Source organism: Hordeum vulgare, chromosome 5H (assembly GCF_904849725.1).
Source record: "Hordeum vulgare subsp. vulgare chromosome 5H, MorexV3_pseudomolecules_assembly, whole genome shotgun sequence".
Lineage (NCBI taxonomy): Eukaryota > Viridiplantae > Streptophyta > Magnoliopsida > Poales > Poaceae > Hordeum > Hordeum vulgare.
The window spans coordinates 328,773,606-328,845,694 of record NC_058522.1 but is presented as its reverse complement, the minus strand read 5'-3'; the positions used below and the strand labels follow the sequence as shown (position 1 = coordinate 328,845,694).

Sequence of the window (72,089 nt, the reverse complement as noted above, 5' to 3'; positions counted from 1 at the left end):
TCAGGGCATTTGGAGATGTGCAAAATAGTGGACTAAGATTTGCTCCTTTTCTAGTCCAGAATTCTTGCTGCCTGAATTCTCCCTCTTCAAATAAACCTTGCAAAATAAGAGAGAAAAGGCATAAATATGGTACCACAAAGTAATAAAACAGCCCATAAAGCAATAAATATCAACATGAAAGCATGATGCAAAATGGACGTATCAGGATGCCATGGCCACCGGCGCCGGAGCCAACACCCGAAACCCTAGGAGAAGGGTCGCAGGTGGTCTTGGGTGGCCGCAAGCACCAGATCGAGTTGGATGGGAGTGCGCCATGGTTTGATGGGGATCTTGGGGTCAGGGTGGGGATGGAGTGGATTCAGCAGCCGCCGGAGATTCAAGGTGGGAGTAGGGGAGGGGGAGATCCGGTGGCGAGGTGGGAGGAGAAGAGGGGGAGATCCGGCGGCGAGGTGGGGAGGAGGAGGAAGAGGTGGCGGTGATCTGGGAGAGAAGAGGGGAATCGTGGTAATCGTGGGCTTAAATTTTCATATGTATGCTATGATAGGGCAAGGCAAACCTTTTTTTTTGCAGGGAGGGGCAAGGCCAATGTTTTTTTTGCAGGGAGGGGCAAGGCCAACCTGCAATGTATACACTACAATGTTTATATCCGTATCTATGACAAATTCTGCAACATATAGTTAAAATGTTGTAAAATTTGTGTTGCTTTATAGGAGGGGTATCTTTGTAGTGGATGAAGTTGCTTGAAATTCTTAGACGGCGGAAAATACTTGGATATGTAAGCATCTTTGCACTTATCCCAAGAATCGATACTATTTTTAGGCAAAGAAGAAAACCAAGTTTTTGCGCGATCTCGCAATGAAAAAAGCTTCAACTTAATCACGTCATTATCCACATCTCTTTTCTTTTGCATATCGCAAAGCTCAATGAAGGTATTGAGATGGGATGCGGCATCTTCACTAGGAAGGCCAGAAAATTGCTCTTTCATAACAAGATTCAGCAAAGCTGCGTTGATTTCATACGATTCCGCACTAGTGGCGGGAGCAATCGGAGTACTGATAAATCATTATTATTGGTACTCGAGAAGTCGCAAAGTTTGGTGTTTTCATCCATGATGACTTCAGCAAACCAACAAGAACACAAGCAAGCAAGAAAACTCGCAAAGGAAAACGGCAAAGGGCAAAAGAAAACGGCAAAGGAAAATGGGAAAAAGGCAAAAGGAAACGGCAAAGGAGAAAGGAAAATGAAAACGGCAAATGTGAAGTGGGGGAGAAGAAAACGAGAGGCAACTGGCAAAAAAGGTAAATTCAAGAGATGAGTTTGTGACACCTACTTGGATAAATCTCCTCCCCGGCAACGGCACCAGAAATCCTTCTGCTACTGCGACAACAGACCTTCCCTGGCAATGGCGCCAGGAATCCTGGTGCTATGGCTACGCCTATAGGGACTTCCTTAGCAAATATGCAAAGGATTTCCTCGCAGCCTTGGAGCCTTTCATTGGTGTTCCCTTGAAGAGGAAAGGGTGATGTAGCACAGCGGTGGTAAGTATTTCCCTCAGTTTGAGAACCAAGGTATCAATCCAGTAGGAGGAGAGTTCAAGTACCTGCACAAACTCAAAGAGCTTGCACCCAATGCTATGAAGGGGTTGTCAATCCCTTATAGATTGTTTGCAAAGTGAGAACTGAAAGCAAAAAGTAAACAAAGCAAAGTAAAAGTGAAAGTGGAAACGATAGTTGTGAATAGACCCAGGGGCCGTTGTGTTCACTAGTGGCTTCTCTCATGAAAGCAAGTAGACGGTGGGTGAACGAATTACTGTCGAGCAATTGATAGAACCGCGCAAAGTCATGACGTTATCTAAGGCAAAGATTATATCTATAGGCATCACGTCCAAAACAAGTAGACCGATACTTTCTGCATCTACTACTATTACTCCACACGTCGACCGCTATCCAGCATGCATCTAGTGTATTAAGTCCAAAAGAACAGAGTAACGCCTTAAGCAAGATGACATGATGTAGATGGACAATCTCATATCTACGATAAAAGCCCATCTTGTTAACCTTGATGGCAACAACACGATGCGTGCCTTGCTGCCCCTTCTGTCACTGGAAAAGGTCACCACACGGTATGAACCCAAAACCAAGCACTTCTCCCATTGCAAGAATCATAGATCTAGTTGGCCAAACAAAACCCAAGACTCGGAGAGACTTACAAGGATATCAAATCATGCATATAAGAAATCAGCAAAGACTCAAATATAAATCATAGATAATCTGATCACAAATCCACAATTCATCGGATCTCGACAAACACACAGCCAAAGAGGATTACATCGGATAGATCTCCATGAAGATCAGGGAGAACTTTGTATTGAAGATCCAAGAGAGAGAAGAAGCCATCTAGCTATTAACTACGGACCCGTAGGTCTGAAGTGGACTACTCACGAGTCATTGGAGAGGCGATGTTGTTGATGTAGAAGCCCTCCAACTCCAAAGTCCCCTCCGGCAAGGCACCGGAAGGGTCTCCAGATGAGATCTCGTGGAAACGAAAGCTTGTGGCGGCGGAAAAGTGTTTTCATGGATGCCCTGATTTTTTCTTGATTTTTAGGGAATTTATAGGCCAAAGAGCTAGGGCAGGGGAGCGCGAGGGAGGCCACAAGCTTGGTTGCCGCGGCCACCCTGGCCACGGCAACAAGGCTTGTGGGCTCCCTGTGGGCCCCCTGCCTTGGCCCTCAAGTATCTCGATCTTCTTCCGTTCTGGAAAAATTTATTTCGGGGATTTTATTCCGTTTGGACTCCGCTCCAAAATCAGATCTGAAAAGAGTCAAAAACACAGAAAAAACAGGAACTGGCACTTGGCACTGAATTAATAAGTTAGTCCCAAAAAGATATAAATGGTAAACAAAACATCCAAAGTTGACAAGATAACAGCGTGAAACCATCAAAAAATATAGATACGTTTGAGACGTATCACTACCCAAGAAATTTAAGCCTACGATGGTGTCAAGAACATACCTATTCCAAGGGGAAATACCCACATAAAAATTGTGAAGTAGAATGGTAGTAGATTGCTTACGAGTAGATCTATTCTGAGCATTGCAAATTCTATACCAAGCATCTTTTAAGTTTTCTCCCTCATTTGTTTAAAATTAAGAACTTCGCTCTCCGGAGTAACGATCGTAGTGATAGGGCTAGCCATAAGGATAAGTAGACTAACCCACACAAGCAAACAGAAAGCAAGCAAAAGAAAGGGCGAACGAAAAGGCAAATATTTTTGTAAATTTTGTTTTTTAGAAGTGGGTGAGAGGAAAATGAGAGGCAAATGGCAAATAATGTAAATGCAAGAGATGAGTTTGCCATAGGTACTTGGTAGATATGCTTCACTTGAATACTCCCCGGCAACGGCGCCAGAAGTTCTTCTTGCTACTTCTTGAGCTTGCGTTGGTTTTTCCCATGAAGAGGAAAGGGTGATGCAGCAAAGTAGATATAAGTATTTCCCTCAGTTTGAGAACCAAAGTATCAATCCAGTAGGAGTATCAAGATGAGGCACCAATGAACCTGCGCAAAAACAAACAAACTTGCACCCAACGCGATAAAGGGGTTGTCAATCCCTTCACGATTACTTGCAAGGTGAGATCTGATAGTGATAAAAGGTAAATAGATAAAAGTGCAGCAAGGTATTTTTTGGTGTTTTTGTATGTAGATCTGAATATATAATGTGTAAGATATACCCGAGGGCCATAGTGTTCACTAGAGGCTTCTCTCATGATAGCAAGTATTACGGTGGGTGAACGAATTACTGTCGAGCAATTGATAGAATCGCGCAAAGTCATGACGATATCTAAGGCAATGATCATACATATAGGCATCACGTCCGAGACAAGTAGACCGATACTTTCTGCATCTACTACTATTACTCCACACATCGACCGCTATCCAGCATGCATCTAGTGTATTAAGTTCATAACAAACAGAGTGACGCCTTAAGCAAGATGACATGATGTAGAGGGATAAATTCATGTAGTGTGATATAAACCCCATCTTTTTACCCTTAATGGCAACAACATGATGCGTGCCTCGCTACCCCTTCTGTCACTAGGTGAGGACACCGCACGGTATGAACCCAAAACCAAGCACTTCTCCCATTGCAAGAATTATAGATCAAGTTGGCCAAACAGAACCCATAATTCAAAGAGAATTACAAGGATACGAAATCATGCATATAAGAAATCAGAGGAGACTCAAATAATATTCATAGATAATCTGATCATAAATCCACAATTCAACAGATCTCGACAAACACACCGCAAAAGAAAGTTATATCGGATAGATCTCCATGAAGATCATGGAGAACTTTGTATTGAAGATCCAAGAGAGAGAAGAAGCCATCTAGCTACTAGCTATGGACCCGAAGGTCTGCGGTGAACTACTCACGCATCATCGAAGAGGCAATGGTGTTGATGAAGAAGCCCTCCGTGTCCGAATCCCCCTCCGGAGGGCACCAGAACGGTCCCCAGATGGGATTTCACGGAGACAGAAGCTTGCGGCGGCGGAAAAGTTTTTTTTTGACCGACTACTGTAGGGAAAACCCCCCACAGCCTTTTTTTCTTTTATCCCCATATGCAAGAGTAGTATGTACAAGAAGAGGTTAGAATGTACAAAGGGGATGGGTAGCTATGGATACAAACCTCAAGGAAGCAAAAAGGAAATCCATTTAAGGAGATCATCCCTGAAACTAGCCTTAATCCAATGAGCTAACAGGGAAATGTCATGGATGAAGCCGGATCTCCATTTTCTGAACCTTGGCTGCTCCTGGTGAAACACCTTGGCATTTCTGACAGTCCAGATGTTCCAACATGCAGTGAAGACCACCTCGGCAAAAAAGGGGTTGTGGAAGTCTCTCTTAGCAGCTAAAGCAGAGCTCCACATGGAATGACCCAGCCATGTGATCTGCAGGTAGGTCCAAACCCTGGTGCTGAAAAGACAGTTGAAAAATAAGTGATCTCTGTCTTCTTTAACTCTGGCATGGCATAGAACATAGAGATTAGAGTCTGAAACATTCCAGTGACGCCGTTCAAGCATGTCTTGGGTGTTAAGCCTATCCATGATGAGCATCCAGGCAAACATTTTGATATTCATTGTACAATAGCTCCTCCAGATCCAGTTTAGCAAGGGGTTTGGGGTAATAGTGTTGTGAATATGAATATAGTATCTCTTGGCTATGTAAGCCTTAGCATCCTTACCCCATACCCATCTATCAGAGGCCTGGGGATCAATTTCCAGGTCATGAAGCAGGGAGTTGACCGAAAGTAGCTCCTGGTAAGCTTGATCACAGAGGGGCAAGTGGAACATGGAGAGCATACCTTCATCATGAAAAGCTTTAAAAACTTCCTCAGTTGTGCAGAAAGGATCAGCAACAAAGGAGAATAGCCTTTGAAATCTAGCAGCCAGAGGCCTAGTAGAGTTTCCAACCAACCAGGAGTCAGACCAAAACAAGAAAGTGTCACCCTTGTTAGGCTGAACATATGTAACTGATCAGAACTTGTCAAGCCTTTTGCAGATATCCCTCCACCAAAATGAACCACAAAGAGGAGTTCCCTGAGGGACTGTGTTATGGTAGTAAGTGTTCCAGATTAAGTGAACCCATGGGATATCAGCATGATTCAGGAATTTATCCACATTCTTGAGCGACAGGGCTTCATTCTGGATTGCCAGATTCATAATGCCTAATCCCCCTTTATTTTTGGGTCTGCACACCAGATTCCAGGCAGCAAGAGAGGGTGCATGATGTTGCCCATTTTTCCTCCAGAGGCTTTGCCTCTGAATTCTTTCAAGCTGCTTCAGTATGCCTGGTGGGATATCAAGACTGCATAGGAAGAAAATAGGAACAGATGACAGTGCTGAGTTTAAATATTGTAACCTCCCCCCTGGGCCAGGAAAGATGAACTAGCACTGAGTCTTCTTTCCATGTTGTCTACCAGTGGCATGAGATCGATGATTCTTGGTTTAGTTGTCCCAACTGGAAGGCCAAGGTATGTGAAGGGCAAAGATCCTACTTTGCAGCCAATGGAGTCTGCCAGGTCTTGGAGATGCTGTGGAGAAATGTTGACAGGCAGAAGGGCAGATTTGTGATAATTCACTTGTAGTCCAGTGGATTGGGAGAAAAGCAAGAGCATTTTCTTGAACTGTAACAGTTGAGTTTCATCAGCAGGGAGGATGATAAGGGTATCATCAGCATATTGGACTATAGGGAAGTCCTTATCATGACAAGGGATGGGAAGCTGAATCAGTCCCTCCATCAGCAGCTTGTTAACCAAGGTCTGTAAAAAATCAGCAGCAATTGCAAAAGGCAGTGGGGACATGGGATCTCCCTGCCTGACCCCCTTCTTGCACATAAATTTCTGTCCAGGCACACCATTGACCAGGACAGAAGAAGAGCCAGAAGTTAGGAGTTGTTGTACCCAAAGTATCCATTTATCATTGAATCCTTTGTGTTTGAGAATCTGAAAGATGAACTCATGTTCCACATAATCAAATGCCTTTTCAAAATCCAGCTTGAGAATAACTATTGGTTTCTTGGATTGATGACATTGATGCAGGTATTCCAGAGTCTAGCCAACACAATCTTGAATGGTTCTAGACTTGATAAAGCCATACTGATTCTTGTGAATACACTTCATGATCTGTAACTGCAACCTGTTGGCTATCATTTTGGACAGAAACTTGAGGCCCATCCTAGTGAGGGATATTGGTCTGTAGTCTCCCACTTGCTCAGGTGATCTCTTTTTGGGAATCAAGGTAATATAAGATGAATTCATGTTCTCCAGTTTAGCAGTACCAGCATGAAAGGCAGCAGCAAGTTGATAAAACTCAGGACAAATAATCGACCAGCATTTCTTAAAGAAAAGGCCATTGAAACCATCAGGTCCAGGAGCTTTGTCAATGGGCATTTCCTGAACAGTCTTGTCCATTTCAGACTTATAAAAAGGTTGTGTGAGAACATCAAGACCCTCCACCTTCTGAATCAGAGATTGTAAATCAAAGGCCATGTTAATTCCAAGGGAAGTTCCCATTCTATCCTTAAAGATTACCCAAAAGCATGCAGCAATTTGATCATGGTCAGATATGATGGATCCATCATTTAACTTGAGAGAGGCTATGGAGTTCCTCCTATATCTCTCAGTTGCCATAGCATGAAAGAATTTGGTGTTTTCCTCACCAACTTTGACAAATCTGATAGTGGCTCTCTTTTTCCAGTACAAGAACTGAAGATGCAATAGGTGCTCCAGGTGCAACTTAATAATGCTCCTGAAGTTAGCTTCAGGTCTGAAAAGGGGCCTTAATTCTTCAAGCTCATCCAAACATAACACAGCTTGATTGCATCTGGAGATGAAAATTTTCAGCTGGGATAAGTTTGTCTGCCATCTCTTCCGAGCCTGCCTGAGATGTTTCATCTTATCCATAATGACAGCAGTAATATGGGCCTTCTTAGAAGGAATGACCCAGGACTGTTGGACACACTCCATGAAGCCCTCAATTTCAACCCAGTAGTTTTCAAAACGAAAGAGGTTACACTTAGGGATGGAAGTGTTGACAATGACCACACATGGAACATGATCAGAAGCTGTCTTTGCAAGGGGGAGCACTTGTGTAAGAGGATATGAAGAGATCCAGTTGGCAGATGTGAAGAACCAGTCAAGTTTCTCAAGAAGAGGGGAATCTTGCATATTGGACCAAGTGAAAGATCTTCCCTTAATGGGTAGTTCCAGTAAGCCCAGATGACCAATAATCTCATTGAAGATGAACATATCATTTACATCAGCCCCAGGGAGGTTTCTGTTGTCAGGTGATCTAATGAAATTAAAGTCTCCAAGAAGCAACCAATTAGCCTCAGCAGATATATGTAGATTATATAGCCAACTAACAAAGAGATCTCTAGCTTCACCCTGACAAGGACCATAGACATTCACCAAAGTCCAGGATTCTCCAGTATGATTTGAGGTGAATGAGATGATTAATCCATAAGGTGTGCATTCCACTAACAGACCAGTGAGAATGGATGAGTTCCAGAGAGTGATAAGCCCCCGAGATGCTCCCCTGGAGGGGGAGTAAGCAAACTGATCAAAACGTTTAGGACAGAAACACTTGACTGTTCGAAAATCAATGGACTGCATTTTGGTTTCTTGCAAGCACACCACGGCAGCCAGGCTCTCATCAATCTTGTTACGAACCGCATGTTGTCTATGGTCCGAATTTAGGCCACGCACATTCCAACACAACACACGCCAACTTCTCGTAGAACGACTATCCATTGGATGATATATATAAAGCAAAAGTAGGGGTATGTAATAGCCCTTGCAACCAAGGTTCAGTTGACCAAAAGACAGAGCAAACAGTAATCAGACAGTACATGGAGCCAGTACAGCAACAATTTAACATAAGTAGACTAAACATCTGCAGATGATGGCTTGGAATCAGCTGGATCTTTCATAAGACGATCCACAGTCAGCTTCTCACGGGTGAAGCCAAGCGTTTGCCCGACAGCCTGAATCACCGGGATAGGAGTGGCATGAGGAATTTGCTCTTGTGGATCAGCAGACTCCTGCGCTGGAGAAGGCATTGGCTTGGCCTTGGGCTTCCTCTTCTTAGGGACATGCACCGGCAGATCCTGCAAAACCGGTCTGAAGCCATCCCGCTTGATGGAGCCGCGAGTGCATCGTCGGACAGAGGAGTCGACGACAGGCGTGGCCTTCTTACGGGTCCCTTTCTTCGTCGGAGCAGGTGATTGAAAGGAGAAAGAGTCCTCTACAGACGAAGAGGGGCTGACTGGGATTACCTCGTCCAAAAAGAGTGGGGTGCTTGCTGGCTCTAGTGGCGGCAACTTTGAGTCAGCACTATCAAAAGCCACCGCCCAGGATTGCTTGGGGATCACAATGGGCGTCACCATTGGCATCTGCAGCTGGCGAGGGACGTGCATGGTGGTAGAAACTCCCATGAAAGCATCGAAAGTTCGGGACCAGGAGAGTACCGACGGCAGAGGAGGCCCATAAAAAACCCTGGCAGCCCCAACAAAAAGATTGTCGGACTGAACCTGCGGGGGCTTGTACGGGATGATCGCCAGAGGATTGTCGTCCTGCGCCTCATCCTCCCCCTGCACTTCTTCTTCCGGCTCAGCAGCGGGGGCCTCGACAACAGGTGCCACTTCAGCATCAGGGGCGGCAGGGTCAGCAGCCACAATCGCATCCAAGTTGGGAGGAGGAGCAAGATCAGCGGCGTCCTCCTCAATGTCGTCGTGGGGCTGTGGGTCTAAATCCACAAGCTCATGAACCGAGTCGGAAGAAGAAGGACTCGGTTGATCAATCACCATGGACTCCTGGTCTTGAGCAGGAGCAGCAGGTGGTGCTTCTGGGGCCGCCTCAGGCTCCCATCCTCCTCCATCAGCAGTTGCCGCCGGCAGCCCCCAACCACCTTCATCAGCAGCAGCAGGTACCACTGGTTCAGGTTTAGGGGGTGGCGGCACTGCATTCCAGCCCAAAGCAGGGTACGGGGGCAGAGCAAACAGCAGATTGTCATTGACAAGGTGGCCACGAAACGGGTGAGGGTTGCTATTGAGGGGCATAGGATCCTCGTCGTTGGGCAGCAGTTCAACAGGCGCCGCCCCCAGGATGTAGACAGGTGCATACTAGGACACCTTCGCCCCACCCCAAGCAGCATATTCTGAGAAGCTGATGCTGCGAGGTACTAGTCGATCATCCGGGAAAGATGCAAACACAATGGAACGAACCAAGTAGGGATCATCGCTGACCCAATGATGGAACTCTCTGAAAGTGTTGACTGCAGCCCGCAGGTCTTCGGTATTGCGGAAATCCAGAGGGACTCCCACGAGCATTAGACACCCCTGTCGAAAACCTCTTGTCCTCGGAAGCCAACACCTTGATCGTGCCGCATGAAGCGAACCACGGTGTTGTGAGCTAGTTCCTGTGGAACAATCTGTACCGCAGCGAAGCTTTCTGCCACATCCCGAAGTTCAAACAGCCCCACACCCTCGATCCACGGCTGGGCTGATCGAACATGAAGTCCTCTATGAAGAAGAAGAGCGGCCACCTCTTGTCGTACCTGGACCAAGTTATCTGCCGGGGGTGCAGGGTGGACCTCAGCGATGACTAAGCACTCATGACGCCTGGTGATGGGGACGGCAGGCATGGTGTAAGTCCGAGGCAGCCGGTCAGGACCGGCATCGATGATGTTGTGGCCCGGCGGGAGGAAGAATTCCGGATCAAGCTCAAAGTTCGCCATTGTGGGAAGAGGCGGCGGCGTGGCAGGCGGTGTCTCGGTGGGAGTTTGAGGATGCGACGGCGATGAGACAGGGAGGAACTGTGCTGCAGGCGTTGCGGTTTCTCCAAGAGTATCGGTAGTTCCCGAGATATCAGCGACAGGGGAGGTGGTGGGTCTCTTACAGTTCCAAGTAAGACAATTATTACGCATAAAAGAGGCTCCTCTAGAGCGTGCGTGGCCCACATCTCTGTCAGCGTATCCAGGCGAAGTCGTGCAGTTGGCAGCTAGATGTCCCCGAGAGTTGCAAACAGAGCAAGAAAAGATTTCTTCAACCATGCCATTAATAAGTTCATCAAAGGCCAGACGGGCTTCCTGTGAGGAGGGAATATCCATCCTAGTATTGGGTTCGGGCCGAGGTGAGGAAGTAACCTCGGAAGGCTCATTAATGAGCATAGAAATTGGCCCAGAATCTAAACTTTCCACCGAAATATGATTCTCATAATTCGAAACACCATGAATCTCGGCGGGATCAGCTGCAGCTCCGTGTTGCACGGAAGAATTTCCGTTACACTTGGCAATTCAAAAATCAGGCCCGGGAGATTCGGAGGATGACGCTTGGCGAGAAACAGTACCGAACGTAATATGCGGCGTGGCCGTCGTCAACCGGAGTTCCGCCGGCGGTGGCGTAGAAATGATGACATGTTCAGGAGAAAGCACTGTATAACCAGCCTGTTCAAGCGTGAGAAGCTCTTCATTGGAAACAGGACATCTATAACCCTTGCAAACCTCATATTGCTGGAGGGACGCGAATGTGATCTTCTTACGAATGGATGATCCAGTTTTAACAGAGGATTTTAGAGGTCTGGAATGCATTGCCATCAGACCTAGTGAGGCTCTCCTCTTGGATGGACTCACAATAATCCATTCAGCATCACATTGTTTCTTCCATAGAGAGAATTCCCGACGCCAATTCGGACCACCATGGCCCCATAGATGGAAGAAACTTAAAATTTGAGCATTTGTATGAACGTAAGTCCAGAATATGAAAGCCAACTTGCATGCAGGACACTTTGAAGGAGAAAACCGAATTTGTAACTTGAGAGACACGAAACTCAATGGCAGAGCCCCCAATCACAGATTCCAGAGCTGCGGCAACCGTGTCCTCAAAGAGATGGAACACATGACGACCAAAGGAAACCACCATGATGAAGGAGCAGCGGTGCTTCATAGGATGCACCGTAACACTAGAATGACGATAAACCTCATCAGCGAAGGCCAAACCATGAGAAAAATCCAGATCCAACATAAAACCACCTATGCAAGCCATGCACGACCAGTGAGGAGGGGTCGGGAGGGTTCACCTGAGCAGATGAGCGGTGAGGAAGGAGGAAACGCCGGCTAGAGCACCAGATCGCCATGGAGTCGCCGAGGTGGGAGGTGGGAGGTGGGAGTCGCCATCCTCCGAGTACATGAATCATATAGTTGATGCGCAAAAGTATTTTCGTGGCTCCCTGTGTTGGTTTCGGAATTTTTGAGAATTTATAGGCGAAAGAGGTAGGGCAAAGGAGGCAAGGGGGGCCCACGAGCCTCGTAGGCGCCCCCCTAAGGCGCGCCTAGGGGGCTCGTGACCTCCCACGAGACCTCCTGCCTTGGTTCTCAAGTCTTCTGGGTATCTTCTGTTATGGAAAAAATCATCCCGCGGGTTTTATTTCGTTTGGACTCCCTTTAATATTCTTTTCTGAAAAAGTCAAAAACACGGAAAAAACAGAAACTGGCACTAGGCACTAAGTTAATAGGTTGGTCCCAAAAATGATATAAAATGGCATATAAATGCATATAAGACATCCCAAGTTGATAATATAATAGCATGGAACAATCAAAAATTATAGACACGTTGGAGACGTATCAGAGGTCTTATACCTCTCAACAAGGGCACGAGCATCAAATCTCAATTTCATCTTTTAGAACATCTCTTATGTTCCACGACATTTTCAAAACGTCTTCGACGCCTTGCTTCTAAGCTATTAAGTATTGCGCACTGAACTATCACGTAGTCATCAAAAACGTGTATGTCAGATGTTCGCAACATCCGCAGACGACGCTCGAGGTGTAGCACACCGAGTGGTGCATTAAGGACATAATCCTTCTGCACAGCAATGAGGACAATCCTGAGTTTTACGGACTCGGTCCGCAAAGTTGCTACTATCAACTTTCAACTAAATTTTCTCTAGGAACATATAAAAACAGTAGAGCTATAGCGCAAGCTACATCATAATTCGCAAAGATCATTAGACTATGTTCATGATAATTAGTTCAATTAATCATATTACTTAAGAACTCCCACTCAAAAAGTACATCTCTCCAGTCATTTGAGTGGTACATGATCCAAATCCACTATCTCAAGTCCGATCATCACATGATTCGAGAATAGTTTCAGTGGTAAGCAACTCTATGCTAATCATATCAACTATAAGATTCATCCTCGACCTTTCGGTCTCTTGTGTTCCGAGGCCATGTCTGCACATGCTAGGCTCGTCAAGTTTAACCCGAGTGTTCCGCGTGTGCAACTGTTTTGCACCCGTTGTATGTGAACGTTGAGTCTATCACACCCGATCATCACATGGTGTCTTGAAACGACGAACTGTAGCAACGGTGCACAGTCGGGGAGAACACAATTTCGTCTTGAAATTTTAGTGAGAGATAACCTCATAATGCTACCATCGTTCTAAGCAAAATAAGGTGCATAAAAGGATTAACATCACATGCAATTCATAAGTGACGTGATATGGTCATCATCATGTGCTTCTTGATCTCCATCACCAAAGCACCGGCACGATCTTCTTATCACCGGCGTCACACCATGATCTCCATCAACATGTCGCCATCGGGGTTGTCGTGCTACTTATGCTATTACTACTAAAGCTACGTTCTAGCAATATAGTAAACACATCTGCAAACACAAATGTTAGTTTAAAGAAAACCCTATGGCTCCTGTCGGTTGCCGTACCATCGACGTGCAAGTCGATATTAACTATTACAACATGATCATCTCATACATCCAATATATCATATCACGTCATTGGTCATATCATATCACAAGCATACCCTGCAAAAACAAGTTAGATGTCCTCTAATTTGTTGTTGCATGTTTTACGTCGCTGCTATGGGTATCTAGTAGATTGCATCTTACTTACGCAAAAACCACAACGGAGATGTGCAAATTGCTATTTAACCTCTCCAAGGACCGCCTCGGTCAAAACCAATTCAACTAAAGTTGAAGAAACCGACACCCGCCAGTCATCTTTATGCAACGAGGTTGCATGTCAAGCGATGAAAACAGTCTTTCGTAAGCGTACGGATAATGTCGTTCAGGGCCGCTTCTATCCAACAATACCGCCGAATCAAGAAAAGACTAAGGAGGGCAGCAAATCGAACATCACCGTCCACAAAACCCTTTGTGTTCTACTCGACATTACATCTACGCATGAACCTAGCTCATGATATCACTGTTGGGGAATGTTTCATGGGAAACAAAAAATTTCCTACGCACACGAAAACCTATCATGGTGATGTCCATCTACGAGAGAAGATTTGGATCTACGTACCCTTGTAGATCGCACAGCAGGAAGCGTTAAGAAACGCGGTTGATGTAGTGGAACGTCTTCACGTCCCTCGATCAGCCCCATGAACCATCCCACGAACCGTCCTGCGATCTGTCCCACGAACAGTCTCGCGATCCTTTGCACGAACCGTCTTGCAATCCGTCTCACGATCCGTTCCGATCTAGTGCTGAACGGACGGCACCTCCACGTTTAGCACACGTATAGCTCGACGATGATCTCGACCTTCTTGATCCAGCAAGCAAGATGGAGAAGTAGATGAGTTCTCCGGCAGCGTGACAGCGCTCCGGTGGTGGTGAAGGATCTAGTCCTGCAGGGCTCCGCCCGAGCTCCGCAGAAATACGATGTAGAGGTAAAACTATGGTGTCTAGATCTGAGTTGCACGTGGCAAAGTTGTCTCAAATCAGCCCTAAATCACCAGTATATATAGGAGGGAGGGGGAGAGACTTGCCTTGAGGGCCAAGCCCCCAAGGTGGGCCGGCCAAGAGGAGGAGGAGGACTCCTACTCCAATCCTAGTCCAACTAAGATTGGAAAGTGGAGTCCTTCCCTTCCTTCCCACCTTTTTTTGGTTTTCTCTCTATGGCGCATAGGCCTTATTGGGCTGTACCACCAGCCCACTAAGGGCTGGTGCGCCACCCATAAGTCCTTTGGGCTTCCCCCGGGAGGGTTGCCCCCCTCCCTGTGAACTTCCAGAACCCATTCGTCACTCCCAGTACATTCCCGGTAATGCCCGAAAACTTTCCGGTAACCAAATTAAGTCATCCTATATATCAATATTCGTCTCCGGACCATTCTGGAAACCCTCGTGACGTTCGTGATCTCATCCAAGACTCCGAACAACATTCGGTAACCACGCATATAACTCAACTATACTAAAACATCACCGAACCTTAAGTGTGCAGACCCCGCGGGTTCGAGAACTATGTAGACATGCCCTGAGGTACTTGATACGTCTCCGTCGTATCTATAATTTTTTATTGTTTCCTGCCAATATTCTACAACTTTCATATACTTTTGGTAAATTTTTATACTATTTTTATGACTAACATATTGATCCAGTGCCCAGTGCCAGTTCCTGTTTGTTGCATGTTTTTTGTTTCGCAGATTATCCATACCAAATGAAGTCCAAACGCAATAAAAAACCTACGGGATTTTTTTGGAATATTTATGATTTTTTGGGAAGAAGAATCTACGCGAAACGATGCCCAAGGAGGTCACAAGCCCAGGAGCCATGGCCCACCCCTAGGCCGCGCCTGGCAGGCTTGTGACCAATCCCTAAGGCCGTTGGGGCACTTCTTCGCCGCAAGAAAGATAATATCTGGAAGAAAATCGTGTTAAAATTTCAGCCCAATCGGACTTATGGATCTCCGGGAATTTAAGAAACGGTGAAAGCCAGAATCTGGGAGCGCAGAAACAGAAGGACACAGAGAGAGAGATCCAATCTCGGAGGGGCTCTCGCCCCTCCACCGCCATGGAGACCATGGACGAAAGGGGAACCCTTCTTCCATCTAGGGAGGAGGTAAAGGAAAAAGAAGAAGAAGGGGGCTCTCTCTCCCCCTCTCTCCCGGCGGCGCCAGAACGCCGCCCGGGACATCATCGTGTGACGGCGATCTACACCAACACCTCTGTCATCTTCACCAACACCTCCATCACCTTCCCCCATCTATATTCAGCGGTCCACTCTCCCGCAACCCTCTGTACCCTCTACTTGAACATGGTGCTTTATGCTTCATATTATTATCCAATGATGTGCTGCCATCCTATGATGTCTGAGTAGATTTTCGTTGTCCTATTGGTGATTGATGAATTGCTATGATTGGTTTAATTTGCTTGTGGTTATGTTGTTGTCCTTTGGTGCCCATCATATGAGCGCGCGCGTGGATCACACCGTAGGGTTAGTAGTATGTTGATAGGACTATGTATTGGAGGGCAAGGGTGACAGAAGCTTTGGCCTAGCATAGAAATTGATGCATATGGGATTGAAGGGGGACCAATATATCTTATTGCTATGGTTGGGTTTTACCTTAATGAACGTTAGTAGTTGCGGATGCTTGCTAATAGTTACAATCATAAGTGCATAGAATTCCAAGTAAGGGATGACATGCTAGCACTGACCTCTCCCACATAAAACTTGCTATCGGTCTAGTAACATAGTCAATTGCTTAGGGACAATTCCGCAACTCCTACCACCACTTTTCCACACTCGTTAAACTAACGTAGTTGTTTCTTTATCTAACCAGCCCCTAGTTTTTATTTACGTGTTCTTTCTTTTCATGCAAACCTATCCTATCACTCCTACAAAGTACTTCTAGTTTCATACTTGTTCTAGGTAAAGCGAACGTAAAGTGTGCGTAGAGTTGTATTAGTGGTCGATAGAACTTGAGGGAATATTTGTCATACCTTTAGCTCCTCATTGGGTTCGACAGCCTTATTTATCGAGAAAGGCTACAATTAATCCCCTATAATTGTGGGTTATCAAGACCTTTTTCTGGCGTCGTTGTCGGGGAGCAATAGCGTGGGGTTAATATTCTCGTGTGTGCTTGTTTGCTTTATCACTAAGTAGATTTATTTGTTGTTCTAAGTTGTTCTCCATCTTTAGCTATGGATATGGAACAAGAAATACCAAACAAAATTAGGTGTACTTGCTACTCATGGAGATGGGGAACCTCCTAAAACCCTCGATGCTCGTTATGTGGAAAATATTATGCACTTATTTAATAATCCTGAGAAAACCCCATTAAATTATATAATGGGATACACGTTGGATCAACGTGAATACTTTAGGGATTATTGCTTGACTCAAAAAGGGAAACTATTGTGGGATCAAATTCATATGTTGAAATGGTATGCTTGGGAACTATGCTCGAGATATGATATTACTTGTTGCTCTAGGATGAAGGCTAAACACCTTCCCTTTTCTTGTAAATTTAATGCTAGTGAAACCTTGGCTTCTTATGCTAATGGTATATATGATTACTATGATGTGGAACAAATAGAAGAGTTTGTTGCTTTTATGGGTGCTTATGAAATTGAAGCTCTATTTAAAGGGTGTGATGATAATGATGATGCTGCTTACCGATCTGAAAATTTGGTTATGCTTCGTTATTGTTATACTAATTATGAATATAATGCCCATATTTATCTATTTATGGAGAAATTCCACACTGCCCAAGAAGAGACTAATATTTTGCAGGAAACTATGGAAGAACAAAATGTTGAAACTGTGACCTCATTAGATGAAAAAGATGACGAGGAGAGCGAAGAACAAAAGGAGGAAGAGCGGACTAGCTACCCGTGCCCACCTTCTAATGAGAGTAACTATTCAACTCATACATTGTTTAATTCCCCTTCGTTCTTACCGAAGGATGAATGCTATGTTTATTGCTATGATCCCTTGGATTCGTTTGAAATATCCCTTTTTGATGAACTTGATGTTTGCTATGCTTGTGGCCATAATGCCAATATGAATGGTGCTTATGAAGATAAACTTGTTATAGTTCCTTATGTTAAACATGAAATTGTTGCTATCGCACCCACTTATGATAGTCCTATTATCTTTTTGAACTATCCCAACTACACTATATCAGAGAAGTTTGCTCTTATTAGGGATTACATAGATGGGTTGCCTTCTACTATTACACATGATGATTTTGATGAATATAATATGCATGTGCTTGCTGCTCCTACTTGCAATTATTATGAGATAGGAACTACATCTCCACCTCTCTATGTTTCCAATACGATAAAATTGCAAGAAACTACTTATGCTATGTATTGGCCTTTACTTGATGTGCATGAATTGTTCCTTTATGACATGCCAATGCATAGGAAGAGAGTTAGACTTCATCCTTGCATGATATATGTTACCTTGTGCTCACTACTAAATTAAAAATCATTGTTAATTAAAATTGGCTTTGATATACCTTGGGATCCGGGTGGATCCATTACTTGAGCACTTTATGCCTAGCTTAATGGCTTTAAAGAAAGCGCTGCCTGGGAGACAACCCAGAAGTTTTAGAGAGTCATTTATTTATGTTGTGTGCTTTTATATAGTTTAAAAACAAAAAAAAATAAAGAGGGGAACTTAAAACTTTTTCAAAAAGAGAAGCGATTGAAAGGTGATGCATCACGGAAGTAAGGGTCGACCTTGAACACTTGTGTTCATGCTCATGGAAACAATGTAGAATTTTTCATGGAAGTTTCTCGCAAAAATAAGTATCCCCTTGTACAATTCCATTGTATTATAAAAGTAATGTGCCAAGTAAAGCCTTTATGATTAGTTTGGGTGATAGTTGTTTGATCATGCTGAAAAAGACAGAAACTTTGTGCTCACGAAATTATTTTTAATTCCTATCCAGAAAGAGATTTTGAGTTGATTATTTTGCTTCTGATTCATATGCAAATTTCCCTAATTTTCATAATTTTTCAGAATTTTTGGAGAATCAGAAGTATGGTATAAGTTCAGATTACTACAGACTATTCTGTTTTTGACAGATTCTGTTTTCTATGCATTGTTCTCTTATTTTGATGAATCTATGGGTAGTATCGGGGGGTATGAACCATGGTGAAGTTGTCTTACAGTAGATATAATGCTAATATGAATTTGGAATGAGTTCAAAACAGTACTTGAAGTGGTGATTTACTTTATTATACTAACGGATCTCACGAAGGTTTTGTTGAGTTTTGTGCGATTGAAGTTTTCAAGTTTTGGATGAGACCACGATGGATGAAGGAATAAGGAGAGGCAAGAGCCTAAGCTTGGGGATGACAGAGGCACCCCAAGGTAATATTCAAGGAAGACTCAAGTGTCTAAGCTTGGGGATGCCCCGGAAGGCATCCCCTCTTTCGTCTACAGTCTATCGGTAATTTTACTCTGAGCTATATTTTTATTCGTCACATGATATGTGCAAATGCTTGGAGCGTATTTTGTGTTTATTTCTCCTTTTTATTTTATGCACCATGATGGTATGAGATAGTCCTTGGTTGATTTATAGAATGCTCTTTGCACTTCGCTTAAATCTTTTGAGTATGGCTTTATAGAATGCTTCATGTGCTTCACTTATATCATTTGAAGTTTGGATTGCTTGTTTCCCTACACATAGAAGAACGCCATTTGTAGAATGCTCTTTTGCTTCACTTATATTTGTTAGAGCGGGGCATATCTTTTGTAGAAAGAATTAAACTCCCATGCTTCACTTATACCTATTTAGAGAGTTAACGGAAGTTGGTCATTCACGTGGTTAGTCATAAAATCCTACATAAAACTTGTAGATCACTGAATATGATATGATTGATTCCTTGCAATAGTTTTGCGACATGAAGATGTGATATTAGAGTCATGCTAGTGAATAATTGTGTATTCGTAGAAATACTTGTGTTAAGGTTTGTGATTCCCGTAGCATGCACGTATGGTGAACCGTTATGTGACGAAGTCGGGGCATGATTTATTTATTGTTTGTCATCCCTTGTGTGGAAATCGGGATCGCGCGATGGTTAACTCCTACCAACCCTTCCCCTAGGAGCATGCGTGTAGTACCTTGTTTCATTGACTAATAGACTTTTGCAATAAGTATGTGAGTTCTTTATGACTAATGTTGAGTCCATGGATTATACGCACTCTCACCCTTCCACCATTGCTAGCCTCTCTAGTACCGTGCAACTTTCGCCGATGCATTACACCCACCATATACCCTTCCTCAAAACAGCCACCATACCTACCCTATTATGGCATTTCCATAGCCATTCCGAGATATATTGACATGCAACTTCCATCGTTCCGTTTATTATGACACGCACCATCATTGTCATATTGCTTTGCATGATCGTAAGATAGCTAGCATGATGTTTTCATGGCTTGTCCGTTTTTTGATGTCATTGCTACGCTAGATCATTGCACATCCCAGTACACCACCGGAGGCATTCATATAGAGTCATATTTTTTCCGAATATCGAGTTGTAAGTAAATAAAAGTGTGATGATTATCATTATTAGACCATTTTCCCATATGAGGAAGTAATAAAAGAGGCCAATGAAGCCCAAATAATAATAAAAAAAGGCCAAAGAAGCCCACCAAAAAAGGGGAAAATGAGAGAAAAGAGAGAAGGGACAATGCTACTATCCTTTACCACACTTGTGCTTCAAAGTAGCACCATCATCTTCATGATAGAGAGTCTCCTATGTTGTCACTTACATATACTAGTGAGAAATTTTCATTATAGAACTTGGCTTGTATATTCCAATGATGGGCTTCCTCAAATTGCCCTAGGTCTTGGTGAGCAAGCGATTTGGATGCACACCCACTAGTTTCTTTTTGAACTTTCATACACTTATAGCTCTTGTGCATCTGTTGCATGGCAATCCCTACTCACTCACATTGATATCTATTGATGGGCATCGCCATAGCCCGTTGATACGCCTAGTTAATGTGAGACTATCTCCTCCTTTTTGCCTTCTCCACAACCACTATATTCTATTCTACCTATAGTGCTATGTCCATGGCTCACACTCATGTATTGCATGAAAGTTGAAAAGGTTTGAGAACACTAAAGTATGAGACAATTGCTTGGCTAAAACAGGGGTTGTGCATGATTTAAGTACGTTGTGTGGGGGAAGATGGAGCATAGCCAGACTATATGATTTTGTAGGGATAACTTTCTTTGGCCATGTTATTTTGAGAAGACATGATTGATTTGTTAGAATGCTTGAAATATTATTGTATTTATGTCAAATGATAGACTATTGCTTCGAATCACTCGTGTTTTAGTATTCATGCCATGATTAGATTATATGATCAAGATTATGCTAGGTAGCATTCCACATCAAAAATTATCTTTTTTTTATCATTTACCTACTCGAGGACGAGCAGGAATTAAGCTTGGGGATGTTGATACGTCTCCGTCGTATCTATAATTTTTTATTGTTTCATGCCAATATTCTACAACTTTCATATACTTTTGGCAACTTTTTATACTATTTTTGGGACCAACATATTGATCCAGTGCCCAGTGCCAGTTCCTGTTTGGTGCATGTTTTTTGTTTCGCAGATTATCCATACCAAACAAAGTCCAAACGGAATAAAAAACCTACGGGATTTTTTTTGGAATATTTATGATTTTTGGGAAGAGGAATCTACGCGAAACGATGCCCGAGGAGGTCACAAGCCCACGAGGCGCGGCCCCACCCCTAGGTCGCGCCTGGCAGGCTTGTGACCAATGCCTATGGTGGTTGGGGCCCTTCTTTCGCAGAAAGAAAGATAATATCCGGAAGAAAATAGTGTCAAAATTTCAGCCCAATCGGAATTACAGATCTCCGGGCATTTAAGAAATGGTGAAAGCCAGAATCTGGGAGCGCAGAAACAAAAGGACACAGAGAGAGAGATCCAATCTCGGAGGGGCTCTCGCCCCTCCGCCACCATGGAGACCATGGACCAGAGAGGAAACCCTTCTTCCATCTAGGGAGGAGGTAAAGGAAGAAGAAGAAGAAGGGGGGCTCTCTCTCCCCCTCTCTCCCGGCGGCCCCGGAACGCCGCCCGGGACATCATCGTGTGACGGCGATCTACACCAACACCTCCGTCATCTTCACCAACATCTCCATCACCTTCCCCCATCTATATTCAGTGGTTCACTCTCCCGCAACCCGTTGTACCCTCTACTTGAACATGGCGCTTTATGCTTCATATTATTATCCAATGATGTGCTACCATCCTATGATGTCTGAGTAGATTTTCGTTGTCCTATCGGTGATTGATGAATTGCTATGATTGGTTTAATTTGCTTGTGGTTATGTTGTTGTCCTTTGGTGCCCATCATATGAGCGCGCGTGTGGATCACACCATAAGGTTAGTAGTATGTTGATAGGACTATGTATTGGAGGGCAAGGGTGACAGAAGCTTCGGCCTAGCATAGAAATTGATGCATATGGGATTGAAGGGGGACCAATATATCTTATTGCTATGGTTGGGTTTTACCTTAATGAACGTTAGTAGTTGTAGATGCTTGCTAATAGTTCCAATCATAAGTGCATAGAATTCCAAGTAAGGGATGACATGCTAGCAATGGCCTCTCCCACATAAAACTTGCTATCGGTCTAGTAACATAGTCAATTGCTTAGGGACAATTCCGCAACTCCTACCACCACTTTTCCACACTCGTTAAACTAATGTAGTTGTTTCTTTATCTAACCAGCCCCTAGTTTTTATTTACGTGTTCTTTCTTTTCTTGCAAACCTATCCTATCACTCCTACAAAGTACTTCTAGTTTCATACTTGTTCTAGGTAAAGCGAACGTAAAGTGTGCGTAGAGTTGTATCGGTGGTCGATAGAACTTGAGTGAATATTTGTCCTACCTTTAGCTCCTCGTTGGTTTCGACACTCTTACTTATCAAGAAAGGCTACAATTGAACCCCTATACTTGTGGGTTATCAGTACTCCTCGGTCAATATCCAATAGCGGGACCTGGATGCCCATATTGGATCCTACATATTCTCCGAAGATCTTATCGGTTGAACCTCAGTGTCAAGGATTCATATAATCCCGTATGTCATTCCCTTTGTCCTTCGGTATGTTACTTGCCCGAGATTCGATCGTCGGTATGTGCATACCTATTTCAATCTCGTTACCGGCAAGTCTCTTTACATGTTCCGTAATACAGGATCCTGTGACTTACACGTAGTCACATTGCTTGCAAGGCTTGTGTGTGATGTTGTATTACCGAGTGGGCCCCGAGATACCTCTCCGTCATACGGAGTGACAAATCCCAGTCTTGATCCATACTAACTCAACGGACACCTTCGGAGATACTTGTAGAGCACCTTTATAGTCACCGAGTTACGTTGTGACGTTTGATACACACAAGATATTCCTCTGATGCCAGTGAGTTATATGATCTTATGGTCATAGGAATAAATACTTGACATGCAGAAAACAATCGCAATAAAATGACACGGATCAATATGCTACGTATATAATTTGGGTCTTGTCCATCACATGATTCTCCTAATGATGTGATCCCATTATCAAGTGACAACACTTGCCTATGGCCAGTAAACTTTCACCATCTTTGATCAACGAACTAGTCAACTAGAGGCTCACTAGGGACAGTGTGTTGTCTATGTATCCACACATGTATTTGAGTTTCCAATCAATACAATTCTAGCATGGATAATAAACGATTATTATGAACAAGGAAATATATTGCCTCTAGGGCATATTTCCAACAATAAATGCATCTACATAGGACACCCAAAACAGTTGGGTATACCTCCTATCTCAGATCCGGAAGCAAAGTGTTTGTTTCTAGAAATGGGTCCTTTCTCGAGGAAAAGTTTCTCTCGAAAGAATTGAGTGGGAGGGTGGTGGAACTTGATGAGGTTATTGAATTTTCACTTCAACCAGTGTGTAGCAGGGCGTAGGAAGTTGTTCCTGTGGCGCCTACGCCAACTGAAGTGGAAGCTAATGATAGTGATCATGAAACTTCGGACCAAGTTACTACAAACCTCATAGGTCGACAAGGTCACGTACTGCTACAGAGTGGTACGGTAACCCTGTCTTGGATGTCATGTTGTTGGACAACAAACGAACCTACGAGCTATGGAGAAGCGATGGTGGGCCCGGGTTCCGGCAAATGGCTGGAGGCCATGAGATCCGACACAGGATCCGTGTATAAAACAAAGTGTAGACTTTAGAAGAACTACTTGATGGTCGCAAGACTATTAAGTGCATATGGATCTTTAAAAGGAAGACAAACGATGATGGTGAAAAGTCACCATTAAGAAAAGCTCGACTTGTCGCAAAGATGTTTCCGACAAGTTCAAAGAGTTGACTATGATGAGACTTTCTCACTCGTAGAGATGCTAAAAGTCTATTGGAATTATGTTAGCAATTGCTGCATTATTTATGAAATATTGCACATAGGATGTGAAAACATTATTTCCTCGACGGTTTCCTTGAGGAAAGGTTGTATGTGATACAACCAGAAGGTTTTGTCGATCCTAAGGATGCTAACAAGTATGCAAGATCCAGCAATCCTTCTATGGATTAGAGCAAGCATCTCGGAGTTGGAATAAGTACTTTGGTGGTTGATCAAAGCTTCTCGTTTTATACAAAGTTTATGAGAAACTTGTATTTCCAAGAAAGTGAGTGGGAGCACTATAGAATTTCTGATAAGTATATGTGGCTAACATATTTTTTATCGGAAATGATGTAGAATTTCTGGAAAGGATATAGGGTTGTTTGAAATTCAAAGGAAAACCTGGATTAAGCTACTTGAACATTGAGCATCAAGATCTATGGAGATAGATCAAAATTCTTAATAGAACTTTCAAACAAAATGCATGCCTTGACAAGGTTTTGAAGGAGTTCAAAACAGATCGACAAAGAAGGAGTTCTTGGATGTGTTGTAAGGTGTGAATTTGAGTAAGACTCAAAAGTTTGACCACGATAGAAGAAAGAGAAAGGACGAAGGTCGTCCCCTATGCATTAGTCGTAGGCTCTATACTATGATATACTGTGTACCGCACCTGATGTGTGCCTTGCCATGAATCTGTCAAGGGGTACAGAAGTGATCCAGGAATGGGTTACTGGACAACGGTCAAAAGCTATCCTTAGTAACTAGTGAACTAAGGAATTTTTCTCAATTATGGAGGTGATTAAAGTGTTCGTCGTAATGAGTTACGTCGATGCAAGCTTTGACACTAATCCGAATAACTAGTAGTAAATCGGATTCGTATTGTGGAGCAGTCATTTGGAATAGTTCCAAATGGTGCGTGGTAGCAGTATCTATAGGATGACATAGAGATTTGTAAAGCACACACGGATCTGAAAGGTTCAGACCCATTGACTAAAAACCTCTCTCACAAGCAAGATATGATCAAACCCCACAACTGTATGGGTGTTAGGTTCATTGCAATCACATAGTGATGTGAACTAGATTATTGACTCTAGTGCAAGTGGGAGACTGTTGAAAATATGCCCTAGAGGCAATAATAAATTGGTTATTATTATATTCCTTATTCATGTTAATTGTTTATTATCCATGCTGGAATTGTATTGATTGTAAACTCAAATACATGTGTGGATACATAGACAACACATTGTCCCTAGTGAGCCTCTAGTTGACTAGCTCGTTGATCAAAGATGGTCAAGGTTTCCTGGCCATAGACAAGTGTTGTCACTTGATAACGGGATCACATCATTGGGAGAATGATGTGGTGGACAAGACCCAAACTATGAACGTAGCATATGATCGTGTCAGTTTATTGCTACTGTTTTGTGCATGTCAATGTATCTTTTCCTATGACCATGAGATCATGCAACTCCCGGACACCGGAGGAATACCTTGTGTGTTATCAAACGTCGCAACGTAACTGGGTGACTATAAAGGTGCTCTACAGGTATCTCCAAAGGTGTTTGTTGGGTTGGCATGGATCAAGACTGGGATTTGTCACTCCGTGTGACGAAGAGGTATCTCGGGGCCCACTGGGTAATACAACATCACAACAAGCCTTGCAAGCAATGTGACTAAGGAGTTAATTACGGGATATTCTATTACGGAACGAGTAAAGAGATTTGCCGGTAACGAGATTGAACTAGGTATGGAGATACCGACGATCGAATATCGGGCAAGTAACATACCGAAGGACAAAGGGAACAACATACGGGATTAACTGAATCCTTGACATAGAGGTTCAACCGATAGAGATCTTCGTAGAATATTTAGGAGCCAATATGGACATCCAGGTCCCGCTGTTGGTTATTGACCGGAGAGCGTCTCAGGTCATGTCTGCATAGTTCTCGAACCAGTAGGGTCTGCACACTTAAGGTTCGTGACGTTTCGGTATAGTTGAGTTATAGGTGTTGGTGACCGAAGCTTGTTCGGAGTCACGGATGAGATCCAGGACGTCACGAGGAGCTCCGGAATGGTCCGGATTTAAAGATTGATATATAGGAAGTCCTGTTTTTGTCACCGGAAAAGTTTCGGGCTCATCGATACTGTACCGAGAGTGTCGGCAGGGGTGCCAGGGATCATCGGGAGGGGTGTCATGCCCCAAGGGGCCTCATGGGCTGTGGGAAGAGATAAACCAGCCCCTAGTGGGCTGGAATAAGTTCCCACTAAGGCCCATCAGGTTTGAAAAGGAAAAAACACAAGGTGGAAAGAGTTTCCAAGTGAGAAGGAGGAATCCCACTCCAAATAAGATTGGAGGAGGTCTCCTCCTCTCCTCCTTGTGCAAGGGAAGAAAGGGATGCCCTAGGGCACAGCCCTCTCCCTCCTCTCCTCCTATATATACTAAGGGTTTTGAGGGTTTTAGTAACAACAAAAAACAGCCACATGTTGCCCTCTCTCTCTAGATCTGTTTCTCCTCTAGTTTCAGCGGTGCTTAGGCAAAGCCCTGCTGGAATAGCACCACCACGCCGCCGTGTTGGAAAACTCATCTACCTCTCTGCCCTCTCTTGCTGGATCAAGAAGGTGGAGATCGTCATCGAGCTGTACATGTGCTGAACGCGGAGGTGCCATCCGTTCGACACTAGACCGGGAAGGATCGTGATGGGATCGCGGGACGGATCATGATGAGATCGCGGGACGGGCTGCTATTTGGATCGCGAAGATGTCCCACTACAGCAACCGCGTTATATACGCTTCCGCTTAGCGATCTACAAGGGTATGTAGATTCACTTTCCCCTCTCGTAGATGATCATCACCATGGATAGGTATTGCGTGGCCTTGTCGACCTCGGCATGGTCGCCCATGTGGATTGTGAGCGGTTGCGTTGGTTGTTTGCAGCGGTGCTCTCGCGAGTAGCGGTCCCCACACCTGAAACAAATCCCATGAGTACACTAGTGATTGCTTAGTTGTTGCTCGTGTGAGAACTCGTCAACGAGCCCGATGAATATATGTAACTCATCATTGATCGCTGGTGATTAGTGGTACTTTGCAGTGGGGATTAAGTGGTATGGGTTCATGACCTTGGAGACTCGGCTGGGACAGTAGAGGCTCGATGCATTAATAGCAACGAGACGTGTGGTATGCCTGAGACATGAAGACACACCAGGGCTCTCATGATCATACATGTGGTGAGACAACTATGAATTTGAATCAGGATGACTACAAAGTAGCGGTGAAATGCCTTCAAGTTTCATAGAAGGAGACTTTTGGGTGCCCATGTACTCCCTAAGGGTTGCGAGAGTGCGAGAAAAATCTACCCATCCATTCTTCCTTGTTGTCATCATACACTTAACACACCATGCCCCCTAGTCGATTGAGCTCTCTGTCTCTGGTTTCCTCTTTCTTCGCCGTGTGCTCTCCCATCCCACCCTTCTGCTACAGCCAGCTTATGAAGAATTACACAATTCATGCACTTATGGACCTTCTGAACAGTTCATGTGTGTGATGCATGTCACTAAATCTTAAATTCACATGGTGCATGTTAGCACTGGTATCATGTTTGGACACTTGGGATGTGTATACGTTTTAGGAGACGTTTCATGATGTCAACGGAGATTTTTATGTGCATAGTAATTGTTGTTGACTAGCATGATGGTATGTTCCATCAGAAGAGGAATGCAACTCGACAACTTGGTGCAAGTGCAATTTAGAAGTGTTTCATGGCAATAATGTGTATGAATATGCAGTAGATCTTGTCATCATCCCTGTGAAGAAACTTACAAAGATGTGATTAGTTCTTTTAAGAGGAGTACATGAGAACATCCAATGCAAATGCCATGACATAACCTCATGAAGAGTGGTGCAACAAGAGGGCTCCGTATGATCTTTTCATCATTTTAATCGGAATATTTGCTTCATTTGGACAATGTTTCTAATTTGAATTCATGAATTTGAAGAGAATGGGTTTGAAATGTCGGTGAAATATTCACGTCAATAAAGGTTAAGATTTGAATCAAGATATTGTGACATCTAACTACATTTTCCAACTGAAATGAAAAATGGAGATATTCACGACTACTGATGATTTCGTTATAGGGCAGCTCAAGCAATTCCTTCAATTGTCGCCCCCTTGCTGATTGATTTTGACAATGTACTTCCTTTATTCCTAAATCTAAGTCTTTTTAGATATTTCATTAGAAGACTAGGTACAAAACAAAATAAATGAATCTATGTTGTACATCCGTATATAGTTTTTTAATGAAACTTCTAAAGGACTTATATTTAGAAACGGAGGGAGTAGTTGGTATGTGGTTTATGTTTGCGAAAGGAAGTGATCAATACGTGACCAATAGGGAAGGGAAAAAATTGGAAGTTAAGTTTTGTGATTGGTTAGATGCCACCCTCTCAATACTTGAATTTTGTAGGAATCAAGTTTTTATGATGGGCAGGTTAGAGCTGATCCTACTTTAAAAGCTTTGGTGAAAACTGAAAAGTGAAGCCAGCGTTTTGTTTTTGAATTTGGAACCCAGGAGAAGAGTCAATCTCTTCCTCTACTCTCCCTCCCGTCCACACGGCTAAGAATAGCTCTCACCCTGCTCGAGCTCAGCCAAACAAGAAGAGGACCACGACCCATGCATGCATGAAGTCACCACCACTCCATTGCATTTGCATGCGTTGCTAGCCCGGAGCTCATCGAGCCACGATGGACACGGACTCCGCCGTGAACGTGACGGCGGCCGCGGCCAAGGCAGCGGCCGATGCCACGGCGACGGTGAAGCCCGTGGCGGCGGCGTGCTATGACAACAACCTGGTGAACTCGCAGGGCATGTTCCTCGGGGACCAGCCGCTCCGCTTCTCCCTCCCTCTCCTCCTCATCCAGGTCTCCATCATCCTCCTGCTCTCCGCCGCCGCCCACCACGTGCTCCGCCGCCTCGGCCAGTCCCGCTTCGTCACCCACATGCTCGTCGGCATCCTCCTCGGCCCCTCCGTGCTCGGCCGCAACCACGAGCTCCGCGGCGCCCTCTTCTCCGAGCGCGGCACCTACATCCTCGAGAGCGTCTCGCTCGTCGCGCTCATCCTCTTCTTGTTTTCCATGGGCGTCAAGACCGACATGAGCCTGCTCCGCCGCCCCAGTGGCCGCGCCGTCGCCGTTGGCCTCGCTGGCTCCGTCGTCCCGCTCGCCATCACGCTGCCGGTGTTCCACATGCTACAGCCCACCCTCCCCGCCGACCTTCGCGGCTCGTCGCTCATCACCGAGCTCGCCGTCCGCCTCTCGCTCTCCTCCTTCCCCGTCATCGCCGACGCGCTCGCCGAGCTCGACCTCCTCAACTCCGAGCTCGGTCGCATCGCGCTCACCGCGTCCCTCATCACCGACGTCACCTCCTGGTTCCTCCGAGCCTGCTTCGCCGCGGCGTTCCTCATCACGGAGGCCAAGTCTCCGGGCTTCACGTCCAAGATCCTCGCCTCTTTCGTCGCCTTCGTCTTGTTCGTCGCCTTCGTGGCACGCCCCGCCGGACGCTACATCGCTTACAAGCGCACCCCTGCGGGTGAACTCCTCTCGGAGGGTTCCTTCGTCGTCGTGGTGATCGCGGCGCTCCTGTCGGCGCTGGTGACGGATGTGATCGGGTTCAAGTACATGATCGGGCCGATGATGCTGGGGCTCGCGCTCCCCGGTGGCATGCCGATCGGTGCCACCATGACGGAGCGGCTCGACTCCTTCTTCATCGCGCTCTTCCTTCCCGTGTATATGGCGCTCGCCGGCTACCGCACAGACTTTTCGGAGCTGGGCCACCACGAGGAGAAATGGTGCGCGCTGGAGCTGTTCGTGGCCCTATGCGTCGCCGGCAAGATGGTGGGCTGCATAGCCGCGGGGCTCTTCTTCGCCATGCCGATCGGAGAGGCCACGGCTCTAGCGCTCATGCTCAACATCCGGGGCATCGTGGAGGTGGCCGCCATCAACAACTGGGGAGACACCATGAAGGCCACTGCCGAGCACTACTCGACGCTGACCTTGTCCATGGTGCTGATCACGGCGGCGGCCACGCCGCTGATCAAGGTCCTCTACGACCCGACAGGGAGGTTCGCGAGGGCCAAGCGGCGGACCATGGAGGGCGCTCGGCCCAACGCGGAGCTTCGTGTGATGGCCTGCCTCTACACCGAGGACCACGCCGCGCCGCTGATCGACCTCCTGGAGGCCTCCGGCGCGAACCACGACTTCCCCGTCTCCCTCATCGTGCTCCACGTCACCGAGCTCGTCGGCCGCGCCGCGTCCGTGCTCAAGCCCCACAAGAAGTCGTCCTCGTCAACGCCGTCGGACCGCATCGTGAACGCGTTCCGCCACTTCGAGCAGCAGGCGTCACCGGGGGCGGTGACGGTGAGCCCCTACGTCGCCCAGTCTCCCTACAGCTCCATGCACCATGACGTGTGCTCGCTAGCGCACAGCCGGAAGGCCAACCTCATCCTCCTCCCGTTCCACAAGTCCTCCGACGGGGCGCGCAGCACGGCCAACTCCGCCGTCCGTTCCGCCAACCGCTCCGTGCTCCAGTACGCACCCTGCTCCGTCGCCATCCTCGTGGACCACGGCCTTGCGTCCGGGTCTGCGTGCGCGACGGCGTCCAACAGGAACTTGCTCCAGAGGGTGGCCCTCTACTTCCTAGGGGGACCCGACGACCGGGAGGCGCTGGCGTACGCGGCGAGGATGCCGGAGAGCGGTGGCACGTCGGTGACGGTGGTGCGGTTCAAGCTGCGGAACTGGGTTGGGATGGGCGGGCACGACGAGGTGAGGGATGAGGAGGTGCTCCAGGAATTCTGGCAAAGGTACAGGGAGGACGAGAGGGTGGTGTACGTGGAGAAGACGGTGGAGGACGGTGAGGGGACGGCGTCGGTGGTGAGGTCCATGAGCGACAAGTTCGACCTGCTCATCGTCGGACGGAGAGGGGAGGACAGGGACATCGAAGGGTCGGCGCTCACAAGCGGCCTCTCGGAGTGGAGCGAGTGCCCGGAGCTCGGCGTGCTCGGTGACATGCTCGCCACCGCGGAGTTCGCGTCCAAAGTATCCATCCTCGTCATCCAGCAGCAGGCCACGACTGGCGGCGAAGCCGACCAGCTACAATAGGGACTGATTCCACATGTTTCTTTCTTCGTCGTTACATTGTTTCTTTCCTCGTTGAATATACTATATGTATTCTAGTGAAAGCAAGATAATTTTCTTCACTTGTACGTAGCACCATACTAGAGCAACTTATCGTTACTTTCCCGTGCAATTGGTTGTAACAAAACTGTAAGAGGAGGATAATAGATGCATGTTCTTCCGGGCTCACTGAAACTCGAGACACTCCACCGACCGAGATAATAGATGCATGTTCTTCCGGGCTCCAAACAATACCTGTTCTGTACAGCATCCATACCCTACAGTCCACCAAACATGCACCTCGGTCCCCGTTCAAAAAAAAAAAACATGCATCTCGGTCCATCTTTGCATCAACCCAGCCAGGCCAAACTCAGCCCGGACCCCCTAAGAGCATCTCTAGTAGAGCCCTCAAACTCTTAAACCCTTAAAAATAATTGTTTTTTACAGTTTTTATCGTAAAAACGGCGTAGACTAGAACCCTTAAACCCTTAAATCCGTAAAAAAATTAGAGGTCCAACCCTCAAACCCCTTCCCAGTCTGTAGAAAGTGAGGGTGGGGGGAGGGGGGGAACTGCCCCCAACCTGCACTCATTTTCCCACCTCGCGCGGGAGGCAGTTGGTTCCCCCGCCGGGAGGAATTCGCTCGGCCGCCGCCGCACCGCCGCCGGCCCGCGCTCCGGCCATTGCCCCGTCGCCCCTCCGCGCCCCGGCCGTCGACCCGCCGCCCCTCCGCGCCCCGCGTCCCGGCCGTCGACCCACCACCCTCCGCATCTCGCCCCGCCGCCGCCCCGCGCTCCGGCCGCCGCCCGGCCGCCCCTCCGCGCCCCGGCCACCGCCTCGCCGCACCCCGGCCGCCGCCCCTCCACGCCCCGGCCGCCGCCCCGCCGGCCCACCGCACCCCGGCCGCCGCCCCTCCGCTCCCCGGTGAGATTTTTTTTTACTTTTTTAGTTTTAAATTTTTGCTTCATTGGCACTAATTGTAGCCACTTGGTATGTAGATGGACTCGTTGTCGGATTCGTCGGATTGGTCGTCATCCGACGATTCGGACATTGACGAGTTGTTGCAAGACGACGACGTCGAGATGATGAGCCTCCTCGTCGACGTGCAAGCGTTTGAAGACCGCGTGAAGCTATTTGTTTTACTTTTCTATGTCCTATTTGATTCGAACAATTATTGTAATTTTCTCAAACATTTTTGTAATGATTTGAATGATTATTTTTTTATTCGGTGTTGTAATAATAACTAGAATGATTATTGTTTTATGTCAAATGTGATTGAATTTGTGATATGTCATATGATGAAATGTGATGAAATGTGTGATATATGAAATGACAGTTTTAAGGTTTGGGGTTGGGGCAAAGACTAGAACCCTCAAACCCAACCCTTATAACGGAATATACTAGAACCATTAAACCCAACCCTTATAACGGAATATTCCGTTATAAGGGTTGGGTTTGAGGGTTCTAGTCTTTGCCTCAACCCCAACCCTTAAAACTGTCATTTGGCATATCACAATTTTCACTAGAATCACACAATAAATTTCAAACAAACATGGAAATAAAGATCATTGCTGCATGGTTTAATATTTTTTACATCACACAATCATCATCTTCTCCCTCTCATCGGCACCATCACCAAAAAGTTGCACTTGGCGCCATTTCCTAGACCACTTCCACGTCCATCAAGCACCTCCATTGTCGCCGATGGTGGAGTCTTCCACACCGCCATCGCCACCACAACTCATCGGAGTGTCACCTCGAAGAGTAGAGGACGCACCACGGAATATCCTCTTCCTCTCCGCGATGTCCTCCTTGTAGTCCTTCCACCCTTGGAAGCGGCCATCTCCTTGTACCTCATGCCCGCAATTGTCTCCTATCAACCACACATAATCACATAAGAACACAACAATAGCATAGTACACACACATAATCAAAATAGTGAAGAGATATGTACTCACATAGTCACTCTCCACGGTTCCACTAGGTGGTGCATCCCTCACTTGGTCCATGGCCGCACTCCAACGAGCACAAGCGGGTTTCATCAACTCCCACCGGCCTTGAAGCGACCGGTAAGTGCGAGAGATGAACCCACTATTTTTCGGCCTCGGTGTAGTTTGTCGACCGCGCATGTGGGCGGGAAGCGGCGGTGAATGCCTCCTCCCCTATCTCGGCCACCTCCTCCTCGTCATCCCCTTCATCCTCCTCATCTTCCTCCAAGTCATCACCAACCCTAAAGGGTTCTAGAGGCGGAGCCCCGAGGTCCACCTCCGCGTCTTGGAGGAGGTTCATGAACGAGGATGGGGTTGCCATTTCCTCGAACACCTCGTGCGCGACGGGAGGAGGTTCAGCGGGCGTGGCAGCAGGCTTCTTCCGCGTCGCGAGCTTCTTCCGCGGCTTGGTCACGGCGGAGGACTCGCCGGCGACCCTGGAGGCAGCCCCTCACGGCCCACGGGAGGCCGCCTTCGGCCGGCTCTTCTTGAGGGCGGGCGCGGCATCGGGGGCGGAAGCCGGGGCGGGGACGGGAGCCGGGGAAGACGCGGGAGGAGGCGGTGGCAGGCCTGCCCGCCGCCGCTTGGCCCCGACGGTGGCAGGGGCGGTCGGGGCGGGCGCAGGGGCGGCCGGGGCGGGCGTGGTGGCCGGCGGGGGCGCGGCGGCGGCGGGGACCTCCATGGTGGCGAGGGCCTCCATGGCGGCGAGGCGGGCGCGAGGAGGCGGCGGCTGGAGACGGGAGCGGGATGAAAATCCCTCCCGCGCAGGAGAGGAAGTGGAGTGCGGGTTGGGAGGAGTTACTTCTCCCAACCCTCACTTCTACAGGTTCAAAACAAGTTTGAGGGTTGGACCTCTAAATTATTTTACGGATTTGAGGGTTTAGGTGTTCTAGTCTATCGTTTTTTTCTGACGAAAACTGTAAAAAAGCGGTTATTTTTAAGGGTTTGAGGATTTGAGGGATCTACTAGACTTGCTCTAAGAGCATCTCTAGTAGAACCCTCAAACCCTTAAATGTAAAATCAGTTTTAAGGGTTGAGAATTGCCCATTTTTGACACTTTTAAGGGTTGAAAAACAGGGGCAAAGACTAGAACCCTCAAACCCAACCCTTATAACGGAATATTCCGTTATAAGGGTTGGGTTTGAGGGTTCTAGTCTTTGCCCCAACCCCAAACCTTAAAACTGTCATTTCATATATCACACATTTCATCACATTTCATCATATGACATATCACAAATTCAATCACATTTGACATAAAACAATAATCATTCTAGTTATTATTACAACACTGAATAAAACAATAATCATTCAAATTATTACAACAATGTTTGAGCAAATTACAACATAAAACAATGTCTGAGAAAATTACAACAATTGTTCGAATCAAATAGGGCATAGAAAAGTAAAACAAACATACATCATGGGCCAATACGCCGCCCATCCAACTGCCAGTGGTGCTCTACTAGATCATCCCGGAGACGACCATGAGTGGTTGCATCCTCAATCTCACGATGTGCTTGAAGAAAGGCGTGTATGCGAGAAGGGTTTCTTTCCGGTTGCACACGGGTACCAACATTGTCATAGAAACAAGGGAGGTTTAACCCTCTCTCATCCTCTAGGATCATGTTGTGTAGAATCACACAACATTTCATGATGTTCACCAAGGTTTTTTTGTCCCAAAACCGAGCTGGACCCCGAACTATGGCAAACCTTGATTGTAAAACACCAAAAGCTCTCTCAATATCTTTGCGGGCTGCCCCTTGTGCCTTGGTGAAATGAGCCTCTTTTCTTGTTAAGGGCACCCCATTTTTCTCCTTGATGGACTTCAAAAGAGTTGCCCAAGCGGATCTACGACGTTTAAAGTAATAGGAGGCAGCCTCACAATCATTGACAATCTTCACAAACAAACTACGACGCATTCGGTACCTTCTGCGAAAGAGACGAGGAGGGTATGTAGGTACCTCCGTGAAGTAGTCTTGCATCAAATGCTCGTGTCCGAGAGCACGGTTCCGGTAGATGGTGAGTCGCCCCATCGTCGACCCTCTCCTCTGATGCATAAGCTTCATGCAGTCTTCAAACGCTTGCACGTCGACGAGGAGGCTCATCATCTCAACGTCGTCGTCTTGCAACAACTCGTCAATGTCCGAATCGTCGGATGACGACCAATCCGACGCATCGGACAACGAGTCCATGTCGTCGTTGTTCACCTCCATCTACAATGTGAGTGGCAACAATTGTGAGTGCCAATGAAGCAAAAATGTAAAAATGAAGCAAAAAAGCAAAAATGTAAACCTCAATCTTCGGTGCTGCGGAGGGCCGGCCGGGGCGGCGGCGCTGGGAGGGGCGGCCGGGACGGGGCGGCGCTGCGGAGGGCCGGCCGACGGCGGCGGAGGGGAGGCCGGGTGTTGGGGCATAGTTTATGCCTAAGTAATTTTGGTGATTGATGACAGTACCGTAAAGGACTAACCGTGTGTGTTAAGGTTTCAGATAACACACGTCAACGGCACAAGACGACTCGTCTCCTCATTCATGGAACGGAAGCACGGCGCTCTCTACGATTATCTTTATTTGAGTCATAGGAAAGCCGTACTATTAAGAGGGGATCCGTAGTGGAAAGGTTTGGGTGGAATCTATCTTTGCACGTGCACACTTCACATATTCTCCCTCACCTTCATTTTTGGAGCGACCCCGCCACTTTGTTTCTTTCCTCCTTGCAAATTGGTCCCCAACGGTAGTACCGCTGGTCCTAGCGGTAGTACCGCTGCAGCTGGCGGTAGTACCGCCCCTGGTCAACGGTAGTACCGCTCCAGGAGCTCAGTACCGCCTACCTAGCGGTAGTTCGTGGACGGACCTTTTTGCGAAGACTTTCTTGGCGGTGGTAGTGCTTTTGCACTACCAGGGGCCCAACGGTAGTACCGCTGGAGTTCCAGCGGTAGTACCGCTGCATCCAGCGATAGTACCGCTAGGCGGCGGTAGTACCGCCCCTGGTCAGCGGTAGTACCGCTGGAGTGCCAGCGGTAGTACCGCTGCAGACAGCGGTAGTACCGCTGGAGCTCGGGCAGAGAGTGGGAAAACGGTCTGATTTCCCCCCCCCCCCACTATATAAAGGGTTCTTCTAGCTGTGGAACCTTATCTCTTACCCTCTCAAGCTCCATTGTTGCTCCCCAAGCTCAAAAGTGCCCGATCTCTCTCCCTAGCCAATCAAACTTGTTGATTCTTTAGGGATTGGTTGAGAAGGCCTAGATCCACACTTCCACCAAGAGAAAAGTTGATTACCCCACTAATCCCTTGCGGATCTTGTTACTCTTGGGTGTTTGAGCATCCTAGACGGTTGAGGTCACCTCGAAGCCATATTCCATTGTGGTGAAGCTTCGTGGTCTAGTTGGGAGCCTCCAAGCTTTGTGTGGAGTTGCCCCAACCTTGTTTGTAAAGGTTCGGTCGCCGCCTTCAAGGGCACCTATAGTGGAATCACGGTACCTTGCTGTTGGAATTATGCCCTAGAGGCAATAATAAATATAGTTATTATTATAATTCCTGTATCAAGATAATCGTTTATTATCCATGCTATAATTGTATTGAATGAAGACTCATTTACATGTGTGGATACATAGACAAAACACCGTCCCTAGCAAGCCTCTAGTTGGCTAGCCAGTTGATCAAAGATAGTCAGTGTCTTCTGATTATGAACAAAGTGTTGTTGCTTGATAACTGGATCACGTCATTAGGAGAATCACGTGATGGACTAGACCCAAACTAATAGACGTAGCATGTTGATCGTGTCATTTTGTTGCTACTGTTTTCTGCGTGTCAAGTATTTATTCCTATGACCATGAGATCATATAACTCACTGACACGGGAGGAATGCTTTGTGTGTATCAAACGTCACAACGTAACTGGGTGACTATAAATATGCTCTACAGGTATCTCCGAAGGTGTTAGTTGAGTTAGTATGGATCAAGACTGGGATTTGTCACTCCGTGTGACGGAGAGGTATCTCGGGGCCCACTCGGTAATACAACATCACACACAAGCCTTGCAAGCAATGTAACTTAGTGTAAGTTGTAGGATCTTGTATTACGGAATGAGTAAAGAGACTTGCGGGTAAACAAGATTGAAATAGGTATGCGGATACTGACGATCGAATCTCGGGCAAGTAACATACCGAAGGACAAAGGGAATGACATACGGGATTATATGAATCCTTGGCACTGAGGTTCAAACGATAAGATCTCCGTAGAATATGTAGGATCCAATATGGGCATCCAGGTCCCGCTATTGGATATTGACCGAGGAGTCTCTCGGGTCATGTCTACATAGTTCTCGAACCCGCAGGGTCTGCACACTTAAGGTTCGACGTTGTTTTATGCGTATTTGAGTTATATGGTTGGTTACCGAATGTTGTTCGGAGTCCCGGATGAGATCACAGACGTCACGAGGGTTTCCGGAATGGTCCGGAAACGAAGATTGATATATAGGATGACCTCATTTGATTACCGGAAGGTTTTCGGAGTTACCGGGAATGTACCGGGAATGACGAATGGGTTCCGGGAGTTCACCGGGGGGGCAACCCACCCTGGGGAAGCCCATAGGCCTTGAGGGTGGCGCACCAGCCCTTAGTGGGCTGGTGGGACAGCCCAAAAGGGCCCTATGCGCCTAGGAAAGAAAATCAAAGAGAAAAAAAAAGAGGAGGTGGGAAGGGAAGGAAGGACTCCCACCCACCAAACCAAGTCCAACTCGGTTTGGGGGGGGAGCCTTCCCCCTTGGACTCGGATGACCCCCTTTGGGCTCCTTGAGCCCCAAGGCAAGGTCCCCTCCCTTCCACCTATATATACGGAGGTTTTAGGGCTGATTTGAGACGACTTTTCCACGGCAGCCCGACCACATACCTCCACGGTTTTTCCTCTATATCGCGTTTCTGCGGAGCTCGGGCGGAGCCCTGCTGAGACAAGGTCATCACCAACCTCCGGAGCGCCGTCACGCTGCCGGAGAACTCTTCTACCTCTCCGTCTCTCTTGCTGGATCAAGAAGGCCGAGATCATCGTCGAGCTGTACGTGTGCTGAACGCGGAGGTGCCGTCCGTTCGGTATTAGATCGTGGGACTGATCGCGGGATTGTTCGCGGGGCGGATCGAGGGACGTGAGGACGTTCCACTACATCAACCGCGTTCACTAACGCTTCTGCTGTACGATCTACAAGGGTACGTAGATCACTTATCCCCTCTTGTAGATGGACATCACCATGATAGGTCTTCGTGCGCGTAGGAAAATTTTTGTTTCCCATGCGACGTTCCCCAACACTTGCATCGTGCGAGGGCGTGAGGAGAATACAGTGGCCTTAGTGGCTTTTTGGGGAGCATTGTGCCTCCACACCGCTCCAACGGAGACGTACTTCCTGTCAAAGGGAAGGAACTTCGGTAACACATCCTCGTCTCCATCGGTTCCACTTGTGGTTATCTCTATCCTTTACTTTGTATTTGCTTATGCTTGTGACTATATCTTACTTGTCTTAATAGCTCTCGTTGTTAGCTTCTTTAGGGTTCACCTCATTGTCGTATTATTTGTGAACCCGTATGTTGTTTACCTTAACTTGCTAAGATTAATTAAAAAGTGGTCGTTGTCTATTCACCCCCCCCCTCTAGCCAACCATATCGATCCTTTCAATTGGTATCAGAGCCACGTCTCTTTATTAAGGGTTTAACCACCCGAAGAGTATGGAAGGCGAAGAGGGAATTAACCATGGGCAACCCGAGGCCATGGACTTGACTTCGGTCACAAGGGATGACTTGAATACGGCTATGGCCGCTCTCAAGACATCCTTGACGAACGAGGTCAAGACCATGCTTAAAGAGTTAATTGAGGGATTTAAAAGTTCACCCGAACCGGCTATAGTGGTTAAACCCACCGTTTCCGATTCGGAGGCCAACTCCTCTAAGGAAGCGGCTAAAGGTATGAAACCTCCCTCATCTCACGAAAAGGATGGGACTGGAACATATGCCTCAGTTCCACCCCCCATGGTCTATGGAGGATCCGTTCCCGCACCACGTCTTAATCCTGTTGGTCCTCCTCCTAAGCTTGTGAAAGGTGACTTTGCTAACTGGGTATTTTCTATTAAGTCTCATTTGAATCACAACTCAACAAATTTGTGGAGAATCATTGAGCAAGGATATTATCCCCATGATCCAAGCAACCTCACTCCGAGAGAAGATGCAGACAATCAATACAATCACTTTGCTTTGTTTATTCTCCAGTCTGAAGTGCCACCTGAAGATCTTCCTCACTTGCGTCCCTTCACTTTGGCCAAGGATTGTTGGGAGCATATTATGGTGTTGTACAAGGGAAGCTCAAGCATTCAACGATCCAACTATGAAGTGATACTTGATAAGGCCGATGAGTTTGTGATGAAGGAAGACGAGGACCCTCGTGATCTCTATCGGAGGGTGACTGCTATTGCTGTGGCACTCAAGGATCATGGGAGCAAGGATGTGGATGACACATGGATCAAACGCAAGTTCCTTAAAGCCATCATGCCTTTCAACAAAGCTATGTCATCAGTCATTCGTCAGCGGCCAGACTTTCACTCCTTGTCTTCCAGTGAGGTGTTGGATGAATTCATTGCAATGTCAATCATGAACGAAACAGCCGACAATGCACTTGCTCATGTTCGATCAAAGACAACCTCACCCAACCATGCGTTGAAATCAAAAGCAATGCTTGAAGAAGAAGAAGAAGATGAGGAAGAGGAGGGCTGCCCTGAGGACACAAAGTATGCCTATCATGAGCACATGGCTCTTGCATCAAGGCAATTCTGGGGCAACAAGAGGAACTCAAGACCCACTTTCACCAAGAACAACTCAAGTGGATTCAAACCCAAACAACGAGTAAGGACATGCTATAACTGTGGTAACGTGAGTCATTTCGTGGCCGAATGTCCCTATGAGAAAAGGGAAGACAACGGAGGCAAGCTCATTCGCAAAGACAAAACCAAATCATTTCCAATCAAGAACAACTTTGTGAAGAAACCTCACCCAAAAGGGATGGTGGCCCTTGAAGAGTATCCTTCAGATGATGATGATGATGATGATACAGTGGCAACGACAACTGTTGCTATTGCCACTACCTCTCCCCAGAAGGTGTCTCTCTTCAACGCCCCCAACGAGAACCACATCACCAAGTGCCTCATGGCAAAAGGTATCAATCAGGAGTTTGTTTCCGGTGGGGTGTCATGGTTGCTCGATAGTGGAGCAACAAATCATATGACCGGAAGCAAGGACTTAGTGGTGGATGTGCATCCTTCTCCATCTATGCCCACCCATGTCCAATTCGCTGATGCATCCTCTTCAAAGGTATTGGGATTTGGTAAGGTGGTCGTCTCTCAAGATTTATCTATTGAGAGGGTCATGCTTGTTGAGTCACTTGCCTACAATTTACTTTCGGTTCGTCAACTCACAATTATGGGTTTTTCCACATTCTTTAATATTGACACTGTGGTCCTCCTGAGAAGCAAGACTCTTAAAGTAGCCTATGCTGGACATGTCGAAAATGGTCTTTACGTGGTGAACTTCTCAAAGCGACCCACTAAGACTGCGACATGTTTAATGGCTAAAGTTGACGTGGGCTGGCTTTGGCATCGCCGTTTAGCTCATGTCAACATGAGATCTCTACAAAGCCTTCTGATAGGGGACCATGTTCGTGGACTAACAAATGTGAGCTTTGCTAAAGATCGTGTTTGCAGTGCCTGCATTGAAGGAAAGATTCATGAAACTGCTCATCGTCCAACGACTATTATCTACACTAAGAGGCCATTGGAACTTCTCCATATGGATCTGTTTGGTCCTCCATCATTTGATAGTCTTGGAGGCAGAAAGTATTGCTTAGTGATTGTTGACGACTACTCAAGATATATCTGGCTATATTTCTTTAAAAAGAAGAGTGAAACTAAACAAACGGTCATCAACTTTGCTAATGAAGCGCAACGTCAGCATGAAGCAAAGATCTTGACGATTAGGAGTGACAACGGCACCGAGTTCAAGAACTACACCTTAGATGAGTTTCTAGGTGATGAGGGAATAAAACACCAATATTCTGCACCATATACCCCTCAGCAAAACGGCGTGGCAGAAAGGAAGAACCGAACCTTGATAGACGCTGCAAGGACAATGATGGCAGAATTCAAATCTCCATATAACTTCTTGGCAGAGGCCATCAACACAGCATGTCATGCATCCAATCGGCTTTACATCCGCAAAGGCTTGAACAAGACTTCATATGAGATTCTAACTGGAAACAAACCCAATCTCAAGTACTTCTGGGTATTCTGTTGTAAGTGTTTCATTCTCAAGAAAGGAGCACGGTTAGCTAAATTTGATTCTAGAGCACATAAGGGTATCTTTGTTGGTTATGCTACAAACTCTCATGCTTACCGTGTCCTCAACAAGTCCACCGGACTAATTGAGGAGACGTGTAACGTAGAGTTTGATGAAAATAATGGCTCCCAAGTGGAGCAAAGTGGTCTTTGTGATGTAGGTGATGAAATTCCTCCCCAAGACATAAGAAGAATGGGGATTGGTCAAATACTCCCCATTGAGGAACCCCTTGTGGCCGAAGGAGAAGGACAATGCTCTACTCAAGTGGAGCCATCACCTTCACAAGCCCCACATGCTTCCGATGAACAAAGAGAAGACTCTCAACAAAATAAACAAGCTCCAGGTCAAGATAAATTCCCCAACAATGATGATGTGTCTCAGGATATTCAAGCACTACCCCGAGACACCGAACCGGCTCATGATCAAGATCAAGTGCAACCCCGAGATCCAGACCAAGAAGAAGCACAAGATCAAGATCAAGAGCAACCACAAATACAAGAACAAACTAGTGAACCTGCTCAAGTCGAAGGACAAGATGATCAGGAGACTGTCTCACAATTCCCTTCTGGAGCACCAACAGCCGGCTCAAGACGCAAGGGCAAGCAAAGGAAACAAGTTGATGCTCCCCCGTTATCTAATGAAGAACTCTTGGAGCGTCGAGCAACCAAGATTGCGAACAAGCTGAGAGTCAAGTCACATCTTATGAAGGATGTACTTGGTAGTATAAAAAGGGGAGTATCCACCCGACAACAGATTTGGAATTATTGTGAGCATCACGCGTTTGTTTCGTATTGTGAACCTCAACAGGTACAGGAAGCGCTCGATGATGAGGATTGGCTTATGGCCATGCACGAAGAACTTAGCAACTTCGAGCGCAACCAAGTCTGGGATTTAGTGCCTAGGCCAACGGAGGAACATAATGTCATCGGGACCAAATGGATATTCAAGAACAAGAAAGATGCCAATAGAATTGTGATTCGAAACAAGGCAAGATTGGTGGCTCAAGGCTACTCCCAAGTCGAGGGTATCGACTACGGTGAAACCTTTGCCCCTGTTGCTCGTCTAGAATCTATTCGCATGTTGCTTGCATTTGCTTCTCATCATAACTTCAAGTTACAACAAATGGATGTGAAAAGTGTCTTTCTTAATGGTCCTTTGAATGAGTTGGTCTATGTCAAACAACCCCCGGGATTCGAACATCCCAAGCTCCCCAATCATGTGTACAAACTCAATAAGGCACTCTATGGCCTTAAACAAGCCCCACGCGCGTGGTATGAGTATCTTACTGAGTTGTTACAAGATCGTGGGTTTGAAATTGGGAAGATAGATCCCACTCTTTTTACTAAGAGGGTTAAAGGGGATTTGTTCATATGCCAACTATATGTTGATGATATTATCTTTGGCTCTCCTAACATTTCCTTCAATAAAGAATTTGCTGCACTAATGACTGAGAAGTTTGAGATGTCCATGATGGGAGAGTTGAAGTTCTTCCTCGGGTTCGAGATTGCACAAGGTATAGAAGGGACATTCATCAAACAAGCCAAGTACACTCAAGACATGCTCAAACGGTTCGAGCTCGAAGATGTCAAACCGGTCAAGTTCCCCATGCCAACAAGATGCAAGCTTGACAGTGATCCCAATGGTAAAGCAGTGGATCAAAAGGTATATCGCTCCATGATTGGATCCCTCCTTTACCTTTGTGCATCTAGACCGGATATTATGTTGAGTGTAGGGATATGTGCACGGTTTCAATCCGCACCAAAAGAAAGCCATTACATGGCCGTTAAGCGAATCTTTTGATATTTGGCTCATACCCCAAACTTTGGCCTCTGGTATCCCGAAGGAGCAAGCTTCAATCTAGTTGGCTATTCTGACTCAGATTGGGCAGGAGATTGTGTGGAGAGGAAGTCAACGTCTGGAGGATGCCAATTCCTTGGTCGCTCATTGGTAAGTTGGCCGTCTAAGAAGCAGAATTGCGTCTCCTTATCATCCACCGAAGCTGAGTATGTGGCAGCTGCAAGTTGTTGTGCACAATTGCTATGGATGAGGCAAACTTTAAAGGATTACGGTGTCACTTGTGACAAAGTGCCTCTTCTATGTGACAATCAAAGCGCTATCAAGATTTCCCTCAACCCAGTGCAACATAGCAAAACCAAACATATTGATATTCGTCATCACTTCATTGGTGAACATATCAAGCTAGGTGATATTGAGGTTCACTTCATCCACACTGAAGAGCAACTTGCAGATATTTTCACTAAGCCTCTAGATGAAGCAAGGTTGCGGGAGTTAAGGCATGAGCTAAATATCATTAATTCAAGTAATGTGGATTGAAAATAGGCATGTTGCACCTCACTTCGCATTCCATTTTGGTCTAGATGTAGGCATGGACATAGGGGGAGTGTTGTTCTCTCAATGAACTGTCCCTCCCCCCATTATGCATAAATCAATCTAGTCTTTCACTTTAGCCATTGTCAAATGGCACTTGTGCTTCAAAGACGAGCATTGGTCATGAACCCAAGGATAATTCTTCGCGGTGTCATACCGTTGTCTCAAACATAGGTGGCCTCAGCCACCGCCCCTCCCACCTTTCTTTTATATAGAAGAAAGGATATACAATGACAAGTCAGTACATTTTTCTAGGTGTTATCTCGTTTTTACTTACTTGTCATTTGCCCAAGTTCTTCTCTTATCCTAGGCCGCGTTGTGACATTTGCAGCGGTACTACCGCCAGGGGTAGCGGTACTACCGCCAGGACCCCAGCGGTACTACCGCTAGGGATAGCGGTACTACCGCCAGAATTCCCATCTAACACGACCGGCTAGGAAATTTTTAGGGCTGTCTCAAGGGGGAGCGGTACTACCGCCAGGACCCCAGCGGTACTACCGCCAGGGGTAGCGGTACTACCGCCAGGACCCCAGCGGTACTACCGCCAGGGATAGCGGTACTACCGCCAGAATTCCCATCTAACACGACCGGCTAGGAAATTTTTAGGGCTGTCTCAAGGGGGAGCGGTACTACCGCTAGGACCCCAGCGGTACTACCGCTGCATCCAGCGGTACTACCGCCAGGCAGCGGTACTACCGCTAGGTCCTCAACGGTACTACCGCTGGCCCGTACCCCTTGGGCTATATAAAGGAGGGGGAGCCCGTTTTTCTCAGGCTCTTTCTTCTTTCTCGCGGCTCCTCCCTCCCCTAGCCCGAAATCCCCCTGTTTTGATCTCGTTTCGTGGAGCTCCTTCTCTCCGTTGGATTGGAAGGGTTGCTCCACCTCTCCTTCCTCCTCCAAGGGCCATGAATCCCGGTAAAGCTCCTCCCCTTCTTCTATTTGGTTGATGTTCTTTTGGGGATTGGATCCATGTCTTTGATCTTGTGCCTTGTTCTTGGATGGCATGAAGGAGATATTTTAGGGGAGTGTAGGTCCTATGAATCATTGCTGATTATTTTGCCATGCCCTAGGATTTACTTGTTTTAGATCTAGCACTTGAACTATGTTTGGATTAGATCTAAAACTTGCTCTCTCTTGCCTAGGCATGTACTTATTTCGGTGATTCCTGTGATCCTCATGTGAGTAGGGCTGGGGTGGAGTTCTTAGTGTTCATATACAGCCCATGCCCCTCGTAAAAATCGGGTAGCCCTATGCATGAGGTCTATTTTTATCTGTCAGATCTGAAAGTCAAACCCCAGCGGTACTACCGCCAGGGTTAGCGGTACTACCGCCAGGAGGATTCATTGTGCATTCTTTTCATGTGCTTGGCAATGAGTGTTTATTTTTTTTCTGCTTTTTCTAAGTTCATTGCCTTGACTCTTTTTATCGCTTCTTTTCGCTGTGTGTTTTGTGTCACAGGTAGTTCTCGCCGTTCGAACCCCCCACAGGAGACGCAGTCAAAGCAGTTTCGCAACCAAGAAGCTCCCGAGGGGTCTGCCACCTCAGGTCTGCAACCCAAAAAGCAGTCCTTCAAGAAGACCGCACACAAGGATAAGGGGATCAATGTCCGAACAATGCCCCCAAGGACTTTCTGCAGTTTCGCACTCAGAACCATTATCTCAAAGAGAAGGCTGTGATCAAGAATGTTGACCATGTTTGGGCAAAGGATCAGTGCAGGATCTATCGTGATATTATCGCGCAGTTCAAGAAGAACTATGTCCCCGTTGAGTGGATTGACCTAGCTCATCTTCAGCGGAACCTGGACTATTTTGGTGATGCCCTCTCTCTGATTGACAAACTGGGCATCAAGGACATCATCACTTTCAAGACAAATTTTGACCCCACTGCTGTTGCTCAGTTCTATGTCATGGTCCACTTCTCTCCTGATGAAGAGCGCTCTATGGTGTGGATGACAGGGTCTCAGAAGATGACCGGTTCCTGGCGTGAATTCATGCAACTCCTCAAGGTTGACTTCCAAGGAGCTGACACTCCACTTGGGTTGCGCCCTCATGCTGCCGCCCCCACCGATAGGCCCCCCGCAAAGGACAGATTGCAGAAACTCTATGTGAGGAAGGGTGTGCTCCCCAAACATCTGGACATCATGCATCGGATCCTTCGCAACACCCTCTTCCCTCGCATTGGTAACTTTGACGAGGTTCATGGCTCTTTGGCTGAGATGCTGCTGCTTTGTGAGGAGGCTATGACTAAGGAGTCTGCCCCTCTTGATATTTCTGATGTGATGTTCACGAAACTCTGGAACTGCATCATCATGCGTAAGGTTCCCATCTACGGGCCCTATCTGTTCGCTTATATTTGTCAGAAGTGGCAAGAAACTTTTCCAGAGGAGGTGCTCTATGCTCAGTCTGACTACATTGTGCACGACCCAATCAAGCTTCGCGTCAAGGAGAAATGGGCCAACCCATCAACTTCCTCTCAGCACATGGATACTGACACAGAGACTGCCGCTGATAGAGGAACCGCCTCTCAGTCCCGCCCTTCTGCCATGCCATCTTGGGCCATCAAACTGCAGGATAAGATGAAGACTCTATTCTGTATGCATGCTAAGGGTCAGTACCAGACGCACGTGGCTCAGAAGGAGAGCCGCCAGAGGCACAAGCGCGTTCTCAGGTCTCTTGATGTGGACATCTCCAGCGGATCAGAGGACGATATCACTCCAGAGGCTACTTGGATGCAGGCTCAAGGTTACCACTGGTCTGGCGATGAGGAGGAAGAGGAGGAGCAGGATGATCAGGAGGGTATCGACGAGTCTGGCGATGCTGAGGATGAGGAGTAACTACCTATGGCGTTAGGTGTGCCCCTTTTTGGTGTCTTATGCCAAAGGGGGAGAGAGTCCAGGAGCTGGATTTGCTTTCATAGTCGAACTTTGTTTTGCTTTCCTTTCATTCGTGGTTTGCTTCGAACTTGGTTTGCTTCTAGTTTGCTATCGTTTGTGAGACATGAACTTATGTGAGATTTATTTCCATCATATGTTGTGAGTAATATGCCCCGTGTTGTCATATATCTCTATCTTTTTGTTCTCATGTTATTCTCTGTGCAAATCCGGTATTGTCATCAATCCACCAAAAAGGGGGAGATTGTTGGGGCATAGTTTATGCCTAAGTAATTTTGGTGATTGATGACAGTACCGTAAAGGACTAACCGTGTGTGTTAAGGTTTCAGATAACACACGTCAACGGCACAAGACGACTCGTCTCCTCATTCATGGAACGGAAGCACGTCGCTCTCTACGATTCTCTTTATTTGAGTCATAGGAAAGCCGTACTATTAAGAGGGGATCCGTAGTGGAAAGGTTTGGGTGGAATATATCTTTGCACGCGCACACTTCACATATTCTCCCTTACCTTCATTTTTGGAGCGGCCCCCGCCACTGTGTTTCTTTCCTCCTTGCAAATTGGTCCCCAGCGGTAGTACCGCTGGCCCTAGCGGTAGTACCGCTGGCTGACGGTAGTACCGCCCCTGGTCAGCGGTAGTACCGCTCCAGGAGCTCAGTACCGCCTGCCTAGCGGTAGTTCGTGGACGGACCTTTTTGCGAAGACTTTCTTGGCGGTGGTAGTGCTTTTGCACTACCAGGGGCCCAGCGGTAGTACTGCTGCATCCAGTGGTAGTACCGCTGCATCCAGCGGTAGTACCGCTAGGCGGCGGTAGTACCGCCCCTGGTCAGCGGTAGTACCGCTGGAGTGCCAGCGGTAGTACCGCTGCAGACAGCGGTAGTACCGCTGGAGCTCGGGCAGAGAGTGGGAAAACGGTCTGATTCCCCCCCCCACTATATAAAGGGTTCTTCTAGCTGTGGAACCTTATCTCTTACCCTCTTAAGCTCCATTGTTGCTCCCCAAGCTCAAAAGTGCCCGATCTCTCTCCCTAGCCAATCAAACTTGTTGATTCTTTAGGGATTGGTTGAGAAGGCCTAGATCCACACTTCCACCAAGAGAAAAGTTGATTCCCCCATTAATCCCTTGCGGATCTTGTTACTCTTGGGTGTTTGAGCATCCTAGACGGTTGAGGTCACCTCGAAGCCATATTCCATTGTGGTGAAGCTTCGTGGTCTAGTTGGGAGCCTCCAAGCTTTGTGTGGAGTTGCCCCAACCTTGTTTGTAAAGGTTCGGTCGCCGCCTTCAAGGGCACCTATAGTGGAATCACGGTACCTTGCATCGTGCGAGGGCGTGAGGAGAATACGGTGGCCTTAGTGGCTTTTTGGGGAGCATTGTGCCTTCACACCGCTCCAACGGAGACGTACTCCCTGTCAAAGGGAAGGAACTTCGGTAACACATCCTCGTCTCCATCGGTTCCACTTGTGGTTATCTCTATCCTTTACTTTGTATTTGCTTATGCTTGTGACTATATCTTACTTGTCTTAATAGCTCTCGTTGTTAGCTTCTTTAGGGTTCACCTCATTGTCGTATTATTTGTGAACCCGTATGTTGTTTACCTTAACTTGCTAAGATTAATTAAAAAGTGGTCGTTGTCTATTCACCCCCCCTCTAGCCAACCACATCGATCCTTTCACCGGGGCTGCGGAGGGCCGCCGGGGCGGCGGCGCTGCGGAGGGCCGGCGGGGACGGGGCGGCGCTGCGGAGGGCGGCCGGGGCTGCGGCGGGGCGGCGCTGCGGAGGGGCGGCGGGGGCGGGGCGGCGCTGCGGACAGGGTGGCGCTGCGGACGGGGCGACAGGGGCGGGGCGGCGGAGGGACGGCCGGGGCGGGGCGGCGACGACGGAGGGCGGGCGGGGTGGGGCGGCGGATGGGCGGCCGGGGCGGCCGGAGCGGAGTGGCGGCGGCGGCGGATCGAGGGGAGGGAGCTGAAACTTCCCTCCCGCGCTGGAGAGGAAGAGGAGTGCAGGTTGGGGGGAGTTTCTCCCCCAACCCTCACTTCTACAGGTTGCGATGGCGTTTGAGGGTTGGACCTCTAATTTTTTTTTTCGGGTTTAAGGGTTTAAGGGTTCTAGTCTACGCCGTTTTTTCGACGAAAACTGTAAAAAGCGGTTATTTTTAAGGGTTTGAGGGTTGTACTAGACTTGCTGTGAAGTGTTGCCTTACCGCACCTCTACTCCCACGATCTGTTTCTCCACGACCAGCGCTGCCGCTTCCCTGATCCACTTCGACTCCGGTGCCGGCGCCTTCGCAATCCCCTTCGAGGCCCTCTCCGTCTCCCCTCGTTCCCCTCTTCCTCGTTCAGCTCCGCCGACGCCCTTGGTCGCCGCCCGAGCTCGCCTCGCTGCCGCCATTGGTCGTCGACGCATGAACCAAACAAAATAGAGATTTGGCCAGTACGTCCTTGTTACCAGTGTGATCTACTCCATTCCCTTACCATTCACGGTTACCAGTTTCTAATCCAAACACATCCATATATGTGTTCATTTGTACTACAGCACACCCATGACCCATGAGTCCAGCAGCCCCAAAACTTCACACTCACTTTCTGAGGTTTAAGTTAACTGAAGCCCCCTGCCCCACGGCAGAGCCTCATGGCCGTCGCCGTCGCCGTCGACGTCCGCGGCTCCATCCAGCTCCTCCGCACCTGCGGCGCCGTGGCCGGCCAGCAGCTGCACCAGCTCCTTCTCAAGTCCGGCCATGTCCCGTCCTCCCTCCCGCCCTCCAACTCGGTGCTCCTCATGTACGCCCGTTTCTCCCCGACACACCGCCGCGACGCCCTGCAGTTGTTCGACGAAATGCCCGGCAGGAACTGCTTCTCCTACAACTCCCTCGTCACCGCCCACCTCAACTCCCGGGACCACGCCGAGGCGCTCCGCCTCTTCCGCTCCATGCCGGAAAGGAACAGCTTTTCGTGGAACGCCGTGATCACAGGCATGGTCTCTGCAGGGGATCTGGACACCGCCCACAGTCTGCTGGACGAGATGCCCGTCAAGGATGCTGTGGCCTTCAACGCTGTGATGCATAGGTATGTCCGGTCCGGCCGTGTGGATGAGGCGTTTGCTTTGTTCAGAGCGATTGGTTCGGCATGTGGTGGTGCAGTCGGCTCCTCGCCGTGCAATGATCTTTTTGTGCTTGCTACGGTTGTTGGTGCTTGTGCCGACCGGATGAAGTACCATTTTGGGAGACAAGTGCATGGTCGAATGGTGACTGCTAAGATTGAACTGGATTCAGTTTTGAGCTGCGCATTGGTGGACATGTACTGCAAGTGTGGGGATGTGGACTCTGCTCGTCGTGTCTTTGATGGTTTAGCACAGATTGACGAGTTCTCTGTTTCCGCCCTCGTCTATGGCTATGCTTCACGTGGACAGCTAGACGAGGCGTTACATATTTTTCACAGGGTGGAGAAGCTCGACATTCTTTTGTGGAATTCTCTCATCAGTGGCTGTGCATTTGCCTGCCTTGGAGATGATGCTTTTGCTCTTTTTGTAAGGATGATGCGGTTAGGTGTGTTACCTGATTCTGCAACGTATGCCAGCGTTCTGAACGTGTGTGGTTTCTCAGGAATGTTCAAGTTTGGGCAGCAGATACATGGGCGTGGTCTGAAGAGTGGGACTGTCAATGACATGATAGCAGCAAGCGCTCTCATTGACTTCTACTCAAAATGCAGCCTCTGGGAGGATGCCTGTCGAGCTTTCAGTGAGCTTAGGTTTCATGACACCGTGGTGCTCAATTCAATGATCACTGTGTACTCAAACTGTGGGCGGATAGAAGAGGCGAAAAGAGTTTTTTCGATGATCACCAGCAAGAGTGTCATATCATGGAATTCTTTGGTTGTTGGGTTGAGCCAGAATGGACATGCAATTGATGCCATGGAGCTGTTCAGCGAGATGCATCGCCTTGGTGTGCGACTCGACAAGGTTGCTATAGCTAGTGCTCTGAGTGCATCAAGTAATATTTGCTCCATAAGTTTTGGGGAGCAGATTTTTTCTCTTGCCACTGTTCTTGGCCTGCAGTCTGACCATGTTGTAGCCTCTTCAGTCATCGATTTGTATTGCAAATGTGGCAACTTGGCCAATGGTTGCAAGATTTTCAGTGGAATAGATAAGCCCGATGAAGTCATGTGGAACTCAATGCTAATTGGTTATGCTTCCAATGGGCATGGACGCAAGGCACTGGAACTCTTGGAGCTGATGAGAGTTAGCGGTGTAAGACCAACTGAACGGACATTTGTTGGTGTCCTTTCCGCGTGCTGCCATTCTGGACTTGTGGAAGAAGGACTGACATGGTTTAAGCAAATGCAGGAGGATTTCTGTCTGATTCCATCAGCTGAGCATTATGCATGTGTGACTGACCTGTTAGTCCGAGCAGGTCGGCTAGATGAAGCAGTTGAGTTCATAGAGAATATGCCCTTTAAAGCTGATACAGTAAGTTGGACTACAGTTGTTGGTGGTTGCAAAGCTCAGGGCAATGAAGCTCTGATTCAGAAGATGTCAAAGAGACTGAAGCAGATGGAGGAATCAGGGTCATCACATTCGAGTCTGTATGTGCAGCTGTCCAGCGTGCTCGCTGCTCAAGGGGATTGGGTCAAATCAGCAGAAATGAGGGGTATGATGCGTGAGAGAAGGATTGCGAAAAATCCTGGTTTCAGTTGGATTGACAGTTAGAGATTATGTGTTGGAAATTGTAGGAGTATATTGTTTGTGCATTTATCTTGGAGAAGTTGTTTTTCCACCATAAACCATTTCTGTAAAACAGATGAGCAGGAGGCAAATTTTGCTGCTGGAAAAACACGAAAAAGACACACTTGGAAATGTTGTCATCTCTATACAAACTGATTCTTTTACTAACCATAAATAAACTCCAGTCGGGAAGATCTTGCTCTGAGTTTGCTTTATTGATTACCCAGAGCCTGAAGAATTGGAGGAACCAGGTTCTCAGTAAGAAATCTACAGGTAAGGCCTCCTTTGATTCGTAGAAGTAGAAAAAGCATAGGAAGTGAGATGACATTATCTCAATTCCTATAAGGGAGATGTTATTTGATGCATAGGATAGGAATTTTTTCATTGAGCCTAGGCTAATGTTTTTTTCCTTTTAAAATGTGAAGGATTAGTTCATATCCACATAGGATTAGGAATACATTCCTACAAACCAAAAGGTTTCAAAGTATTTTTTTTAAAACAAAATTCCTGTTCTTTAGAATTCCTACAAATATCCTGTGAATCAAAGGAGGCCTAATTCATTTCTACACGTTTTTCTTCCTTACTGATGCCTTTTTTCTGCTGTCAGTACTACAGGTAGGCTGGATGACATTCCAGTTGGACAATTGTTGGAATCACTATTTTGGGAAAACAAGTAGTTAATTTAACTATCCAAATTACAGCTACTAGCAATTTCTATGAGCGCCCACCTATTTTTAACATCGTGATGCCGCATGGCAAGCTAATTTTTTTTACCTCTTCTTATCCTATGATGTGGTGTGCATCTTCGGATGCAGAGGCTCCGAGTCTGGGCTCTCTTCCATTATCTAAAAATGTACACATGGAATTTTATGCTTCATATTTTAGGTTCCTGAAGGGCTCGGACAGCACGTCACTTCGTCCAAGAAAGCACAGATTAATTGGTAAGGGGTAGCTTCAAAAGGCTGTTTTTTATAGAAAATAAGTAATAAATGTTTATTCATGTGGTGTGCCTGTTGATATGAAAGTTTGTTTGAGTTTAGTAGAATTAAAGCCACCTATGGTTAGAAAACAGAAAGTTCCGGTACTGACTTTGATTTTACTAGTTCTTGATTTCAGAATGACTTTAAATTTCTTCATAGGACCCCCATCCAAATATTTTTTTACTACTCTTATGATAAGTTTCTCAATACTTATCCAAACATAGAATACGCCATACTTTTAAATGGTAAAACAAGAGCAAAACAAACTTGCAAGCAAATTGGTGTCTTATAAAAAAACTGAAAATTATTAACTTGCTTGACACAGATAAAAGGAACAAGAAACAATGTTTGCAAGCAGTATAGCCAAAAATATGTAGGATTTACTGAGCTTACTTCTGTGGCATTCTTCACAAGATTGAGACTGAATTCCAAGTCCACAGCGCACACATGCTGACTTCATCTTGTTGTTTATTTGATTTATTTGTATTAGTAAGGTAAAGCACAAGAGGGATAGTGGTTGACAGATCGTACTGGCAACATATTTTTTTTCTTTCAAAAGTACGTCCTACTGACAACAATTGGTTTATGATACAAGCATTTCGACGTAAACTCTTGGATCTTTGAATTTACATGGGAACAGGTACGAGTGTATTTTGGAAGCATACAGGAGCACAACCCCACCGAGAACACCAGCAGAGGCTGCCCAGCTAGTTGCGGCAGCCCTAAACTGGATTCCAAGAGTTGATTTGGAGGTAACTCATCTCTCTTGGATCCAAAAATAGTTCAGTGGGAGTGTGTAAGGGAATAATTCAAGGATCAACTGTCATATTTATATGCTCGGAATGTGGCACATATAGCTACAAGTTTGCAAACTTTGTTAAAAATAATTTAGGTTTTCACACTAGTATCAGTTTTGTTTTAACACTATAATCCAAAACGACAAACCCAAGAAATTCATTGCAGTTTCCGCTATACTTTTGCTGTTCCAAGTGAATATATATGTCCTACTCACTCCATCCACTACCAATGTTTATTCCTCAGGGTGTTCTTGAATTTTACAACTTCCCGATCCCAACAAGTGATGCAGCATCCCCAAACCAACTTCCAACGTCACTTCCAGATGGCGTGCAGTTTGTGCTGAACACTTTGCCGGTCAGATGTGATAGACTGAAAAATATGTTTACACTGACATCAAAATATAACAGTGCTTTACACCAGCATGGACAAATGATGTTTCTCATAATAACTATGGTTCTCAGGTTAATGCAAAGTGCATTGGAGATGGTGATAGCTTACTGCTTATGTTGCCGTAATGGATGATCCCAGGGAGTCAGCAAATGTACCACAAAAAGTGTATGACATGGTGACTGAAAGGACTCAAGCACGCATCCGCAGGGATTACCTCAGGGCTGATGCTCTTCGAATTACCATTGGCGAAGCTGGATACAGGTATTAAAACCTTACCTTTCCATATTCCCGGTCTTGATTACCATAATGTAAAAGGGAATGTTTCTTGTTTTTAGAAAAGAAGGTTAACACCCCTGGCCTCTGCTCATTATTTTATATTTAGACCCAGTAAGTTTGAATTCCACTTAAAAGCTGAAAAGTAGTACTGTGATTTTTCGTTAGAACTATTTTTTTCACTTAAGAAACACAAGATAATTGGTCATGGAAATAAAATTACGTTCATGTTGACTCACAATGGAAAATTAGAATAAGAAACACAAGATATTTTTTTTTCGAGAAAACGCAAAGAGCCTTGCGTTTCTTTGTATTGAAAAGAAGGGGGGATTACAACCTCCTAAGAGGCAATTACAGCATTGTTACAAGGGGATTAGTGGACATCCCAGGATGGGGGCATGACTACCCTAAGCCATTTGTCCCCGGCTCTCGCCCAGCACCTAATCTCATCTTTGATCCTATTCAAGAGCTCGTCGAGCGACGGAGTAATATGGTCAAAGACACACGCATTCCTGTGTTTCCATATCATCCAGGGCACCAGTAGCGTGGCTGACCTCAGCGCCTTGCGAAGCGATGGTGGTGTGGCTTCCCTCGCCCTCATCCACCAGTCCTGGAGCGAGGCATCATGCTTCGGCGACGGGGCCGTTAGGCGCAGCCAGGATAGGGTCTCGTGCCATGCCTGCCTCGCGAAAGGGCAGGTGAGCAGCAAGTGTCGGATAGTCTCCGGCCCTTGGTCGCATAGCAGGCAGCGGGTATGATGGGGAAGGCCTCGGCGAGCGAGCCTTTCCGCAGTCCAGCATCGGTCCAGGTTCGCAAGCCAGTGAAAGAACTTGACCTTCAGCGGGGCCCATCCCTTCCAGATGAGCTGCCATGAACGGCATGTCAATGATCCGTGGAAGGTGGCCCGGTAGCAAGACCTCGCCGAGTAGACACCGTTGGCCGTCCATCTCCAAACGAGCTTGTCCGGCTCGGTGGACAGTATAGTGTGCGCCACAAGCTGCCATGTCCTCAGGTATTGGCCGATCTCTTGCAGACCCACAACACCGCGAATGTCTCGGGCCCAGGCATTACCGGCGATGCCTTCCGCCACCGTCCGTGCTCTTCTTCTGTTCTTGGGAATGCATAGGTATAGCAGGGGCGCGAGCTCACGTATGGACTGACTGTGCAGCCAGCGGTCTTCCCAGAACAGGGCAGTGAGGCCATCTCCAACCACCATGGAGGTGGAGGCATAGAAGAGGCCAAGCTCCTCATGTGAGAACTGCAGGTCGAGGCCTTGCCATGCTCGGTCGGCGTCCGTCCTCGATAGCCAGAGCCATCGGAGTCTGAGTGCGAGCCCCGTGCGCTCGAGGTCTCGGATGCCCAGCCCACCATATGCGATCGGCAGGCAGACCGTGCGCCAGTTCATGTGGCAATGCCCTCCAAGCGCAGCCTCGCGGCCAGCCCAGAGGAAGCCACGCTGGATCTTCTCTAGTTGCTTCAGAGTCTTCTTCGGGGGCGCTAAGGCAAGCATCTGGTGAATGGGAATCGCGCTGAGGACTGATTTAACAAGTGCCAGCCGCCCAGCCTTGTTCATGAGCCATGCTTTCCACGACGGGAGGCGACCAGCCACGGCGTCGACAAGCGGTTGCATCTGTGCCGCAGAGGGTCGATGGGTGGTGAGCGGGATGCCTAGGTAGGTGATGGGCAGGTGCGCCGACTGGCAGCCAAGAGCCTCCAGCAAGGCGGCGCCAGCCTCGTCGCCATGCAGGGTCGTGGCCGAGCTCTTGCCGTAGTGGACCTGCAGGCCCGATGCGGTCTCAAAGATACCCAGGATGCTCTTCACGGCGAGCACCTCATCCATCTCAGCATGGCAAAACAACATCACATCGTCGGCATATAGAGAAATGACCGGGACGTTGCGGCGGGGGTGCAGGCGCCGAAGGATGCCGGTCTGGAGCGCCCGGTGCATAAGGCGGGCAAGCGTGTCGACTGCCAGGACAAATAGCTGCGGTGATGTGGAGTCGCCTTGGCGCAGCCCGCGACGGTGCCAGATCGGGGGGCCAGGCACTCCGTTGAGCATGACGCGTGTGCTAGCCGAAGATAAAAGAATGGCCAGCCATTCCCTGAACCTGTTCCCGAACCCATATTGGCGCAGAACCTCGAAGAGGAACGGCCAGGATATGGAGTCGAAGGCCCGCGTGAGATCGAGCTTAAGCATAATGCACGGCGCGCCCAGGTGATGGAGCATCCGAAGAGATTGCCGGACGAGGATGAAATTGTCGTGGAGTGTGTGTCCGGCGATGAAGGCGTTCTGGTTGCGGCTCACCAGGCTGTCAAGCTTAGGAGCGATGCGCAGCGACAGAACCTTCGCGAATATCTTGGCCACAATGTGTATCAGGCAAATCGGCCGGTAGTCGCCCAGCTTGTGGGCATCCGCGCGTTCGGCAACAGGGTGAGCAGGGCTTGGTTGAGCTTACTAAACCCTCTCCCTCGTAACATGTACAGCTGCTCAAAGACGTCCCTGATGTCTTGCTTGATGATGCACCAGCAGGCTCGCAGAAATTCAGCGGTGAACCCGTCTGGCCCTGGTGCCTTGTGCGCCGGCATGCGTCTAACCGCAGCCCAGATCTCCTCGGGGGTGAATGGCGCCTCCAGGCTGCCCAGGTCGCCGGGCGCGATGAGCTGCTCAAGGTCAAGCGTGTGCGCCCGGTCCCCGGCAGTGCCCAGCAGCCCGTCAAAGTGCGCGAATGCCGCGTGAGCCATCTCCTCGTGATCGCAGAGAACGTGCCCGTCAACTAAGAGGTTGTGCACGAGGTTCTTCTGACGACGGTACGTGCACTGTTTGTGGAAGAAGCTCGTATTCGCATCGCCCTCCGTGAGGAAGGAGATGCGGGCGCGCTGCCGCGCGATAGTGGGCTCGAGGGAGGCCAGGCCAAGGTATGCCAACTTGAGCTGCTTGCGCAGCCATTCTTCTGGCGGGGTGAGCAGACGGCTCTCCATCGAGTGGTCAAAGCGGGCGATCAGCTCGCGAGAGATGGCCAGCTTGTCCTGGACATTGCCCGCGGACTTGGCACTCCAGCTCGTAAGGGCGCGGGCAGTGGCCTGCAGGCGTCGGACCAGCCGCTGGAAGGGATCAGGGTCATGCACCGAGCTCCAGGCCGTGGCGACGGTGTCGTGGAATCCGTCGAGGCGAAGCCAGAAATCCTCGAAGCGGAAGCGCATGTGGGCCACGGGCATTGGGGAGCAGTCCAGCAGCAGCGGGCAGTGGTCGGACACGACGGATGCTAGGCAGCGGAGGTGGCATTCCCCGTGGTAGTCCTCCCACTCCGCGATGCATAGAACCCGATCGAGGTGCACAAGCGTCGGCGGCGACTGCTCATTAGACCATGTGAAGCGGCGCCCGTTGAGGTATACCTCCTTCAGGGCAAGATCATTGATGGCGCGCCGGAACCTTCCCATCATGTGGCGATTCAGGGTGCCGGAGCTCTTGTCTGCGTCGCGGTAGATGAGGTTGAAGTCGCCGCAAAGCATCCAAGGACCCGGCAGGCTGCACGAATGGCCCGCAGCTCTTGCAAGAACAGTAGCTTATCGGGGTCACTTTGGGGGCCATACACCGTGGTTAGCCACCACGGGGCGCCGCTGGGCACGCACACCTTCACCGTGATCGCGTTTTGAGTGAATAGGGGGTCAGAGATGGTGACAGCCCTACTCTTCCAAGCGATGAGAATGCCTCCGCGGGTGCCGTCAGCTCGGAGGTAGGTGGAGCCATCAAACTCAGACCCAAGGGTGTCCAACACAATCGATGAGCAGATCAACGCCATTTTCGTTTCCTGAAGGCATTAAACCACAAAAAAATACATCGACTTCCGATGGAAGACAAAATTAATGTGATTAGCGGGACCCTATCAATTTGAATTAGGTTCTTGCTTTGATCTAATCATATATTATTTGGAATCACATGGAATCATAACTTACTAATATTGTTTGTGAGCAGGATAATAAGCTGTTCAGGCAGTGAGGTCCTTGCAAGGAAATACCGAATCAGAATGAGGTATAATGCTGCTCTAATTTGCACCTTCAAATTCTGTAATAATGGGAAATAATGTCATGAAGTGCACAATTTTTCGTGAGACAAAGGGGAATAGATGCACAGGAGCTGAAGATGCCATATGGGAAGGAATCAAACGATGCTTTGATGAAGCTCATTGGTGGGAAAAGCAACAGAATTTATGTGTATGAGCAGGACCAATTTGGTCGATATGTTGGCGACATCTATTGTGACAGTGTGTTCATCCAGGTGAACTAGAAACTTTCCTGTAAAAAGAGAGAAGCTATTCAATAACTCACATGTTTTTTAGGCTTTGGTTATCGCTTCAATCCTGATTAGAGTGATTGTGTGTGTCTCGGTCCTTCAGGAGCAGATGCTGAAGAATGGTTATGCATGGTATTTCAAGAATTATGATTCACGCGAGAGTTTTCTGAAGTAAGAAAATCTACGCAGAATATGTAGAGCCCCTTAGAGCATCTCTAGCAGAACCCTCAAACCCTTAAATCTAAAACCAGTTTTAAGGGTTGAGAATTGCCCATTTTTGACACTTTTAAGGGTTGAAAAACAGGGACAAAGACTAGAACCCTCAAACCCAACCCTTATAACGGAATATTCCGTTATAAGGGTTGGGTTTGAGGGTTCCCTTATAACGGAATATTCCGTTATAAGGGTTGGGTTTGAGGGTTCTAGTCTTTGCCCTAGCTTCAACCCTTAAAAATGTCATTTGGCATATCACAATTTTCACTAGAAATACACAGAATCCTGGAAACATATGCACCTCCAAACAGGTTTTCAGTCATGAATTGTCAGAAGCAGAACTGGCATGTTTGCTGAAAAATGATATATCTCTACATTCAAACACAAAGAAGCATATTCTGACTGATTCTATAACTGAAACTAAGGGCACCTCATTCCTATCTTTTCCCTTGTTGATAAACGAAATAAAGCATAACAAAGGAGAACATTTTTTCAGTGTATCTTTCTTAGCAGTGACAAATAATTTTTTGTTTTGCAGTGACCCATGGACAAAGACAAGATCATTTCCTGAACCAAATGACAGAAGATCTTCAGAAATGCACCTACAATATGTGAATATAACATAAGGCCAAATAGCTGGGTGTTGAAACACCTAATAACCAGTTGCAGAAAATTGGCTGGTACTCTAAACAAAAAAGATTTCAGACCTTCAGTTGTATGGGCACAAACATAAACACAACCACACAAGCATATGTAGATTGTAGAATACTGATAGGTGCATGCATCAGATAGTTCAAATTAAACTGTTACATATATTAATTTAGCGCAAACTCAAATGTCCCCCCTTGTTCCTCATGCCTTAGTTGAATTCAGAGAGAAGAGACAGCTTAGATACTAAAACAGGGATCTGACAGCCACATGAGCTAATTTGTATTAACAAATATGAACAATCTTGACACCCAGACCAAGAACCCTAGAAATTATCCAAGAACCAGACCGGGGGAGAAGCACGACAGGGGCGGCGGCGGAGGGGAGGCCAGGGCTGCGGAGGTCCGGCCGGGGCGGCGGCGCTGTGGAGGGCCGGCGGGGACGGGGCGGCGCTGCGGAGGGCGGCCGGGGCTGCGGCGGGGCGGCGCTGCGGAGGGGCGGCGGGGGCGGGGCGGCGCTGCGGACGGGGCGGCAGGGGCGGCGCTGCGGACGGGGCAGCCGGGACGGCGGCGGCGGAGGGACGGCCGGGGCGGCGGCGGTGGCGGAGGGCGGCCGGGGCGGGGCGGCGGATGGGCGGCCGGAGCGGAGCGGTGGCGGCGGCGGATCGATGGGAGGGAGCTGAAACTTCCCTCCCGCGCTGGAGAGGAAGAGGAGTGCAGGTTGGGGGGAGTTTCTCCCCCAACCCTCACTTCTACAGGCTGCGATGGCGTTTGAGGGTTGGACCTCTAAATTTTCTTTACGGATTTAAGGGTTTAAGGGTTCTAGTCTATGCCGTTTTTTCGACGAAAACTGTAAAAAAACGGTTATTTTTAAGGGTTTGAGGGCTCTACTAGACTTGCTCTTACCTCATATGTTTATACCGGCTGAAAGTTTTGTGCTTGTGCTCTGATTGTGCAGTGGGAGAGAAAGGCAAGAGCTGCATGCCAAGGGCTTTGGGCATTAAATAACCCTGAGAAGCCGTGGGACTGGAGAAGAGACGAGCGCAATGGAAGACACATTACCATTGAGGTCTATTAATCATATCTTGTTATGCACCATGGGGTGATACTTCTTCATTTCTACTTAAGTACTGCACACTCACTTCCACTCATGCCACCACGCAAACACACGGCCACACGGGTAAGCATCCACTATCCACTATAAATATTACAGAAGCGCGAGAGCCTTCACACATGGTGGGCACGCACTTTATCACTGAGTGTGCACACATGTGTACTCTGAATACAGCACACCATGTTCGTGTGTACTCTGGATTCAGCACACCATGTTCGTGTGTACTCTGGATCCTATGCTCACTCAGGATCAAACCTGGGTATGGCGCGGGCATCCTCGTCCCCACCGCTATGCCACAAGCCCATCCGTATTATTTGTGAAATTTAACTGTTGTGGTTCTCGAGGGAAATAAAAGAAGCGGCAGCAAGATATGAGTCCTCATATTTGAAATGTTACTACAAATGCCCTAACTCCTATGAGTTACAGTAGGCACTTATGGTTTCTGTTAAAACACCGAAAGGGAAGAAATGGCAACCCAATTAAAGATGTTGAGATATGTGACGGACTCTCTAGGAGTCTAAGTGAGGAGTGACATACTAGAAGCTGGAATAGGTCTCAACTGATAAAATATGTCCTTCGTAAGTAAAGCTTCGAATGTTGCAAGTTTTCTGAAGAATCAGTGCAAGAAAAAAGTTAGCTTATGAAAACTGGCTCTCTTTTTTTAGAAAAGGAGGAAGACCCCGTCTCTGCATCTGAACGATGTATGCAACCACTTTATTAAATATTCACAAAGACCTTACAAAGTAATACATCAGTACGTCTAAAGCCACTATCTCGACAACATATGTCGCTACTCCTATCATTGATGAAGGGATGCCGATAGTCCGAGCCGAATACCAAACAGACTTCGCATCATAGCCTAACATCTAAAACCGAAGGCTCCAACCGAGCCACAGTGCCGGGTCTGGGATGTACAGCGGTCGAACGCACTCTCAGAAGCCGTCGCAGCCGTCTTCCACCGATCCATCTTCTGAGCCGTGCCGACGCATCAACCTTGCCAAGCCTATCTGTTGTCGACGCCACCACGACGCCAGACAACGCCACCATCCTGCGCTCGTCTATCATCACCCGCGCACCGTCGAGACCCCGCTGCTCCATGCCGCCGAGACCCGCCGCTGTCGACGTGCCAGATGCCACGCCGCTCCTCCAATACGAACACCACCTGTTGCCACTGGTCCCATCCCCTTCGCCTGCAGTTTCTCTAACCGAGCACCCGAACACCCCAGGCGGCACCTTCAAGAAGGACACGACACATACAGTGCCGTCGCCGCCCAATCTGAAGAGATTTTGGGTCTTCACCCAGGCATGGGGTTGGGGTGGAGGGAAGGGACCTCGACAACGCCTGCAAGAAGGATAACGGCGACCTTGGTCGTCGCCACGTCGGGATGAGCGAATCATCTAGAGTTTCCTTCGGTCCGTTGTCACCTCTACCAACTCCTGCGAACGCACCGAGGCCGACGACCGGGATCGCAAGCCACCAAGTGCAGCGGGGGAGAGCCTGCAACATGGAGGAGATCCACCGGCAACTCACCGCCCACGCGGCCAAGACGCCGTCCATCCACCACCCACGAGTGTCGCCAACCAAGGGCGCCGTCGCCTTGCCTACAGGGGCCGCCGTCTCAGATCCAGTATTCTCCACGAAGACAGTAGCGACGGGATCCGCCGCCACCCGAACCTGCCGCCGCCCGAGGTCGCCGCCGTCGGGAGCCGCCACACTGTCGGAAGACCCACACCCCATGGATCTGGGCACCGCACACCGCAGCAAACCCACCACCACCGGGACTCGTCGCGCCGTCAGGAGGGCCGCACCCCGCGGATCTGGGTGCCCGCACCGTCTATGGATCCGAGGGAGGGAGGAGAGGCCCTCCGCCGCCGCCATCGGACGCATGGGCTTTGCCCGGCGCCGACCACCGGCAGCGGCGGAGGGGAGGTGGGCGTCGTGGGAGGACTAGGCGGCGTCGGCGTCGTGGAAGGTAGGCGCGGCGACGCGAGACGCAAATTTTCAAAACAGGCTCTCGTAATAGCTGTCCTCCAACCAAGCAGAATATAAGATCACTCTAAATTACTCCCTGTATCAAAATATAAGATCTTTTGGTTTTGCATAGGGCATAGAAAACACCTTATATTTTGTTACGAAGGGAGTAATTTACATGGCATATAGTTTTTCTTTTGAGAATAGTTAGAGTATGGAAACATGATGGTGCAATAGCTACACTCGAAGCATGTAAAATATAAGTAACATGAGTCTAAATCAATATTATCTATTTAACCGTTGGTGTGTGTAACCTACAGTTTTTTTTTTGAAAAAAGAGGTTCAAACCCCCGGCCTCTGCATCAATTGATGCATACGGTCATTTTATTAATTATTCAACATAGGTCTAACAAGAACATACATTAAGCCATCCGAAGCCACCACTCACACCTACAAAACTCGATAATGTGGAGTGCTCTCACTCCCCATATCTAAAACCGGTGCCGTCACCGATACATCCACATAACGTATCGGAACCCACAACCGGTGCAGCAGACCTAAAGCGTACACCACATGCACACGTTTTAGATGCCGCTAACCCATCTTCAGGAGAGAGATCTGTATCATCCTTGCCAGTCCGTCCATCCGTCGATGCCACCACGGCTCGTCAGTCCAGACGTGAAGATTCTGGAAGATCTGTCGTGCGTAGCACCTGCCGACCAGACATGACATAGCGTAGCACCTGTCGGCCAGGCATGACTTGACATCTCCACTGAAAGCTCCGTGCAAGATGATCGACGCCACCACGGCGCCAAACAGCGCCACCGACCTGCGCTCATTCGTCCATACACGAAGATTCTGGAAGAACTGTCGTGCGTAGCACCTACCAACCAGGCATAACTCAGCGTAGCACCTGTTGGCCAGGCATGACTTGATAGTTCCACCAAATCTTCGGGCCAGACGAAGCCGCTCCATCTCCTGCCTCTGTCATCCAGCGCTGCTCCACAAACGATGCTCCCAAGAGAGAAACGACACCGCAGTACCGCCATCGTTCGATCTGGAAAGTCAGATCTTAGGGTTTCCCCTGAAGCAGTGCCCACCACCACCAACTGTCCAGGACCCACATAGTGCCCACCACCACTCAGCCCTCAAGGCGACGCCTTCAGGAAGGTCACGACGTCAAGGACGCCGCCGTCGCCCACTGGAGTAGGGTTTTCACCCAAGAGGCAGTGAGGTAGGAAGTGGAGGAGCAGACGTAGACCGACGTCTTCAGGAAGAAAAACGACACCCTTGAGCATCGTCGGCGGCGCAGCCGACGAGGGCTGACCAATGGGTTTCCCCTTATCTGAATCTCTTCCACCAGCTTCATCCGTGGCCACGCCAGGAAACCGCAGGAGAGAAGCACACCGCGGGTATCTGGATCAATGAAGATCCAATTTGAACAGTGACGAGTACCACCACCCTACGCTGGCCGACGGCGTCCGGGCGCCGGATCCAGAAGGATCTGACCCGAACTCGACGACGCACGCGACCACCATGTCTTGCCCCTCTCGCAGCCGCCACACCGCGCCGCAAGAACGAACCCTAGTCGTCGACGCGCTCCGCACGCCGCCGCTAGGATCCACATGCAGTGTCGCCGCACCGCGCGCTAGTCCGGCGCCTCCTCACGAACGGCCGTCCCGCGCCAGCCATGTCGCGTGAAGGGGAGAGGATCCTCGCTGCCGCCCCTGCCGGCCAGGCTTCGCCCGGCGGCGCTGCTGGCGGCGGCAAGGATGAAGGAGGAGCGAGGGAGGACCGATGGCGGCGGCTAGGGTTACCCCCTGGTTGCCCACGGGGGCGACGGGAGGGGATGGGGGGCGACGGGAGGCGGCGGCTAGGGCTACGGGAGGAGGCGGCGGCTCAGTGGCTGGCTCAGTGGATGGAGGCGGTGGCTAGGGTTATATCCCGTTCCACTTCTTCTCAGAAGTACACAAACATATTGGGCAAAGAAAACAGATCAGTTCTGTTTACCTTCGCAACAGTTTGGACATAAATAGGAGGAATATACATATCTTTTTTTCCCTTGATTAGAATGCAATGCATCATTCTTTCCAATTTGTTATCATCACAAATAGTGTTGTTTTGTCCTTTTTAATCTGTTCGATGATGTATGCTTTCTGTATGCAAGTATTTTATTTGCACTAACCAAATACTAAACTTCAGTGGAAGACATTCACCAAGGTTGCTTGGTTCACTATGGGAGTGTTAGGGATATTGTTCAGGGGAGCCTTGCTATTTGGAGGAAGATATTTGAAGGTAGTTTCTTTTCTGAAGGGCTTTCTTGAGTTTTCCGCTCTCTGTTCGTGCACTATGTACTAATATTTGAAACAGAATGGCAAATACAGGCAAGCGTGTGAAAACCCGACTAACATATTATGCAAAAGGGGAGTACTAGGCGCATGTAGAAAAAACCCGAAGAAGATGATGCGTGGTAGCAAAAGTTAAACGTCGGTTGTAGCAAAAATCTACGTGACGTGTATGTAACTTTTTCAGTGAACGGTTGCAGCAAAAAATGATGCCGGTTGTAGCAAAAAATAACACGGTTGTAGCAAAAGTCAAAACGCCGGTTGTAGCAAAAGTTCCACGAACCCGAGTTGCAACCAAATGTATATGCAACTTTTTTACTGTACAAATCTAGTAAATAAAAAATGCTTGTAGCAAATATGAACGCTGGTTGCAACAAATTTACACGAGAAAAAACTATATGAAAAACGTTTGTAACAAAAAAATACACGGTTGCAGCAATTTTTATAAAAAAATGCTGCATACACCTGCCAGCGAGCGCGACCCACGCGCGATCGGCCGAACGATTCGACCGGCGCGCCGAGGGGAAACATTTCCCTATGCAAAATCATCTTGTTTATGCAGAAATTGGCGATCCGACTGTGGGAGAAGTTCGGCACGGGGGTCACGCGGATTAGGAGAAGGCAACAAAGCTTTACAAGGCGGGGAGGCTACGCATTTCACATGATGTGTGTGCCTAACTTCAGTTGGTCCTTAGTATGCAATTGGTTAGCTGCTGCTATGATGATGAGCTGAGGCTAATTTCTCTTGCGTTGGGACGGCTAGATTTCACAAGCTAGTGATACTTCACTTGTGAAATCTCCATGCAACTATACCAACTTGTTGTATCTTGGGCCTGTGGCTCTTAATATAAGAGCATCTCCAACACCGTGCACCAAAACAGACACACCAAATGTCTGTGGACAGTGGATAGGGGGGGGGGGGGGGGGCACCCAAACCGGTGCATTCACCCCATTTCAAACATATCTTAAAAAAACCATGCAAACTGGATGATATTTGTGAAAAATCAATAAATTCACAACCAACAGGATGAAATTTAACAAAGTTCAACTAAATAAAAAAATTAAACTAAAATAAGCGAGGTGCCGAACAGCGAGCTCCTAGGCATGGCCTCCTACGAGGTTTAAACATGCCAATTTTCATTAATTTCACACAACGTTTACACTTTTCTAAATGTAATTTATATAATACTCTCTTCGTAAAGAAATATGAAAGTGTTTAGATCACAAAATGGTTTAATCCTTGCAAAGGAGCTAATTTTCACTAATTTCACACAGAATTTACACTTGTAAATTATATAATAAATAATAAATGGTTTAATCCTTGCAAAGGAAATCTTTCAAATCCAAATGAATTTTAATGGTGAGCCATGCATAGATGAACTACTAGATCATATGCATAATGGTTTACTCGCTACTCTTTGGAACCGCCTAACCAATGTGGTTTTTGTCGAGTTTGTTTTGTCTTTGTTGCAAGATGTTACCAATTGCGAAAATATTACTCAAAGAAAATAGGAATGGCCGCAAAATGTAGTCTTTCTAAACGTCTAGAAGTGCATATTAATCAAAGAAAATAGGAATGGCCGCAAAAGAGTTTCAAAATTTACAAGGGCATTTTAGGGTCGCATGAAAAGAATAGAAAAAGTCTGGACCATTTTCGACAAGCATTGTTGGTATTTGGTACGGATTGGTACCTCCATTTGGCACTTTAAAATTGGAAAATAATATCTAATATACGATGCGGGGTTTGTTCTGCCCGCAAAACAAGTGATATTTACGGAATTTGACTAATATATCATATATTGACTAGTTCTTCCAAACTAAAAGTATTTAGGTACAGAGGGAGTGTAATACAAAATTATGAATTAAACATAAGGTCAAATAAATATCTTTCAGTTATCCAAATCATAATATAACAATTATCCAAATTACAATAATTATTCAAATCAGTGAATTAAAGTAACAATTCAATACAAAAATTGTTCTGAATACAACAATGATACAAATGACACATGAATTAAATGAAATGAATGAAAAAATGGCAGTAATTACTGCCCATGCCTTTATCAATGGTGCTCAATGAGATCCTCCTAAAGCTGATAGTGGGCGTTTGCTACTGTCATTGTGGCTAGCTTCACATGGCTACCAACATTCTGATAGAAGAATTCCAAGTTCATGTCCCTCTCATCTTTGAGGATCATGTTATGAAGAATCACACAACAATTCATGATGTTCTTCAGGGGTCGCTTGTCCCAAAAACGAGTAGGACCATGAGCAATGGCAAACCGTGATTGCAAGACCCCAAAGGATCTTTCAATATCTTTTTGGGCAACCTATTGTACCTTTGCAAATTGAATATGCTTCCTAGTGCTAGGTTTTTTTATGCTCTTGACTAATGTACACCAAGAAGGATAAATAACATCTGCAAAGTGTATTGTTTGTGCATTTTAGGTTCCTGTAGCTTGTTATTTTGGTGTGTGCAAAATGTCATGTTGTTATTTTTGGACAAATTATAACTATAACTTGTGTTGGTGGTATTTATTGAACCGTTGCTCCGCTTTGAACATGCCATATATGAAACTTGCTTAGAATTTCATGTAGTTTCATAATATCTTGCTGCATACTTGATTTAACATTCTTGTGGTTGTCATTTGCATACATTTTGCATTCATGAAATATTATCTTGTGTTGGTCATATTTTTAGACCATAACTCCGTTTTGGATGATCTATATATGTAAATCGAGTAGAATGACGTGTAGAATCACATGGTGAAATTTGTTTACCTGTTTAATAAATATGAAATGTGTTTAGATCAGATTTGGACTAATTTTGAAATTAACATATGGGGTCGCTTCGGAAATACTATAAGTTATTTCCAACCTCATGTCTTGCATATGTGGTGGTGTTTTCCGTGTGTTGATTGTTTGTTTTAGGATTGCTTCTTCTCGATAGAGTTCCACAATTGTTCGGAGTGTGAGGACTCGTTTGACTACGTTGGTTCGTATACTTCACGGATTTGTTCTTCTTCCAAGCGGGATCTCAGGCAAGATGATAATTTCCCTGGATACCACTACTATCATTGCCATGCTAGTTGTCTCGCTTCTATCGTTATATCTCGTTACCTACCACTTGAATGCCAAGCCTCCCAACATTGCCATGAAAAGACTCTAACCCCCTCCACAACCTAGCAAACCCATGTTTGGCTATGTTACCGCTTGCTCAACCTTCTTATAGTGTTGCTAGTTGCACGTGCAGTTGCTTCCATGTGACAACATGGATTTACTGAGATATCACAATATTATTGCTATTTAATTTAATGCACCTACATACTTGGTAAAAGGTGGAAGGCTTGGCCTTTTGCTTGGTGTTTTGTTCCATGTTTTCCGCCCTAGTTACTTGTGTACCAGTGTTATGTTCCATATTGAGCGCTCCTAACATACTTGGGGTTGTTATGGCCCCCCTTGATAATTCGTATTAGATTAAAATCTTTCGGCAGGGCCCAACTTTGGTATTACACTTGCCTAAAAACTAATAAACCTGCATAGGGAGTGATTAACTTGTGGATAATTAATCAACAACCCGGGCCAGTGCTCATCATGAGTGTTGGTCCAAACTAGAGAACTATACGGGACTACCCTAGGGCAACTCGGGTGATTTCTATCAGGCCAGTGTACATTAGCTTCGCCGTTCGTGTCGTCAGAGCGAGATACACGGCTCCTATCGGGTTCGTCAACATGTCGGGAGGCCTTGCCAGATTTATTTTACCTTTTACGAAATATCTTGTGGAGCGAGATTCCAAGGATACTTTGGGCTATCTCGAGGTTGAGGTTCTCTACCGGGATTCAAAGGAGACTAAGGGTTTTGCATGGTTGAGGTTTTGCACGCAGCTTGTGGCTAGTTGGTGATGGATGAGTTGGAGCACCCCTGTAGGGTTAAATCTTTCCGAGAGCCGTGCCCGCGGTTATGTGGCAACTTGGAAACTTTCTTTAACACCCGGTTATAGAAAACTTGAAGTAAATTCAATTAAAATATACCAACTGTGTGCGTAACCGTGATTGTTTCTACTCGTGAGTTCTGAATCCGAGGGAGGACACAGTGGGGTTATGTTTGACTCATAAGTAGGTGTTCAGGATCACTTCATGATCATTATTAGTTCACGACTGTTTATGTGTAGATCACCCCCTCTTATTCTTGTACTCGTGAGTTAGCCACTCAAATAATAGCTTAGTGCTTGCTGCAGCCTCACTACTTAACCATATCTCACCCATTAAGCTTTGCTAGTCTTGATACCTTTGGAAATGAGATTGTCGAGTCCCTGTGGCTCACAGACTACTACAACAACAATTGCAGGTACAATTAGTGCGATGATTTGACGTGAGAGTGATGCTTGTTTGATTTGGAGTTATTCTACTTTTTCTTCATTGATCTAGGATGGATTCCATGCCGATAGCCTGGGATTTCAAAGATGGATGTCGTTTTATCGTTTGATTTCGTCCATAGTCGAACCCTGCTCTTCTATGTGGTGATTGAATATATTGTTGTATTGAGATGTTCATGTTGTAGATTGTGACGAGTGTAAGACAATTCCATATACTCATCTCTTCTTTACATGTACTTTTAATGATATCCATTCTTGCGAAACTACGAGATGCGCTTCCATCCGTATCGAGGCCCTCGGGCCAAAATAAGGATAGGATCGCATCTTGGGCGTTACAGTCAGTTGATGTTTTCTTCATGTTTTCCACTTTTTAGGTTTTCCATACCAAACGAAGTCGAATTAACCTGAAACTTTTTGGAGATTTTTTCTGGACCAAAAGAAGACCAACAAGTACCGGAGGAAGGCTGGGGGCCACACGAAGGCCCTAGAAGCCAACCCGACGCGACCTAGGGGGTGCCCTATTGGCTTGTGGCCCCTCGAGGCCCTCCCAACTCCGTTCTCTTGCTTATAAATTCTCATATATTGCAGAACCCCTAGAGGCAGTCCTGAAACACTTTTTATGCCACCGCAAGTCTTTGTTCCCACGGGAGGCCATTTGGAGCTTTGTTCTGGCACCCTGCCGGAGGGGGGATCGATCACGGAGTGCCTCTTCATCAATCTTGTTGCCCTCATGATAATGTATGAGTAGTTCACCATAGACCTATGGGTCCATGGTAGTACCTAGATGGCAATCTCTCTCTCTCTTGATCTTCAATACAATGATCATCGCATCTTTGCTCTGATCCACATGATGTAATCCTTTTTTGCGGTGCGTTTGTTGTGGTTCAATAAATTGTTGGTTTATGTTCATATTATTCATGATAGATATTTGAGTCTTCTATTAAATCTAATATGATTCTTATGTGCATGATTATGATAGCTTCGTAATTCTCTCTGATCTGTCGAAATAGTTTGGCCAACTAGATTGATATTTCTTCGGTGAGAGAGGTGCGTTGTAGTAGATTCAACCTGTCGAATTTCTATATCCCAGTGACAGAAGGGGAAAAGATGCATATTTTTGTTGCTTCTACTAAGGATAAAGCGATGGGGTTTATTCATATTTCTTAGTTCACTTTGTCTACATCATGTCATTGTTCTCCATGCATTACTCTGTTTTACTTAATACTCTACATGCATGCTGGATAGCGGTCGATGAGTGGAGTAATAGTAATAGGTGTAGGCAGGAGTCGGCTTATTTTTTTATGGACGTGATGCCTATATACACATGAGCATTGCCGTAAAAATCGCATAACTATCCTATTTTCTATCAATTGTCCAACAGTAATTTGTTTACCCACCATATGCTATTTTCATGAGAGATGCCACTAGGGAAAACCATGGCCCCCGTGTTTATGTTGGAAATATGCCCTAGAGGCAATGATAAAATAGTTATTATTATATTTCCTGTTTTAAGATAATCGTTTATTATCCATGCTATAATTGTATTGAAGGAAAGCATATATACATGTGTGGATATATAGACAAAACAATGTCCCTAGTAAGCCCCTAGTTGGCTAGCGAGTTGATCAAGGATGGTTAAGGTTTTCTGACCATATGCAAGTGTTGTCACTTGATAACTGGATCACATCATTAGGAGAATGATGTGATGGACAAGACCCAAACTATGAACGTAGCATGTGATCGTGTCATTTTGTTGCTATTGTTTTCTGCGTGTCAAGTATTCATTCCTATGACCATGAGATCATGTAACTCATTGACACCGGAGGAATACCTTGTGTGTATAAAACGTCACAACGTTACTCGGTGACTATAAAGGTGCTCTACAGGTATCTCCGAAGGTGTCCGTTGAGTTTGCATGGATCAAGACTTGTATTTGTCACTCCGTGTGACGTAGAGGTATCTCGGGGCCCACTCGGTAATACAACATCACATATAAGTCTTGCAAGCAATGTGACTCAAGTATAAGTCACGGGATCTTGTATTACGGAACGAGTAAAGAGACTTGCCGGTAACGAGATTGAAATAGGTATAGAGATACCGACGATCTTATCTCGGGCAAGTAACATACCGAAGGACAAAGGGAATGTTATACGGGATTATATGAATCCTTGGCATAGAGGTTTAACCGATAAGATCTTCGTAGAATATGTAGGATCCAATATGGACATCCAGGTCCCGCTATTGGATATTGACGAGGGAGTGTCTCGGGTCATGTATGCATAGTTCTCGAACCCGTAGGGTCTGCACACTTAAGGTTCAGTGACGTTTTGGTATAGTTGAGTTATAGGTGTTGGTGACGAAGGTTGTTCGGAGTCCGGGATGAGACCATGTACGTCACTATGGTTTCCGGAATGGTCCGGAAACGAAGATTGATATATAGGATGGTTTCATTTGGTCACTGGAAAGAATTCGGGCATTACCGGCAGTGTACCGGAAGTGAGGAATGGGTTCCGGATTTTCACCGAGAGGGGGCCACCCACCCGGGAGTTAGCCTAATAGTCCTAGGGTGGCGCACCAGCCCTTAGTGAGATGGTGAGGCCAACCCAATTGGACTATGGCGCCACAAGAAGAAAAACCAAAAGAAAAGAAAAAAAGGAGGGAGGTGGGAAGGGAGAGGAGGACTCCTCCTTCCCCAAACCGAATTGGAGTTGGAGTCCTCCTCTCCACTTCGGCCGGAGCCCTAGGGGCTCCCTTGATCCCCAAGGCTAGCCCCTCCCCTCCTCATATATATACTAGAGGTTTTAGGGTTTTTGAGACACAACTTTGCCACGTGCAACTCAAACCTATACCTCGTAGTTCTTCCTCTAGATCGTATTTCTACGGAACTCGGGTGGAGCCCTGCAGGAATAGATCATCACCATCACCGGCGTGCCTTCACGCTGCCGGAGAACTCATCTACTTCCCCGTCTCTCTTGCTGGATCAAGAAGGCGGAGATCGTCATCGAGCTGTACGTGTACTGAACGCGGAGGTGCCGTCCGTTCGGTGCTAGATCGGGACGGATCGTGGGACGATGGTGATTTGAATCACGAAGTTGTACCACTACATCAACTGCGTTTCTTAACGCTTCCCGCTTAGCGATCTACAAGGGTATGTGGATCCGATCTCCCTCTCGTAGATGAACATCACCATGATAGGTCTTCGTGTGCGTAGGAATTTTTTTGTTTCCCATGCAACATTCCCCAACAGTTTATTCACCATATATTTACAAAACCTTCAATATCTTGCTCACATTTACTTGGTTTTATTTTATTTTGATTTTTACAACTATCTACAATTATCTACACACCTCACTCGCTTGCAAATAACAAGTACAAGGGGATTGACAACCCTCTTGCCCGTGTTGGGTGCAAGTTGTTTGTTCTTTTGTGTGCAGCCGCTGAAGACTG

At 47.1% G+C, this 72,089-nt stretch overlaps 2 protein-coding genes across 2 annotated transcripts; both read left to right on the top strand.

The window, feature by feature from the left end:
* Positions 1-28,880: 28,880 nt before the first annotated feature.
* On the top strand, positions 28,881-30,884 carry LOC123396670 (cation/H(+) antiporter 15-like). The gene has a single exon (XM_045091539.1). The coding sequence runs from the start codon at positions 28,881-28,883 to the stop codon at positions 30,882-30,884; it is 2,004 nt and encodes a 667-aa protein (XP_044947474.1).
* Positions 30,885-49,072: 18,188 nt separating this feature from the next.
* Positions 49,073-51,375, top strand: LOC123399017 (putative pentatricopeptide repeat-containing protein At1g77010, mitochondrial). The gene has a single exon (XM_045093452.1). It carries the CDS (start codon positions 49,156-49,158, stop codon positions 51,226-51,228), a length of 2,073 nt encoding a protein of 690 aa, XP_044949387.1. The 5' UTR covers positions 49,073-49,155; the 3' UTR covers positions 51,229-51,375.
* The last annotated feature ends 20,714 nt before the right edge of the window (positions 51,376-72,089 follow it).

Bases quoted from the DNA above. Each gene is read 5' to 3' on its own strand.
- LOC123396670 (XM_045091539.1), top strand. From the start codon at position 28,881: ATGAGCCTGCTCCGCCGCCCCAGTGGCCGCGCCGTCGCCGTTGGCCTC.
- LOC123399017 (XM_045093452.1), top strand. From the start codon at position 49,156: ATGGCCGTCGCCGTCGCCGTCGACGTCCGCGGCTCCATCCAGCTCCTC.